We start from the raw sequence: 72,089 nt of genomic DNA, 5'->3' as shown, positions 1-72,089 counted from the left end.
CCTATGAGCGCGTGTTACAGTGGGTGTGTACTGCTACATCTGAGAGGCGTGTCATAAATATGACTTACATCCACATGTAAACGAGCCCCAAAGCAGTTAGTAAGATCTACTTGTTGATGAAAACACACTGATACTTCTTAGAAAATGCATGTAGCCATAGGGATCATTGTGCCTTATACCCAATGCAGGGAAATTATACTAATGATCACATTTTAATGTATATATCTCTGTATTTTTTATATATAACAGTGTCATAACGGGGGTAAGGATGAAATGAGGGAGATTGCTAGACTCTTCAGGGAGACAGGGAGATTGCTACTATTTCAGGGAGTCTCCCTGACAATGAGGGAGAGTTGGCAAGTATGGGTAAGGCATTAGGGGGCGTGTTAGTCTGCTGTGGGGAGGTTAGGGTTAGGCAATAGTGGGAGTGTTAGGCTGCTGTGGGGATGTTAGGATTAGGCACTAGGGGGAGGGTTAGGATGCTGTGGGGGGTTTTGGATGCTGTGGGGAGGTTAGGGTTAGACACAAGGGGGAGGGTTAGGCTGCTGTGGGGAGGTTAGGGTTAGGCACTAGAGGGAGGGTTAAGATGCTGTGGGGAGGCTAGGGTTAGGCACTAGGGGGAGGGTTAGGATGCTGTGGGATGGATAGGCTTTAGGGGGAGTGTTAGGCTGCTGTGGAGAGGTTAGGGTTAGGCACTAGGGGGAGGGGTAGGATGCTGTGGGGGGGATAGGCATTAGGGGGAGTGTTAGGCTGCTGTGGGGATGTTAGGATTAGGCACTAGGGGGAGGGTTAGGATGCTGTGGGGGGTTTAGGGTGCTGTGGGGAGGTTAGGGTTGGGCACTAGGGGGAGGGTTAGGCTGCTGTGGGGAGGTTAGGGTTAGGCACTAGAGGGAGGGTTAGGATGCTGTGGGGGTTTAGGCATTAGGGGGAGTGTTAGGATGCTGTGGGGGGTTAGGATTCTGTGGGGAGGTTAGGGTTAGGCACTAGGGGGAGGGTTAGGCTGCTGTGGGGAGGTTAGGGTTAGGCACTAGGGGGAGGGTTAGAATGCTGTGGGGGTTTAGGCATTAGGGGGAGTGTTAGGATGCTGTGGGGGGTTAAGATTCTGTGGGGAGGTTAGGGTTAGGCACTAGGGGGAGGGTTAGGCTGCTGTGGGGAGGTTAGGGTTAGGCACTAGGGGGAGGGTTAGGATGCTGTGGGGGGTTAGGCACTAGGGGGAGTGTTAGGATGCTGTGGGGAGGTTAGGGTTAGGATGCTGTGGGGGGTTTAGAATGCTGTGGGGAGGTTAGGGTTAGGATGCTGTGGGGGGTTTACAATGCTGTGGGGAGGTTAGGGTTAGGCACTAGGGGGAGGGTTAGGCTGCTGTGGGGAGGTTAGGGTTAGGCACTAGGGGGGGGGTTAGGATGCTGTGGGGGGTTAGGTATTAATGGGAGTGTTAGGCTGCTGTGGGGGGTTAGGATTCTGTGTGGAGGTTAGAGTTAGGCACTAGAGGGAGGGTTAGGCTGCTGTGGGGAGGTTAGGGTTAGGCACTAGGGGGAGGGTTAGGCTGCTGTGGGGGGGTTAGACATTAGGGGGAGTGTTAGGCTGCTGTGAGGAGGTTAGGGTTAGGCACTAGGGGGAGTGTTAGGCTGCTGTGGGGAGGTTAGGGTTAGGCACTAGAGGGAGGGTTAGGATGCTGTGGGGGGTTAGGATTCTGTTGGGAGGTTAGGGTTAGGCACTAGGGGCAGGACTAGGCTGCTGTGGTGAGGTTAGGGTTAGGCACTAGGGGGAGTGTTAGGCTGCTGTGGGGAGGTTAGGGTTAGGCACTAGTGGGAGTGTTAGGCTGCTGTGGCGAGGTTAGGGTTAGGATGCTGTGGGGGGTTTAGAATGATGTGGGCAGGTTAGGGTTAGGCACTAGGGGGAGGGTTAGGCTGCTGTGGGGAGGTTAGGGTTAGGCACTAGGGGGAGGGTTAGGATGCTGTGGGGGGTTAGGCATTAGGGGGAGTGTTAGGATGCTGTGGGGGGTTAGGATTCTGTGTGGAGGTTAGACTTAGGCACTAGGGGGAGGGTTAGGCTGCTGTGGGGAGGTTAGGGTTAGGCACTAGGGAGAGGGTTAGGCTGCTGTGGGGGGTTTGGGTTAGGCTCTAGAGGTAGGGTTAGGCTGCTGTGGGGAGGTTAGGGTTAGGCACTAGGGCAGGGGTGGGGAACCTTTTTTCTGCCGAGGGCCATTTTGATTTGTATAACATTATTTGCGGGCCTGGTGCAAGCCAGGCCCCCTCCAATGTGATGTCACATGGGGTGGGACCACAATCGCTGGTGATTACAGCAATGCCCGAGGCGTCCTGAGGATGCTCCTGGAGCTGTAAGGGCAGCGGTGTGACTGTCTGAAGCGTCCTAAGGACGCCCCAAGTAGCACTGCTGCATAGATTCTGGCTGCAGGGTACATTCTAGGCACCATGCTAGCCAGATGAGGCTAGCAGAAAAAAGCATAGAGGGCCAGACCAAATGATTCTGAGGGCTTTATACGGTCCCAGGGCCTGAGGTTCCCTATCCCTGCACTGGGGGAAGGGTTAGGATGCTGTGGGGGGGTTAGGGTTAGGCACTAGGGGGAGTGTTAGGCTGCGGTGGGGGGGTTAAGGTCAGGCACTAGGGGGAGGGTTACGCTGCTGTGGGGGGGTTAGGCACTAGGGGGAGGGTTAGGCTGCTGTGGGGAGGTTAGGGTTAGGCACTAGGGGGAGTGTTAGGCTGCTGTGGGGAGGTTAGGGTTAGGATGCTGTGGGGGGTTTAGAATGCTGTGGGGAGGTTAGGGTTAGGATGCTGTGGGGGGTTTAGAATGATGTGGGGAGGTTAGGGTTAGGCACTAGGGGGAGGGTTAGGCTGCTGTGGGGAGGTTAGGGTTAGGCACTAGGGGGAGGGTTAGGATGCTGTGGGGGGTTAGGCATTAGGGGGAGTGTTAGGATGCTGTGGGGGGCTAGGATTCTATGTGGAGGTTAGAGTTAGGCACTAGGGGAAGGGTTAGGCTGCTGTGGAGAGGTTAGGGTTAGGCACTAGGGGGAGGGTTAGGCTGCTGTGGGGGGCTTAGGGTTAGGCACTAGAGGTAGGGTTAGGCTGCTGTGGGGTTAGGCTCTAGGGCAGGGGTGGGGAACCTTTTTTCTGCCGAGGGCCATTTTGATTTATATAACATTATTTGCGGGCCTGGTGCAAGCCACGCCCCCTCAATGTGTTGTCACATGGGGCGGGGCCACAATCGCTGGTTATTACAGCAATGCCTTGAGGCGTCCTGAGGATGCTCCGGGGAGCTGTAAGGGCAGCGGTGTGACCGTCTGAAGCATCCTAAGGACATCCCAAGCAGCACTGCTGCATAGATTCTGGCTGCAGGGTACATTCTAGGCACCATGCTAGCCAGATGAGGCTAGCAGAAAAAAGCACCGAGGGCCAGACCAAATGATTCTGAGGGCCTGAGGTTCCCCATCCCTGCACTGGGGGAGGGTTAGGATGCTGTGGGGGGGTTAGGGTTAGGCACTAGGGGGAGGGTTAGGCTGCGGTGGGGGGGTTAAGGTTAGGCATTAGGGGGAGGGTTAGGCTGCTGTGGGGGGGTTAGGATTAGGCACTAGGGGGAGTGTTAAGCTGCTGTGGGGAGGCTCGGTTTAGGCACTAGGGGGAGGGTTAGGCTGCTGTGGGGGGGTTAGGGTTAGGCTCTAGGGGGAGTGTTAGGCTGCTGTGGGGAGGCTAGGTTTAGGCACTAGGGGGAGTGTTAGGCTGGTGTGGGGAGGCTAGGTTTAGGCACTAATGGGAGGGTTAGGCTGCTGTGGGGGGGGTTAGGGTTAGGCACTAGGGGGAGTGTTAGGCTGCGGTGGGGGGGTTAAGGTTAGGCACTAGGGGGAGGGTTACGCTGCTGTGGGGGGGTTAGGGTTAGGCACTAGGGGGAGGGTTAGGCTGCTGTGGGGGGGTTAGGGTTAGGCACTAGGGGGAGGGTTTAGGCTGCTGTGGGTGGGTTAGGGTTAGGCACTAGGGGGAGGGTTAAGCTGCTGGGGGGGAGTTAGGGTTAGGCTGCAAGAGGGGTGGGTTAGGATGTGGGAAAGGTCGGTTAGGGTACTTACCTGCAAGTGTCAGGATTCTGACTGTCGGGATGCCACTGTCGGTATTCTGACTGCGCTGTATCCGACTGCTGGGATCCTTTACCCAACCCGATCATACAGCCCGCCAAGAGCCTTTGTAATTCGGCTGATACATGAGGATAAGTGCTACATATTGCATACTGGTCCAAACATCTATTTGCATTTAGATTGTAAGCTTGCGGGCAGGGCCCTCTTAGCTTTTTGTCTGTCTGTTATTACATAGTCTCATTTTATTACGGTTTAGTTCCCATTTGTAAAGCACAACAGAATATGCCGGCGCTACATAAATAAATGTTAATCAGCAATTAATACATAAATATGTGCAGCAGGGCTGTAACTAGGGTGGTGTGACCAGTGCCATCACACAGGGCACCGCAGGGCATGGGGCACTGTTTGGGCCTGTCAATTTTCCTGTTAATTATCATTCTTGCTTGTAGTTTCTTCTTATTTTATCCCCAGCATCTCCTAGCCTCCCCTATCTCTTCCCTGGCCTATCCCCATGAGGCCATGGCCCTTTTTCGGGTGTATCTCCCTATTTAAAAAATAGGGGGGTCGCCAATGCTCTTTCTGGCACAGGGCACCAAAAAGTCTAGTTACGGCCCTGATTGTGCAGGCAGTAAACTCTCCATGGTAAGTTAGCCTTGCCTCCAGCACTTCTGTAAATACACTGATATAATAGTGAGATTAGGGGTGAATAGGGTGCATTTGTCAGGGGTGAATAGGGTGCGTTTGTCAGGGGTGAATAGGGTGCGTTTGTCAGGGGTGAATAGGGTGCTGCCCCTTTGCAGAGGAGAACTACACATCCATATACTCTCCGCAAATCCAGTCTCATCCTATACTTATGGATATTTGTATACAAAACGGATGTCTCTTGATCATTTTATTTTTAGCGACAGCTGTCAATATTACAAGTCACTGTGTATTTCTGCGACTGAATAAAAGAAACAGCCTAGAGCAGAGGGTCCCAAACGTGGTACTCAAGGCTCCCCAACAGTTCAAGGTTTTAGAGATATCCATGGTCGAGCACAGATGGTTGAATCAAATTGACTGAGGTGCTAATTAAGTCACCGGCGGTCAACCATGGATATCTCTAAAACCTCAACTGTTGGGGCGCATTGAGGACCGCGCATGGGAACCTCTGAACTAGAGTATTAGGGTTTTCATATGGTCACAGAACTCCCAACAACTGAATTTGTTAAATCGAGGCTGCGCGTTCCCCTGAACAGGAGGCCTGGCCTCGAGGCAAGAGGGGGCGTGGTCTCAGCACGTTCCCCATTGTCGTCACTCTGGGGCATGCCCAGTGCTCCTCGAGCAGCTGGGCTCCCCCAGGCTCTCCTCCCCGCACTGTATAGGTCCCGTGCATATGTATACAGCATCTATTCAGTGTTTACCTGCTGAAAATGGTATTTACGAAAACGCAAAGGCTTCTGGGAAACAAAACGTACAGTATACTTTGTGAGGGTCCTGCATAGGAAAGAAATTAGTACTATTAATGTTGAAATGTGATTAGGGAAAACATGGAAAGAATGGGCTCAGCACAGGACAGAGAAAATATGGATAACACTGTCAGCTTAGAGGGAACAGTAACGTCAATGTACGACAAAAGAATGTGTTTCTGGGTGGAAAACAATTCTGTCACTAGAAAGGCATACCCATGCAAATGTACTGTATGTGCTTCATAGCCATTGATGCAGTATCTGCAATTAGTGAGTGTTACCCATTATTGTAGGGAGTCTATTATAGTCACCACAGAGGGTGCTAATATATCTTCTGTCCTGCAAAGGGTCCCAGCAGATTCTATTCTACTGATTAAGCACACTCCTTTATAATACTGAATACACAATAATTTATGATGCAGAATAAACGTGCTAATTTAGTAACTGAGAAAATGTATTTTCCGGCACTATTTCTCAGAATTAGCATCTTATACTAGTCAGGAGACGGCATACTGCGTAATTCATATCCTCCACATTAGGAAGGCTAGTAAGGCAGTACTTTAATTCAATGCATGCTTTTAGCTTATGAATATTACTGCGCATTCACAAAGCACATAGCTTATTACAAAGTCCAGGACAAAGAGCCGGGCTCATTACTGTCAGTAAAAATATCCCTTGAAGTGATCGCTTTACAACTATCTGAATGCACAACATTCACCTTCTCCATCTCTCTTGTAAATGTGCTGAGCAGGCTGTAACATCCATAATAGGTCTATTAATGGCAGATACACCGTGAAAATATATTTGCATGCATTAGTATCCTCTCCATGTGTTACGTCTTCTGAAAATGCTGCTTATTACTTGCTCATACAATCTAAATCTGCAAGAGAATTTCAATTGGAAAAGGTGGAGAAAGGCAAAGAAATGTTTATTGACAGGACAGAATACAGTTTAGCATTGCTGAAGCAGACATCGGTAAAGGAATTGGTATGTAAAGCCGGCTGTCCGGATGCCTACTGTCAAAATACAGACAGCGGCATACCGATGGTTGGTATCCCGACAGGGGTCCGGTAAGTATACTTACCATCCCCCCTTCTCCCCCTAATCTCCCTTCTTGCAGCCTAACCCTAACCCTCCGCACCCTAACCCTCCCCGTTAGTGCCCAAACCTAACCTACTCCCCTTAGTACCTAACCCATACTCCCCCGCCAGTGGTGCCTAACGCACCCCCCTAGGGGTGCCTAACCCTAACCCAGGCTTGCCTACCCTCCCGATTTGGTCGGGAGCCTCCCGAATATTGGGTGCCACTCCCGACCCCCCGGAAAGGCAGGCAAGCCTCCCGGCTGCCACCTACCCCCCCAGACTAATAGTAAAAACCCCCGCTGGCGGGGGGCCCGATGATGCGATTCGCGCTGAGTCGCGTCATCGTGGCTCCGCCCCCTGCTTCACCATGCCTTTTTTCCGGCATTGTGAAGAGGGGGCGGGGCCACAATGACGCGATCGTGCAGTCACGCCCCCGACCCCGACCCCAAAACGGCATCATAGCCCGGCCACACACCCCACACAATGCAGGCATTCAGCTCCCTCCCGGAAGGAGGGAGCTGAATGTCGGCAAGTATGCCCTAACCTCCCCCCCAAAACCTAATGCTAACCCCGCCATGCTACCTAAACCGCCCAGGACTTACCTGGTTCAGGCTGCTGTCCATATGGATTCCAGCATCGGGATTAAGAAAGGTGTCGGTATTTTGACGCCTAGCTTAAGTCTCTTGTCGGGCTTCCCCCGTCGGGATTTAGACCGGCGGCATCGGGGCCACTGGTCTCGTAACTACATCTCATCGGTAAAGGCATCACACTGCACCCATATAATTATACTTAGTCCCCCCTCTGACATAAATCATCAGGTAATTGGTGCAGCAACATTCTTCCCTGAGATTTGCTCATGCGCAGTAGCAGAGAAGTCTGCGCATACACAGGAGACCCTGGTACCAAGCCAGAGTCTACAGTGCTGCCGGAGAGGAGGGGCCTACACAGAGCCTGCACACAGCCCCCTCCTCTCTTAAACCACCCCTGGATGAGCTGAGTGTTTAATTCCTTTAGAGTTTACAGATGTGTCCTCATGCACCTCTATTTTATTTATTTTTTACACCACATGGCGCGAGACGCACGGTATGACTGCTCCTCCATGGGCAGCGATTCCAGGATTTTGGCACTAAATTTAGCATTTTATTCGCATGGTAGCTGCATAGAAAGTCACGTACAGAGCCCTAGGGTTAGTAATTTAGCCGCGAAGGAATTGTTATCAAGTCGCAGATTTAGCACAATGATACACAATGTGAAGCATGGCGCGGCAGTCCAGGTTATCTGTATAGGTGTATTTGGACACTTTTGCATGTAGTTGCCATAGTATACATCTGAACTCACCCTGGATTTTTCTTCTCATATAGAGAAGTTTTATAATACCAGCAAATTATTCACAGTATGGAAACAGGTCAGCCCTCATCTACCTATACAATGGTCTGATGATGGGCTCCATGAGCTGGGCAAGCACACGGCATGACATACTGTAGCTAATAGGGCACACGTGCTATCAGTGCTGTCAGACTCTGCAGCACGCAGAATACCATATAATAACAACACACCTCTGCAATTACAGCATCAACCCAATGATAATGCTTACAGCAATCAGCACTCATGTTAAAGGTCGAGTCATTCAGCACTAAGGGGTCTCACCTGTATACAGCATATAAAGGGCCCTTACTACTTACTAGGGGGTTGGGTATGAAATACCGGCAGTCGTTATACCTTCTGTCAAAATGCCATCAGCGTCATCCCGATGCTCGGTATCCCAACAGGGGTAGGGTAAGTATACCAACCTTCCCCCCTTCTCCCCCTACCTATCCCTTCTTGGTGCCTAAACCTAACCCTCCCCACCCGCACCCTATCCCTCCCCATTAGTGGCTAAACCTAACCATCCCTCCTTTGGTGCCTAAACCTAACCATCCCCCATAAATGCCTAATCCCCCCCAGTGGTGCCTAAACCCCCTCAGTGGGGCCTAACCACTCCCCCAGTGGTGCCTAACCCTAACCCGCCCCCAAAGTCTAACCCCCCCTCCGTGGTGCCTAAACCTAAGCCCCCCCGCAGCTAACAGCTAAGACGGCTTGGCCTACCTTTGATCGGGATGCCGTCTGATGGGTTTCCGGCGTCAGGATTTAGGCTGGCGTCAGGACTTAGCCGCCTAGGTTTAGTCCCGGGTCGGGATATTCTGACACCGGGATTTATATAGACGGCATCCCGGCCATTGGTATTATAACTACATCCCCTTACTAGGGGAAAACATTACAGTTACTGTAAGATCCTCTTTTGTGTTTCACAGAGTCTTGTATTGTTTAATCAACTTTAGCTTTATCCCTCACTATTCTACTTCCTCCAACCTATCAACTTTGGCTTCATATCTTCTCCAACCCATCAACATCAACTTTGTTCATTACAAACTCTCAGGACTTGGTGGCTTGGTTGGACATGATATCAATCTGATAGGCATACAAAGAAATTGGTTCTCCCCTGGAGACCGGCACCGTACCTCTGGTATTGTGGTAGTGTCTCCTCCATGAAACCTACCTGTTGATGGCCTTAGAGAGCTCTGTCTCTCCCATCGCAAGGTAGGTGTCTTGTGTGCCCAGCTAAAGTGGGCACACAAGAGTCTGCACACATACAGGTGTGATATATAGAGGAAGAAGTGTATCTAGATGAGGCAGGTGAACTGGTGCATTACTAATAAATTAGTTTTCTTTATTTTAAAAATGGTAATTCTGTACAGTTTCTCAATACAGAAATGGCTGGAACACATGAACTCTCACAGTATTATCTCACCCACAGGGTAATGGCGGGGAAAGCGCTGTGTTGGTGATTGGGGGTCTCTGTCATCTCCCCTTCCCCCAATGACCCGTCTGATTCCCAGGTGACTGTAACCCCATATCAGGCTTAACATGAGATATTCACTGGATGATACATTTGATTTGGATACCCACGTTTCTCTGCTCTAGAACTCACATAGGTCTCTCTTATAGTGCACACCCATGCTCCAGGATACGTTTCAGATGCTCTCTTGGGGGTATAGTTACTAAAGTGCTGGTTTTTAGAAGTGGTGATGTTGCCCATAGCAACCAATCAAATTCTACTTAACATTTATCTAGCACCTTCTAGAAGATAATAGCTAGAAACTGATTGGTTGCTATGGTCAACTTCTCCACTTCTAAAAGCCTGCACTTTAGTAAATCTACCCCTTAGAGACCCTTATCTAAAGCTGGCACCTCCTCCACTGTAACACCCGATGTCTCTCTCTCTCCTGACCCCTCTCTTCCAGAACGCTCTCAAATGTTCCTCTCAAATCACTATAGGTACCCCTCATATTCCTTTCTCACTCTTAAACCACCCCTAGCCTGGCAAATTGCAGCAACAGAACATTTATCGCTGCGACATGCAATTATTCATAGTGATTGTTATCACGGGGTCTTAATAAATAGACATCTTCAGGGCCGTATGTAGAGTTGGGTGAGCGGAAATTCAAGTCAGCAAAGCAGAAGCAAATGAAGGATTTCCAGAGGGTGGTTTCTAAATGCTTGTTTATAGAGCGAGTGCGGGCAGCGCCTGAAGAGGGCTAATAATTAGCAGGTAACAAGCTATGGTCTTGAAAACCGGGGAGTACCTCCGGCGCTGAGAAGGGAACTATATAGATCAAACATCATGGTGACACTTCCACTATGCAAAACTAGTCCCTTACTCTCCATAAATGGGAGCCAGGCAATATAGGATGATTACAGGTAGTGTCATCACTTAATATAAATGGTCAAACAGCCCCTCACCCAAACATGAAATATTGACTGCAATTGCCGAATAAGGGACGACAAAAGAATAAAATAGTTAAACAATAATCAAATGATTTATTAGTTAGAGCAATAACATCACAATACAACTCACTATTGTCATGGATAAATGAAATGTAAAAATAACAATATAACGGTTAAAGGAATAATTAAAAATACAAATAATTTAAATATAATTTAAAATACACAGGGGGAGATTTAATAAAGCTTGGAGAGAGATAAAATTGGAGATAAATAGCACCAACCAATCAGCTTCAAACACAGCCTGTAAAGTGACAGTTAGGAGCTGATTGGTTGGTGCTATTTTTCTCCAATTTTATCTCTCTCCAAGCTTTATTAAATCTCCCCCATTGTATCACAAGTTAAAAATTAGGTTTAAAAAATAAAGCATAAAAGAAAAATGAAATTCTCTCTTAAAATTGCAACGTGTTTCACAGCACCTGGCGGCTTCATCAGGTAGTGTTGAAAATAGTCTGCCTCATACAAAGTGCAGTGTATGGTAATACATCAGACATATGCCCGATCAGCGATACGGCAGTAGGGCCAACCAACCTGAATGTTATTTTTCTTGGATGTGGGCACCGTTCCATAATTCAATTCACCTGCACTGCGGAGCATTAGAGCAAGTCCAGGAGCAGCAGAGGGAATCACCCCTGAATTTTCCTATATTAAACCTCCTCTTTTTTTTTCTCATTGACCACCACTCAATAATAAATACAATCAGCTATTCACACAATTTAACACATACTTGCCTACTCTCCCGAAACCTTCGGGGGAGACTCCTGTTTTTTTTGGGGTACCCCCCACACCCAGAGCTGGATTAAGGCTTTGGGGGGCCCGGGGCACTTAAGACAGGGGGGCCCTAAAGTCTAAAATTAAATTAATAAGGAATGGAAAACGGCACTCAGTGTTTATTTACAGAGTTTGAAATATACAGCGAGCCGGGGTCGTGTAGCAAGTTGTATATTTCAAATTCTGTAAATAAACACTTCGGAGTGCCGTTTTTCATCTCTTACGCTGCATCTACTGTACCTGGCACCCTTGATAAAACTTTGGATACTGAAGTGCCCATTACCTCTATACGTATGTATATATATACTGTATATAAAATCAATCAGCATCTATCAGCTTGGCACTCTGCTCCATATATATTTATATTAGGGGTGTGCACCGGCCACTTTTCGTGTTTTGTGTTTTGGTTTTGGATCTGGATCTTTCTTCGTGTTTTGGATCTGGATTGGTTTTGCCAAAACCACCCTTCCGTGTTTTGGGTTCTGGGTTTTGTGTTTTGGATCTGTATTTTTTTGAAAAAAAGCATAAAAACAGCTAAAATCACAGAATTTGTAGGTTTTTCTGCTCCTATGCTATTATTAACCTCAATAACCTTAATTTCCACTCATTTCCAGTCTATTCTGAACACCTCACACCTCACAATAGTGTTTTTATGTCCAAAAGGTTGCACCGAGGTAGCTGGATGACTATGCTAAGCGACACGAGTGGGCGGCACAAACACGTGACCCATCTAGGAGTGACACTGCAGTGGCAGGCAGGATGGCAGTTAGAAAAACTAGGCCCCAAACTGTACATAATGCAAAGAAAAAAAGAGGTGCAAGATGGAATTGTCCTTGGGCCCTCCCACCCACCCTTATGTTGTATAAACAGGACATGCACACTTTAACAAATCAATCATTTCAGCGCCAGGGTCTGCCACACAACTGTGGCTGAAATGATTGGTTCGTTTGGGCCCCCACAAAACAAGCTGGCAATTAATGTGTCCCTGCACAAACTGGCTCTACGGAGGCAAGATGTCATCCTCATCCTCCTCATCCACCGATTCCTCACCCTCTTCAGTGTGTACATCCTCATCCTCACAAAGTATTAACTCGTCCCCACTTGAATCCACCACCACAGGTCCCTCTGTACCTTCTGGAGGCTGGTCTCCCTGGAAGAGCTGATAATTCATTTTGATGAACATCATCTTCTCCACATTCTGTGGAAGCAACCTCCTACGCCTTTCGCTGACAAGGTTCCCGGCTGCACTAAACACTCTTTCGGAGTACACACTGGAGGGGGGGCAACTCAGGTAAAATAGAGCCAGTTTGTACAGGGGCCTCCAAATTGCCTCTTTTTCCTGCCAGTACAGGTATGGACTGTCTGACATGCCTACTTGGATGCTGTCACCGATGTAATCCTCCACCATTCTGTCAATGGTGACAGTATCATATGCAGTGACAGTAGACATGTCAGAAATTGTTGCCAGGTCCTTCAGTCCGGACCAGATGTCCAAACTTGGTCCTGCCTGCCCTGCATCACCGCCAGCGGGTTGCTTAGGATACCTAAGTTTTTTCCTGGCAGCCCCAGTTGCGGGAGAAAATGAAGAAGGAGCCGTTGACGTGTCACGTTCCGCTTCAGCTGACAGTGTGTTCACCAGCAGGTCTTTGCACCTCTGCAGGCTTGTGTCGGCCGGAAAGAGAGACACCACATAGGCTTTAAACCTAGGATCGAGCACGGTGGCCAAAATGTAGTGGTCTGATTTCAACAGATTGACCACCCTGGAATCCTGGCAAAGCGAATGAAGGGCTTCATCCACAAGTCCCACATGCCGAGCGGAATCGCTCCGTCTTAGCTCCTCCTTCACTTTCTCCAGCTGCTTCTGCAAAAGCCTGATGAGGGGAATGACCTGACTCAAGCTGGCAGTGTCTGAACTGACTTCACGTGTGGCAAGTTCGAAGGGCTGAAGAACCTTGCACAACACGGAAATCATTCTCCACTGCGCTTGAGTCAGGTGCATACCCCCTCCTTTGCCTATGTCATAGGTGGATGTATAGGCTTGTATGGCCTTTTGCTGCTCCTCCATCCTCTGAAGCATATAGAGGGTTGAGTTCCACCGCGTCACAACCTCTTGCTTCAGGTGATGGCGGGGCAGGTTCAAGAGTGTTTGCTGGCGCTCCAGTCTTCGGCACGCAGTCGCTGAATGGCGAAAGTGGCCAGAAATTTTTCGGGCCACCCAAAGCGTCTCCTGCACGCCCCTGTCGCTTTTCAGAAAATTCTGCACCACCAAGTTTATTGTGTGAGCAAAACATGGGACGTGCTGGAATTTGCCCAGATGTAATGCCCGCACAATATTGGTGGCGTTGTCAGATATCACAAATCCCCAGGAGAGTCTAAGTGGGGTAAGCCACTGGGCGATGATTTCCCTCAGTTTCTCTAAGAGGTTGTCGGCGGTGTGCCTCTTACTGAAACCGGTGATACACAGCGTAGCCTGCCTTGTAACGAGCTGGCGTTTCTGAGATGCTGCTACTGGTGACGCTGCTGCTGTTGCTGCGTAAGGTGATACATCTACCCAGTGGGCTGTCACAGTCATATAGTCCTTAGTCTGCCCTGTTCCACTTGTCCACATGTCCGTGGTTAAGTGGACATTGTGTACAACGGCATTTTTCAGGACACTGAGGACACTTTTTCTGACGTTTCTGTACAGTCTCGGTATCGCCTGCCTAGTGAAGTGGAATCTAGACGGGATTTGGAACCGGGGACACACTACCTCCATCAATTGTCTAAATCCCACTGCACTAATGGCGGATACCGGACGCACGTCTAACACCAACATAGCAGTCAAGGCCTCAGTTATACGTTTTGCTTCAGGATGACTGCTGTCGTACTTCATCCTCCTCGCTAAGGACTGTTGGAGGGTCAATTGTTTAGTAAAAGTAGTGGTGTTCCTACTTCCTCTCTGGGATGATGAACGACTCCCAGCAGCAGCAGCAACAGCAGCAGCGGCAGCAGTAGGCGTAGCAATGCAGGATCCTCCGGAGGAATCCCGGATAGGAGAGTCAGTCATGCCAGTGATATGGCCTGCAGGACTACTTCCGATCCTGACTAAGGAGGAAATTGACGAGGAGGGAGTTGACGGTGTGGTTTGCAGGCGCTTGGATACAACAGGACAACGGGATTTAGGTGTCCCTGGACTGCTTACGGTCTGAGCCAAAGTTTCTGAACTTGACAGTAACTTTTTATGAACGCGCTGCAGGTGCCGTATAAGGGAGGATGTTCCTAGGTGGTTGACGTCCCTACCCCTACTTATTTCACCTTTACATATGGTACATATGGCAAGACAGTTGTTGTCCGGATTTGGATAGAAATATTGCCAGACCAAAGAGGTGGAATGTTTGGTCTTCTGCCCAGGCATGACCGTGATGGGCTTTTTCATCCCACGGACAACAACTGTCTCCCCCGGAGCCTGATTTAAACAAACCACATCACCATCAGAATCCTCCTCGCCAACTTCCTCCTCAGCGCCAGCTACACCAGTATCCTCATCCTGTTGTACTTCAACAGTGACATCTTCAATTTGCATATCAGCAAGTGGACTGTGGGTGCTCCTTTCAGCACTTGCAGGGGGCGTGCAAATGGTGGAAAGAGCCACCTCTTCCCGTCCAGTGCTGGGAAGGTCAGGCATCGCAACCACCACCACACTTGGACTCTCTTTGGGGATTTGTGATATCTTCTTAGAAAGCACAGTTCTTCGCTGTGCTTTTGCCAGCTTAACTCTTTTGATTTTTTTAGTGGGAGGAGGGCTTCCATCGTCATGTGAAGCTGAACCACTAGTCATGAACATACTAGGGATCGACCTTAGCCGTTCCTTGCCACTCCGTGTCGTAAATGGCATATTGGCAAGTTTACGTTTCTCTTCAGCTGATTTAAATGTCTTTTTCAAGGTCATTTTCCTGAACTTTGCCATTTGGGATTGTATGTGCCCTCTACTATGACATTGGGCATCGGCCTTGGCAGACGACGTTGATGGCATGTTATCGTCTATGTCATGACTAGTGGCAGCAGCTTCAGCACTAGGAGGAAGTGGTTCTTGATCTTTCTCTATTTTATTTTTATCGGAGAAAGTTTGGTCCTCCATTTATGTTATATCGATTTGATATATACGTGCGGCTAAACACAGAAAATAAATTTTTTTTTGGTTCGGACTGGAGTGTACTTTGTGGGTTACAGCACCCTTTAACGGTCAAGCCAGCCGGCCCTTTACTTATGACACAGGCGCACTCTTGGCACTACTTTGTTGATGCACGTGCGGCTACTGCGCACACAATTCACAAACACAGAAAATAATTTTTTTTTGGTTTGGCTTTGGACTGGAGTGTACTTTCGGGGGTTACAGCACCCTTTAACGGTCAAGCCAGCCGGCCCTTTACTTATGACACAGGCGCACTCTTGGCACTACTTTGTTGATGCACGTGCGGCTACTGCGCACACAATTCACAAACACAGAAAATAATTTTTTTTTAGGTTTGGACTGGAGTGTACTTTCGGGGGTTACAGCACCCTTAACGGTCAAGCCAGCCGGCCCTTTACTTATGACACAGGCGCACGCTTGGCACTACTTTGTTGATGCACGTGCGGCTACTGCGCACACAATTCACAAACACAGAAAATAATTTTTTTTTGGTTTGGACTGGAGTGTACTTTCGGGGGTTACAGCACCCATTAACGGTCAAGCCAGCCGGCCCTTTACTTATGACACAGGCGCACGCTTGGCACTACTTTGTTGATGCACGTGCGGCTACTGCGCACACAATTCACAAACACAGAAAATAATTTTTTTTTAGGTTTGGACTGGAGTGTACTTTCGGGGGTTACAGCACCCTTAACGGTCAAGCCAGCCGGCCCTTTACTTATGACACAGGCGCACGCTTGGCACTACTTTGTTGATGCACGTGCGGCTACTGCGCACACAATTCACAAACACAGAAAATAATTTTTTTTTTGGTTTGGACTGGAGTGTACTTTCGGGGGTTACAGCACCCTTAACGGTCAAGCCAGCCGGCCCTTTACTTATGACACAGGCGCACTCTTGGCACTACTTTGTTGATGCACGTGCGGCTACTGCGCACACAATTCACAAACACAGAAAATAATTTTTTTTTGGTTAGGACTGGAGTGTACTTTCGGGGGTTACAGCACCCTTTAACGGTCAAGCCAGCCGGCCCTTTACTTATGACACAGGCGCACGCTTGGCACTACTTTGTTGATGCACGTGCGGCTACTGCGCACACAATTCACAAACACAGAAAATAATTTTTTTTTGGTTTGGACTGGAGTGTACTTTCGGGGGTTACAGCACCCATTAACGGTCAAGCCAGCCGGCCCTTTACTTATGACACAGGCGCACGCTTGGCACTACTTTGTTGATGCACGTGCGGCTACTGCGCACACAATTCACAAACACAGAAAATAATTTTTTTTTAGGTTTGGACTGGAGTGTACTTTCGGGGGTTACAGCACCCTTAACGGTCAAGCCAGCCGGCCCTTTACTTATGACACAGGCGCACGCTTGGCACTACTTTGTTGATGCACGTGCGGCTACTGCGCACACAATTCACAAACACAGAAAATAATTTTTTTTTTGGTTTGGACTGGAGTGTACTTTCGGGGGTTACAGCACCCTTAACGGTCAAGCCAGCCGGCCCTTTACTTATGACACAGGCGCACGCTTGGCACTACTTTGTTGATGCACGTGCGGCTACTGCGCACACAATTCACAAACACAGAAAATAATTTTTTTTTTGGTTTGGACTGGAGTGTACTTTGGGGGTTACAGCACCCTTTAACGGTCAAGCCAGCCGGCCCTTTACTTATGACACAGGCGCACGCTTGGCACTACTTTGTTGATGCACGTGCGACTACTGCGCACACAATTCACAAACACAGAAAATAATATTTTTTTTGGTTTGGACTGGAGTGTACTTTCGGGGGTTACAGCACCCTTAACGGTCAAGCCAGCCGGCCCTTTACTTATGACACAGGCGCACGCTTGGCACTACTTTGTTGATGCACGTGCGGCTACTGCGCACACAATTCACAAACACAGAAAATAATTTTTTTTTTGGTTTGGACTGGAGTGTACTTTGGGGGTTACAGCACCCTTTAACGGTCAAGCCAGCCGGCCCTTTACTTATGACACAGGCGCACGCTTGGCACTACTTTGTTGATGCACGTGCGGCTACTGCGCACACAATTCACAAACACAGAAAATAATTTTTTTTTTGGTTTGGACTGGAGTGTACTTTGGGGGTTACAGCACCCTTTAACGGTCAAGCCAGCCGGCCCTTTACTTATGACACAGGCGCACGCTTGGCACTACTTTGTTGATGCACGTGCGACTACTGCGCACACAATTCACAAACACAGAAAATAATATTTTTTTTGGTTTGGACTGGAGTGTACTTTCGGGGGTTACAGCACCCTTAACGGTCAAGCCAGCCGGCCCTTTACTTATGACACAGGCGCACGCTTGGCACTACTTTGTTGATGCACGTGCGGCTACTGCGCACACAATTCACAAACACAGAAAATAATTTTTTTTTTGGTTTGGACTGGAGTGTACTTTCGGGGGTTACAGCACCCTTAACGGTCAAGCCAGCCGGCCCTTTACTTATGACACAGGCGCACGCTTGGCACTACTTTGTTGATGCACGTGCGGCTACTGCGCACACAATTCACAAACACAGAAAATAATTTTTTTTTGGTTTGGACTGGAGTGTACTTTCGGGGGTTACAGCACCCTTAACGGTCAAGCCAGCCGGCCCTTTACTTATGACACAGGCGCACGCTTGGCACTACTTTGTTGATGCACGTGCGGCTACTGCGCACACAATTCACAAACACAGAAAATATATTATTTTTTTAGCACTTGGGGGGAGCACCCCTGATGGACAGAGCACCCCCTGGACAACACTACAGCACTCCTTTAGGACTGGGACACTGCACAGGACTTTGGAGTGGACACAGCCCCTATGGAGAACTGACTGCACAACACAGTCCAGCCAGCCCCTATGGACTTTGAAGTAGTGGACACAGCCCCTATTAACAACAGCAGCACAGCACAACACAGCCAGCCCCTATGGACTTTGAAGTAGTGGACAACAGCAGCACTACACTACACTACACTACACAGCCCTAACTCCCACCCTCCCTCTTCACTGTCCACAGCCGAGTGAGAAAATGGCGCCGACGTGTGTACCTTATATAGGATCCAAAACCCGCGAGACTCGGAAGGCGGGAAGATGACGTTTTGCCTCGATTTCAGATCCGAGTCAGGCGGGAAAAGTCGAGCCTGACTCGGATCGGACTCGGATCGGGGGGGCTCGGGGGGGTTCGGATTTCAGAAATCCGAACCCGCTCACCCCTAATTTATATATATATATATATATATATATTTATATATAATACCCCAGGTTCCATCCATAGTACTAAGCAATCCACAGCAGGGATAGGTTGGTGGCACTCACGACATATATAAACATAAGGTCCAACCGACCTATATAGTTAAATATTTCAGTCTTTATAGACTTTTTTTCTGGAACTGAAATGTAAACTAAATAGGTAGTTTTTTTTATATATGCCGTGAGTACCGCCAAACATTCCTTGCTGTGTGTAAATATATATATATATATACAGTGTGTGTGTATGTGTATATATATATATATATATATATACACATATATATATATATATATATATACTATACATATGTGTGTTTATATATATATATCTATATATCTATATACACATATATATCTTAATATATATATATATATATATATATAAATATATACACATACACACATAAACACACATATATATATATACATATATATATATATATATATACATATATAATATATATATATATATATATACACACACACAACCACACATTCAAAGTAATACTACCTGGAGCCTTTAATGTATTCAATTTTAATTGATAATTAAAACAAGTGTCTTACTGTATCTACTCTCTTGAGATGATGATCCCTTTTGCTGGCAGACAGTGACACAGAAGAACTGCACAGCGCGTTCTTCTTTCTCCTCCTCGGGTGATCCTCCATGTGCAGCCGTGCCTGTGATGCCCCCTCCTTCCCTGCAGCCTGCACGCCGGCCGGCCAGACCCCGAAAGCCTGCTGCCTGCACAGCCCTTTTCATTGGACGCGGCTACCGGCATCCCAGCAGCAGTGCTCTGCGTCGCCGCGCTGTCTGTATGACGGCTATCAGTGCAGTAGCTGCCGCTGCTGGTGTAAACTCTGCTAAAGCGCTTCAGATCGGATCGGTTAAAAACATCCGATCTGTGGCAGGGGGCCCTCTCAGAGAGGGGGGCCCGGGGGTACTTGCCCCCAGAGCCCCCCCCTTAATCCGGCCCTGCCCACCCCCCCGGAAGAGTAGGCACTTCTGCCACATCCCGCCCACTTTCTAAGGAAGTGGGCAGAATGGATTGAAACTTACCGTGGTACCGAGCCAAAATCACTCCCACTGAAATCACTAGTGATGTCAGTGGGGCGGCTTCAGACGGTAGGCGTTCCCATGGGAACGCCTCCGTCTGGCAGCCACGCCCCTGGCACACCCACCAAAGGGGGCGTGCTGTCAATCAACATTGACAGCACGCCCCTTTGGTTCGAGACCCGGAGCGACGGAGAGCCCGTCGCTATCCGGGTCTCGCGCGTGCGCATGTGCAGTGGGGCAACATCGACCCGCTTGCGAGCGTCCTTTGCTCGCGAGCGGGTCTGAATGACCCCCTAAGTACCAACCAATCAGCTTCTGTCACTTCACAGGTGTTAGAAAAATGACAGCTATAAGCTAATTGGTTGGCACTTCATCTCTCTCCAAGGCTTGATACATCTCACACTGGGGGAGCAATGTGGTAGGAGAATTCTTGTGATATATATATATATATATATATATATATATATATATATATATATATATATATATCAGGACTTTTATATAGTCCCTGCTAATTCTTCAGCCAGATTTCTGTGCTAATCTAGGTTTGTTCTTTGGCCTGAGAGGATATAACACAAGAAAGAACTTGTAGCATAGTTACATTTTAAACAGGGAGTTGTTACCTTCTTAACCCCTTAATGTCAAAATTACATATAGAAGCATCAGACCTGTTGGAATCACTGATTCTTAAAAGTTTCTCCTGGTTACATTTATTTATTTTAAAGTGAAGAACAAATTTGGAAATAAGATAAAATACTATATATGTATAGCCCTGTTTCTGCCCATTTTGACTCTCTATGGCAGAGATGGGGAACCTTATTTCTGCCGAGGGCCATTTTGATACATATAACATTATTTGCGGGCCCAGGTTCAGGCCACGCCCCCTCCGTGTGATGTCACATGGGGACGGAGTCACAATCGCCGGTGATTACAGCAATGTCTGAAGTATCCTGAGGATGCTCCGGGGAGCTGTAAGGGCAGCGGTGTGACCATCTGAAGCGTCCTAAGGGTGCTCCAGGCGGCACTGCTGCATAGATTCTAGCTGCAGTGTGCCATTCTAGCCACCCTGCTATGCAGATGAGGCTAGCAGAGAAAAGCTCCAAGGGCCAGACCAAATGATTCCGGGGACCTTATATGGCCTCTGGGCCTGAGGTTCCTCATCTCTGCCCTAAGGTCTTGATGCAAAGGGCACATATTTGGATCCCTGCACTCAGGAGAACTAGACAAATACATTTTGAGGTAATTTTCTGGCAATAACCATGGCATCAGTGGCGTCCCTCCCCGCAGTGACAACCGGTGCAGGGAGGGCGGCGCGCTGGCAAAAAGGGGTGTTGCCTCACGGACAGGGGCATGGCTAAACCCCCATTTTGGTCACAGACTGGTGCAGACTGCAGAGCCGACTCCCTCACTCTGGGCCTGATTCAGAGATGGGCGTTATTACAATTGCATATCCGTACGCCACGCATTTGTGAAAATATGCAAATATCAGCAAAAGATCACATGAGCATTAAGACACCCACTGCTGCCTTCTCACCTGCGTGCGACTACGTATAGCTGCGTAAACATTGGTAACATCGAAGTACATAGGTGGCCATCTTACTGTTGCAGCAGATCTGACTTGCCACAGCCATGGGGGCTCTTCTGACACGCAGAGCTGAGTATGCAATTGTAGTGGCTAATTTATGCACGCCCATGTAACAGCGTTTATACGGACAGGCACCCCTGCGTTTTTGTGACCACTCCCCGTTACCACCCCCAACCGCTGGCAGTCTGTCACTCACTTGGCAATGGAATGCTCTATGCTTATCTGCCAAAGCCCCATGTGTTTTCATTGTTTCTTGGTACATAAGGCCAGGGCCGGATTAAGGGGGGGGCGACAGGGGAGGTCGTCCTGGGGCCCCCACACAGAAAGGGCCCCCACACGTCCCCACCAGGGTTAAAGTGGACCAGAACCAGTTCCGCCTCCTCCGGGCCCACTTCAGCCCAGCGCCGCAGGGAGGCTCCATTTGCAGGGCGCCTACAGAGGTTTTCTTTCCAGCGGGCGTCCGGTTACATCCCCGCTGTGCCAGCCGGAGGCCGGAGCTCACTCCTGAGCTCCGGCTCCAGCAGTGTGCTATGCACTATGGGAGAGACGTCATGATGTCTTCCACATAGTTCCGAGGAGCCGGTGGACCGGAGGCAGCGGATGCGGGAGCAGGGCTTTAGGGATGTTTTTTTTTTTCTTTGTGTAGCGGCTTCACTAGAGTGGGCACTACTACAGGGGTCATTACTACTAGGGGCACTACTACAGGGGGCACTGCATAAAGAGCACTAATACTGTGGGCTCTGCATAAGGGGCACTGCCACTACTGGGGGCACTGCATAAGGGACACCACTGGCCATTCCCCCATTTCGTCCATTGAGTATATATATATATATATATATATATAAAAATTTTATTATTATTATTTAAAAAAATATATATTTAATAGGGGCCCCCACATGTTTGTGGGCATGCATGGGGGCTCCTTACAAAATTCTGCTTTAGGGCCCACATGTCACGTTACACTTCAACTCATAGTGGGTGTTTTAGTCATACTTGCCTACGCTCCCGGAATGGCTGGGAGTTTCCCAGAAATAGGGTGAAGCTCCTGGCCGCCTGGAAGAGTGATCAAGTCTCCCGCATGCAAGGAAAAGACTGGCTGCTTCTGCATGTAGTGAACAAAATACTGAGCAGCGTTGTTTTTACCCTGACATTTAGTATTCAACTAGGAAACAACCAGTGGGCTGGGCTGGGGGGCAGGGTGCCATGTGCCCCCAGGCCGCTCTATCGCTGAGCGTTGCGGGCCGCCACGCCTCCCCAGACAGGAAAGGGGCCTGCCGCCCTGGTGGTCCAGTGTTATGCCACGGCTGCGTTTAGACTTTGACTGTTGGCGCTGGGAGCAGCCGTGGTCACATGACTTTTTTTTTAACTGCGCGCATAACACTGTTTCCTTTACGGAAGCCCTGTAGGTCCACAATTATTACCAACAAGGCAATCTGTGATACGGCCGTCCTACCGCGCATATACAGCCGTATCACATTGGGGACGCCTGGAGCCAGCTTGCACAGCAAGCACGGGGTCAGCAGCAGTAGTGAGCTACACAATTACACTCAGTATATGAGTGACAACGTCTCCCTGCTGCTAGCGGCCGTGTCACCCAGGACCGCCTCCCCCCGCCCCGCCGCCTCACAGATTTCTTTGGTGCCCCTACAGCCCACCACCCCCCCACCCCTTTGGTGCCCCCTGCCCCCCCCACCCCCCCAAAAAAAGACAATAAATAGTATGCTCACATAATTAATCATTAAAAAAAAAAAAGTGGCCCTCCAGCTGTGGGACTACACATCCCAGCATGCCCTGCCACAGTTTTTCTATCAGGGCATGCTGAAAAGTGTTAAGCATGCTGGCATGTGTAGTTCACCGGCAGCTAAAGGGTAGCTTATTATTGCCCAATACCCACCCCTGGTACGAGGACCCCACATGGGAGCCTTTGTCAATAGGCAACTCCCATATTGGCAGGGCCATGGGAAGTCCATCCCTGGCTGCCCCCTGAATCAGAATGGAAGTGGAGAAAAATAATGAAGGAAAGAAGAACCCAGAAAGGAAATGAAAGTGGAAAGGGAGAAAAATAGAGGAAAAGAGTAATAAAAAAGACATCAATGTAAGTGTATTGGGAAGGAGTTCCTGTATGTAATCTCTCTCTCTCTCTCTCTCTCTCTCTCTCTCTCTCTCTCTCTCTCTCTCCCTCTCCCTCTCCCTCTCTCTCCCTCTCTCCCTCTCCCTCTCCCTCTCCCTCTCTCTCTCTCTCTCCCTCTCTCTCTCTCTCCCTCTCTCTCCCTCTCTCTCTCTCTCCTATGCAATGCCGATGTTCCACTGAGCGATTATCGTCAGGCTGCTCATGTGCCGCGTTCGCATTGCGCATGCGTTAAGGTGCCGCTGTGAATACACACGCAATGTGGATTCCTTTGCAAAGTGATTGACAGGAACTGACCATTTTGGGGTGTTGACATAGTGTTAGCAGAGAGTGGTTGTAAAAATGCAGGCGTCTCATGGTCGTTCTCAGGGCGTGTATCTGATGTCAGCTGCGAGCCCTAATGTACAAAAACATGGCGCTGCATGACTACTGAATGGTCTGCGTAGACATAGGTCTACCCTTCAGCCGATGTTCCTTGTTCTTGTGTATAGGCTACGTATGTTTACATAGCTATTGCGAATGAGTTGTGGTAGCTCCGGTGGGTGTCGCTTTTAATTTGTGGGCGGCAGCTTCACTTGCTGATATCTGCAGTTGTGTTGCGTAGAAAATCGCACTTGCAGCTGCATTAGTACACTGCTCTGGACCAGGCCCTTGTGCTGTTAATGAATTGCTGCCTATATACAGTAATTAAACTATACATGCACGTGCATTCCTGTTTTGCTGATAAGATTATTTACAATCTAAGGGCCTGATTCAGAGCCGTTCGCTATTTGCGGTCGTTCGTTCAAAAACAAGGGGTGGCTATTCAAATGATCCGTTCGCAAATTGCAGTCTGTTCACACCTCTAAGTCTGAACGAGCGAGCAAAACATACGCTCGTTTATTTGTTAAAAACGCCCCCTGGCCGCTCGCACCATACGTCATGTCCGCTATTTATTAGATTAATCGAGTACATCGACCAGCGTATGAACTGCTCGCTATTCTTGTGGTTGGTGTTTTCAACCGCTATTTTGCGAGCAGTTCTGAGTTAAAAAAAACCAAGTGACGTGGTCAATGACGCTGCTGTATTAATTATGCACTCCCTTAAAACGCCCGTTTTGACCTTTAAGCACGCCTGCGTTCTGATCTCCACTCCCCGTTTTCAAGCACCTTCCCCTGTTACCACCCACATACGCCTCATTCTGTCACTCAAAATAGCAGGCCCTCGCTATATTGCGTACCAACGATTTTCGGCCGCACTGACTGGTTCGCGCATGCGTACTAAAAACCGTACGCATGCGCAGATGTGCGAACATCGCTCGGAACGAGCGTACTGCCGCTAGCGAGTGGCTCTGAATGAGGGCCTAAATTTCATATGGTAGATGTTTACACCATTGTGATATATTTGACCCAAAAATTTGAATAGTTTGCACCTGTACATAATCTTTAGCATTATGTGAATTTTTGTAAAAAAAAAAAATTCTTTATATGTATTTTTTGCATCTTTATTTTTATTATTTGAAATGTAAAATGTATACTAATCAAGTATCTTTGGGATAATTAACACCAGGCCTATTTTTTTTTTTATTAATAAATATTTATTATACCAAAAACCTCCATTTAAGGATGCACCACTACTTATGGGCCAGTGCTCTGGACTTGCCCCCCAGGCTAAATGTTGCCAGCCAGCCTCTGGAATCAACCTTTCCAAACTATAAATCTCTGCACATTTTAAATCTGTACCCACCTTCAGTTCTACATATGTTTGCCAGGGGGCAATTGTTCCATTTTTTGATTTGCACTGAACTTTGTATTAGGCTCTAAATATCAACTGCTCAATGCATCCACGTCTGAGCTGAACTCTGATGTCATGAAAAAACTAGATATGAGGAATTAGATTCATCATCTCCTGATTTGTAACTAGGAAAGTTTATTCACTAAGGTGCCTATTAATTAGCCTATTGGCATCTAATAAATAAGTATCCAATTTGCTACGAGTTACGGCAGTGTATATTTATCTACCGCATCGGTTGACACCATCCGTGGGGTTTACAAGAATAGCAGAGCTGCTGTGCTATTTTGAATTCACCCCTTCGGACGGTGTCACTGAATAGTGCAGCAGCAGGGTGATGGATGATGCGTGTGTGCACGCGTCATGCACACTGTGCTGAGGGAGGCTGGGGGCTTCCCAACAACTCCCAGAGTGCTGGGCAAGCGCCCAGAGTGACGAGGACGTGACACATGGTTATGCCCCCATAATGGCTCACATCAGTAGGCGTGGCTGTGAGGGAACACCCCCTTTTGGGCGCAAGAGGCCATTGAGTGCCATGTCGGTTGTCACCGCGCCCAGTGACGCATCTGCCTAATACTGCTACCGAAGTAGCAGCGATACTTCCCACTGCTCCAGTGGATGCAGGGCTGGAGGGGCGAAGGTGTTCAATCTTCGCAACTAGGACATGCTTACCATAGGAAGGAGCAGGGAGCTGGGAACCAATGCCATCTGAAGTCTGCAAACTCAAAGATGAATGAACCAGTTACTAAGAACGCGCGCAAACTAGTGTTTTGCAAACGTAATGGAACCATTAGTGATAATGAAAAGGCCCTTAAATAACTCACATTGATATAAGTCCCTTCATCTTGCAAGAAGATTAAGGGCCTGATTCAGACCCACTCGCGAGCGGCTGTCCGCTCGCAAGTGGGTCGATGGTCTGCACGGAGCATGCGCACGACGGAGGGAGCTCCGTCGTGCGCATGCGCCAGACACGACGAGCGAAGGACTTTCCTTCGCTCGTTGTGTCCGATCAAAGGGGGCGTGCTGTCAATGTTGATTGACAGCACGCCCCCTTTGGTGGGCGTGCCGGGGGCGTGCCTCCCTGACGGGGGCGTTCCCACGGGAACGCCTCCCGTCAGAAGCCGGCCCACTGACATCACGACCATCGCGGCCATCAAAATGCACGCTCGTATAGCCTGTGGGTGGTGACCCACAGCTATACGAGCGTCCAGGAGGACGCTCCATGAAAATGGAGCCCGGCCCTCATGCAGAGCGTGCGCTCTGCTCAGAGCGTACGGCTCTGAATGAGGGCCTAAGTTCAGAACCTTAAGCCACGGATGTGCTTGTCTTGGAACTGCAGTGTCTTACAGTTCTAACATGACTCAACAGGTCTCTTCACTGTGCTGGTGGGATATGCAAGCAGCTGGCTAACATTTAGTTGATGACTAGCACTGATAACATAAAAGGGATGATGCGATGTACAAAGATATACAGATTGGTAATTGCATTGTGGGATGTTATACATTATAACATTCGAACAACTAATACATGTGAAGCAAATTACATCCCTACATATATACATACAAGTCTTTATTTAAGGGGCCTATGCACAAAGAATATCGGGAGTGCTGCAAATTTTTTAAATGTACATCTCAGCTGTCCCTGCAAGTTACTTCCCCGGCATACCCGAGGAGTCTTGGTACGTACAGTAGGTGTCAGATCGTAGTCCCCATTGATGATGGGGATTGCGATCTGCACTGATCGTTAGCCATTTGCATTAGATTTCTATGAAAACATCTACATTAGTCTATTAGTACATCGCACTAATAAATAAAATTATGCAAAAACTGTATTTTGCACATAATTTAATGAAAAAAAAAGTCTTGATAAAAAGGCCTCTGAAACAAAATAATCATATTAGTGTTTGAACTGAGCAGTGAAAATTGCATTGTACTCCACTGAAACTCATTATACTAATGGGATCGTCCACCTTTATATGCCTTCAATCAAATGGCTTGTGCATGCCCCTCCACCTCTAAATAAGGGCCTGATTCAGAAGCGCACGCTATTTGCGTGCGCTCGCTCGCTCTGAATCAGGGTGTCCCTTTTTTTTAAAATTCTGGCCTGCAGGCCGCTCGCACAGCTGTGGGTGACCACCCACAGCTTGTGCGAGCGGCCTGGCGATGGTCGCGATTATCGCAACCATCGCCATTGCGAGGAGACCATTGTGGTAGGGTCTCAGCACTCGCAATGCCAAGTGGACTTCCGGCTCAAATAGAGCGGGAAGTCCACTACTGACACCACGAGTGATGTCAGTAGGGCCGCCCACAAACGGCAGGCGTTCCTTTCGGGAACGCCTTCATTTGTTCAGCCACCCCCCCCTACCCGCCTACAAAACGGGGCGAGCTGCCGACCAATATCGACAGCCGCCCCGTTTTTCAGCGAGCTCCGGAGCGAGTGAAGTTCTCACTGCGCACTGGGCCACCATTGACCCGCTTGCGCTCGCGAACGGATCTGAATCAGGCCCTAAATGCATTGCTTTATTCTTTTCGCCTTTCGATCTGTGCTTTTCAGCCTTGGACTTATATCATCATGCAGTTGTACCCGGAAAGCAGCTTTGTGGCAGTGACAGTCAATCTAATGACTGCATTCACAATATTTTGGACTTTACCCAGCAAATTCAATTTTTTAACAGTGCAGACATCAGTGGTCTCCGTTTCCCAGGGCAATGGAAATAAACAACTCCGTATGTATGCAGTGAAGGTGGAAGACTACAGGATCCATTATTTAATTCTGAATTCTGCTGCAAATCACATTTGCAAACCTTGGAACGGAAGTTGGAACCCTGACAGGCTGCAGAGTGCTGTGCTACATACAGCCGTTTCTGTTATCAGACATGTGTGCATCGCACACACCTCACCTATTTTTAATATTTTCCATAGAAACATATTTTAGGCTGGAGTATAAATCAGTAACACCCACCACCCTTTACCAGTCCTCATGTCAGATGGCTGCCCAGAGTACCATTGCAGAGACTGCTCGGTTGCTATGACTGATCGCCATAGCAACAAGCATCAGCTAATTCGCTGCACAAAAAAAAAAAAAACACTTGCTCACAAATGCTCTTCTGCTCGCAGATCGGAGCAGCCATTTCTCATACCCAGAAGACAAAAGAAAATCAAAGAACAAGGTACTCTGCATGCTGCCACTTATTGCATGAATAAATCTACTTTTATGTCACATAGAATGGTGCTTTGCTTGCCTATGTTAGTCTGCATTTTAATGCAACATGCATCTAAAGGAAATATATTTTGGAAAGTGCTTGATGTACCTGTCTTTGATGAAAGTGTCAGTTTCAATCATGAGGGTCTGTGCTGCCATTACAGACTAGAGCACATCCCTGGATGATGGAATTAGCAATATTGGCCTTTACAGGTTATATAATTAAATGTGTAATGCAATCTATATGGTGCATGTGTTATTTTGATCCTACATTGGAAATATTGACACTGTCATTTTGATTGGGGTAAGGGATGGGGGAGGATTTCAGGCCCTGTAGGATGTCAGGGGGTTAATGGGTGATTTTCTGCATTGTCTGGCTCACAAAAAGGATTGTCGCTGCAGAAAAGCCAACTCAAGTGTTATTTACTGCAATGGGTACGGTACGGTGGACTTTGCGCGCTGTGCTTTTCTCAGTTCTATGACATGTGGGTAACATTCCACTTAATTAAAATGCAATGAGGAGGTTTGCTAGATGTATTGGTGCCTGCTTTGTTAGGTCTTCATGTCTGGCTAGCAGAAGCTGGTAAATGTTTTGTTGTCGAGCCATAGAGTTGTTTCTAATTAACTGACAAAAATAAAATAGATATTATATATTTAACTATACTTCCATGTGGGTAAATAGATAGTATTATTCAGGTTTAATATCTGTATTTTTCCTTATACATAAATCTGCTAATTATTTCCATATCTCGCTGTTCTACCGTAAACTACATATTATATATGTGCATTGTTAGTTAAAACAGTCTGGGTTTCCAGATATAAAATTGTGGTTGTCTCTGGATCAAAGATAATCCAGTTTACTTTACAAGGGCAACAACCCCCAACATCCTCGTGTTATGTCACTTGAACAGAACAGTTAAAATGACACTTTATATCAATTTGATCAATGCAGACATTACTGATCACAATGGTGTTATTTCATTTATTTTGTAGCGGCATTTGTATAAAGTCGCAGGCGGGCGACTGCCAAAAGACACTGCCGGATCAGGCCCTTAATCTTGTTTCCTTTGCTGGGGCCCTCTATAACACGTTATTCAACTACTTACACTTTGGGCCTGATTCAGACCCGCTCGCGAGTGCTGAGCGCTCGCAAGCGGGTCGATGTTGGGCCAGTGCGCATGCGCACGACGGACCCAGCTCCGTCGCGCGCATGCGCGAGACCCGGATAGCGACGGGCAAGCCATCGCTATGGGTCTCGCTACAAAGGGGGCGTGCTGTCGATGGTGAGTGACAGCACGCCCCCTTTGGTGGGCATGCCGGGGGCGTGGTTGGCCAGACGGAGGTGTTCCCATGGGAACGCCTACCGTCTGGGGCTGGCCCCACTGACATCACTAGTGATGTCAGTGGGAGTGCTTTTGGCTCTGATAGAGCCAAAAGCACTCCAGGGCTTGCGGCAGACGAGACCCTACCACAAGGGTCTCGTCGCAAGCCCGATGGTCGCGATGGTCTTGACCATCACAACCATCTTTTTGGCCACTCGCTATAGCTGTGGGTGGTCACCCACAGCTATGCGAGCGGCCAGGAGGCCGCTCTAAAATTAGATAGGACGGCCCTGATTCAGAGCGAGCGCTCTGTCAGAGCGTCCGGCTCTGAATCAGGGCCTTAATCCTCAGAACCTCAGGTTACCGCTCCCTGGGTCACTCTTTTCATTTGACAACATTTTAAAGTTGGTCATCCAAGGTCAGTGTGGCACAACTGAGCTAAATCAGTTTGGCCACCAGCAGGGGCATAGCCAGAACTTTGTGGGCCCCGTAGCAATTTTAAAGGGGCTCCTTCCCAATGCTCTTTGAGAAACAGTTCGTTCCATCATGGTTGTTCATTTTATGCCCCATAATATTGCCCTAGTTTATGTTATGCCCCATAGAAGTTCCCTAGATCACATTATACCACATAGTACCACCAGTTCATATTATGCCACATTGCATTCTCCCCAGTTCGCAATATGGTACATTGCAGTGCCTCTAGTTCACATTATGCCACACAGTGCCTCTAGTTCACATTATGCCACACAGTGCCTCTAGTTCACATTATGCCACATAGTGCCTCTAGTTCACATTATGCCACACAGTGCCTCTAGTTCACATTATGCCACACGGTGCCTCTAGTTCACATTATGCCACACGGTGCCTCTAGTTCACATTATGCCACACAGTGCCTCTAGTTCACATTATGCCACACAGTGCCTCTAGTTCACATTATGCCACACAGTGCCTCTAGTTCACATTATGCCACACAGTGCCTCTAGTTCACATTATGCCACACAGTGCCTCTAGTTCACATTATGCTACACAGTGCCTCTAGTTCACATTATGACGCACAGTGCCTCTAGTTCACATTATGCCACACGGTGCCTCTAGTTCACATTATGCCACACAGTGCCTCTAGTTCACATTATGCCACACAGTGCCTCTAGGTCACATTATGCCACACAGTGCTTCTAGTTCACATTATGCCACACAGTGCCTCTAGTTCACATTATGCCACACAGTGCCTCTAGTTCACATTATGCCACACGGTGCCTCTAGTTCACATTATGCCACACAGTGCCTCTAGTTCACATTATTCCACAAGGTGCCTCTAGTTCACATTATGCCACACAGTGCCTCTAGTTCACATTATGCCACACAGTGCCTCTAGTTCACATTATGCCACACAGTGCCTCTAGGTCACATTATGCCACACAGTGCCTCGAGTTCACATTATGCCGCACAGCTGACAGGGACCAACCAGCTTCTACCTGGGGGGGATACTTCCTAAAGCAGGACAAGCACACTGTCCCTATTTCAAAGCTCGATTCCCACCCCCTAGCTTTACGAAGACTGTAAACAAGGAGAAGCCTACTCTCTGTCAGTGCTGGGGGTTACTGACTAGCTCAGTTGTGACTGAGGCCCCCATTTATTAACGAGTTTTATCACCAAAACGAGTGATAAATGTCACTGTGTATGATAAATGGTGCTCCAGTCAATCAGCTCCCAACTGTCATTGTTCTCTCATTTTGATAAAACTCGTTAATAAATGAGGCCCAGTGTGAAACAGGATTGTTGGAGAGGGATCATATCAATGTGAAGCTTTACTGACGAGTTCCCCTTTTCAGGTCCGGGCAATGGGTGACCCCAATTTCTTATCAGGGAATTTCGGGAACTTGGTAGACATCTATATGAGCTGGCCCCAGGACCCCTTATGCCTCTGGGTCCCACATCAATGGCACCCTTTGCATCCACTATAGCTACTCCCATGGCCACCAGGGTTTGCAGCCAAACCTCAGAGATCTTATGTGGCTCATTTATCACAAGGAGTGATAAAACTCTTTGTGTATGATAATGGTGCTCCAGCCAATCAGCTCCCAACTGTCATCTGAAATGAAACAGCAGGTGCACTTTATAGATAGAGGCTGCCCAATGTGAATACTTATATATATATATAAAAAGTGTGTCTGCGCCAGTAAACACACTAAAACTTCCCAAAAGCTGTTCAAAACAACTTATTTCTCACAGTACCAATGCAACTGCAATTTCAATAAAAAGGTACATTTAGAACACACATAATAAATCACTTGATATCATTCAATAAAAAAGTAGCAAAAAGTATTAAGCTTATAGTAGCAGCCTCATATGCAGTGGCGTAACTACTGCTCCCTCCGACTTCCGGGTCCCGCAGGGCACTATGGGAGTGACGTCATGACGTCACTCCCATAGTGCCGAGGAGCGGACGCCAGGGGTGGAGCTCAAGAGTGAGCTCCATCTTCCGGGTCCCGCAGAGCACTATGGGAGTGACGTCATGACGTCACTCCCATAGTGCCGAGGAACGGACGCCGGGGTATGGGCGGCAGCAGCACTGGAGCGGGTATAAAGGTAAGTGTTTTTTTTTGGTTTCGTTTTTTTGTGTGTTTGTGTGCGCGCGGGGGGGGGGGAGCAACTACAGGGGGCAACTACAGGGAGCTCACTACTGGGGGCAACTACAGGGGGCTCACTACTGGGGGCAACTACAGGGGGCTCACTAGGGGCAACTACAGGGGCCTCACTATTGGGATCAACTAGGTGCAACTAGAGTGGGCTGACTACTGGTTGCAACTACAGGGGGCTCACCACTGGGGGCAACCACAGGGGGCTCACTACTGGGGGCAACTACAAGGGGGAACTACAGGGGGCTCACTACAGGGGGCAACTACTGGGCACAACTACATGGGGCACTACTAAAATGGGCACAACTACAGGGGGCACTACTAGAAGGGGCACAACTACAGGGGGCACTACTTGAAGGGGCACAACTACAAAGGGCACTGCATATGGGCACAATTACAGGGGGCCCTGCATAATGGGCACTACTACAGGGGGCATTGCATAAGGGGCACTATTATAGGGTGGCATGTGTAAGGGGCATTGCTGTGTGGCATAATGTGTTGTAAGGGGCATTCCGGTGTGGCACACTGTGTTGTAAGTGGCATTACTTAGTGTGTCATAATCTGTAAGGCACGTTGCTGTATCATGTAACCACACACCTTAAACGTCGTCTTTGGGTGTGTTTGATCTTTGGGCGGGGGGGGGAGTTGGGCGGGAGGGGGGTGTCTGAAACTTTTTTGGCATGGGGGGGCAAAATTTATAGTTACGCCACTGCTCAAATGCACATAGTAATCGGAAAAAACGGCCAATATTGAAGAGATGAAGGGCAAAATTTACTAAGCGGCGGATTGACGACGGTTTCTATTCTATTCTAAACCCTGGGGGTTTGGTGGCGGTTTTGCAGCAGTTTCTAAATGGCAGCCCTGTATTATAAAATGTGTTTTGACTGTGGTTTGGCAGCGGTTTTGCTATCTGCAGATTTACTAAGGCCAAAACCGCTGCAAAACTGCCATCAAAACACATTTTAGAATAGAATAGAACAGGGCTGTCATTTAGAAACCGCTGCAAAACCGCCACCAAACCGCCGAGGTTTAGAATAGAATAGAAACCGCCACCAAACCACCGCTTAGTCCTTATTGACTATATTGCAGAGAGATAATAATCATCAGTCCACTATGTGGAATATAGAGTATACAGCGGTAAATACCATATAATCTTGTGCTGTGGTGCAGCGTTATTACCAGCGTGCTGCTTGTTAGTGTAACGCAGTTCCTCTACAGTTCCTGTTGGCCAGGTCTCACCCCAGGTACGTTCTCCGTTCGGCCACTCCGGACCGTGTCCTTTGGGGGATAGTATTAGTTGTTTCCTAGCCGCAGGGCTGTAACTAGGGTAGTGTGACCAGTGCCATGGCACAGGGCACCACAGGGCAGGGGGTGCTGTTTGGGCATGCCAATTTTCCTGTTTATTATCATTCCCACTTGTAGCTTCTTCTTCTTTTATCCCCAGCATCTCCTGGCCTCCCCTGGCCCTTCCCCATGAGGCCATGGCCCTTTTTCAGGTGCACTATCTATGTCCCTATTTACAAAATGGGGGATGGGGAGGGGGGTTCCAATGCTCTCTATGGCACAGGGCGCCAAAAAGTCTAGCTACGGCTCTGCCTAGCCTCAATCAGCTCCGTCTCCTGGAAAGGGGCAGTCTGTGTCTATAAATCACAAGTGCACTTGATAGCACATCCGCTAGGTCCCGCTCTGTGGTCACCGCTCTGAGTCCACAGCCGAATAAGGTGCAAAAAGTATATTTAGAGAGAGGAGGCTGCAAAAATCAGTCTATATTAGACCCCCTTGATGCGTTCTCCCCTCCCACAGAGGTTTTTATCAAAAGGCAGTAGTGTGTCTCCTCACAGATGGCTTTTCATTTAAGTAAAAGAGAACCTACCAAGTGAGGTCTCACACACCCAGGGCCGGACTGGCCATCGGGCACTTCTGGCATCTGCCCCCTTGATTTAGCCACGTCCCCTTCACACGCGAGTGCAGGGCGGACTGCCAGGGCTGATATACAGCCTCAGTCCGTCCCTGCACACACCTATTGTATCTTATTATCACATACAAACATGAAAACAGCTTTTGGGAACAATTTAAAACTATATAACCCATTATTAACACCCATGTAAAAGGATTGCATTATATATATATATATATATATATATATATATATATTATAATGAAAATAAAATTAAACAGTCTTAAATAACAATAATGGCTCCTTCATATCAGTCATTCACCTTGTCTCTCAAACTCCCGACCCACATAAAAAAATCCTTAGACATTAAATCGGATATCCAATCAAAAAATTATACCGGGTTTCCAAATAAAAAAATATTATAGTGATAATATTATTAATCAGTGTTCTCCACATAAATTTTTTCCAGTCGGGTAGCATCAAGAAATAGCTGGGTGTGGGCCTTCGCAATAATAAAATGTTTTAAACCCAGACCTTATAATGATTTCATCTTGAGATAACATTTTATGTATTAACTCTCCTTTTTTTCTTAGAGGCCCAGTCATCTGCAACTTTTTCAAAGTCTGTAGGATCTGGTTCCTCTAGTGAAATCAGCATCAGGTTATTTAGTGCTGGCACCACAGAATGTATTTTTTTATACAGCTACTGTACACAGATACTGGCCCAACTTGCAGGCTCCCAGATACTGGCCTCACAGATTTTTTTTTCAGTTCCTACACAGAGAGAGTGGACGCAGGACTACACTCTTTAATGTGTTCAAGCGACTGTTCCGGCCCGAACAGCACACCCTTGCTTTTATTGAAGGGGAAAGATCTCTGCCCTCCAGCCTGACACCACCCTGTACTGTGATGGACAACCCGGCACTTCCCCCCGCCCCGATGCCGCATCCCCTGCCCGGCACTTCCCCCCGTGCCAATGCCGCGTCCCCTGCCCAGCACTTCCCTGTCCCAATGCGGCATCCCCTGCCCGGCACTTTCCCCCGCCCCAATCCGGAGTCCTCTGCCCGGAACTTTCCCTCTGCCCCAATGCCACATCCCGTCACACAGAACCCTCAGTAATGTGTCCTTATTGCCGGGGGACACGGAGCCTCCGATGTGAAGAGCATGTGACATCGGCGCAGCTTGGCATCACATCTGGCTTCCATGTCCGTGGCAACAAGGGCATGTTGAGGGTGACCGGGCGACAGGGGACGCGGCACATTGTGGCGGGGCCCGGGCGGTAGCTGTTTCTTGCGCCCGCAACAAACAGCCTGGGGAGAACACTGATTAATTTACAACCCCCAATAAATGTATTAATTATCCAACCCTAAGCCCCACTCATTAGTGTTATGGGTCCCAGCCAGAATAAGCCCTCTAGAAATCAATTTCTACCATTTCTTTGAGACCCTCTGGATTCACAGTATGCAGAGTGCACATCCAGAAAGCCTCATGAACACAAAGTCTATGAAATCTGTATCCCCCCTATAGGTGTGGGTGCAATATGCTCTATACCCTCAATTTTGAGCTGGTAACAACGCTGCATCACAGCACGCGATTAAATGGTAATTACCGCTGTATACTCTCTGCAATATAATCAATAAGGACTTCATCTCTTATAAATCCTTTGAATATTGGCCGTTTTTTCATATTACTATGTGCATATGAGGCTGCTATTATAAGCTTAATACTTTTTGCTACATTTTTATAGAATGATATCAAGTGATTTATTATGTGTGTTCGTAAAGTATATTTTTTATTGAAATTGCAGTTGGATTTGTACTGTGAGAAATAAATTGTTTTACACAGCTTTTGGGAATTTTTTTTCGATATTTCTACCCAACTGTCATCTGTTTGAAAAATGACAGTTGGGAGCTGATTGGCTGGAGCACCATTTATCATACGCAACAAGTTTTATCATTTGTTGTTGTTTCTTAGAACCCAGCCGCAATCAATTTCAGAACCCACCATCTGGCCACCAAATAATAGAAATCCCAAATAATAAAACGGGAGCGCTGGGGATCAGTGTCACCTTTTATGAAACCATTTAAAGCATGTAGCATACCCTTATTAAATAATCGGAGAGAACAACAATACTGCCAACGTTTAACCCCATAGTCAGTCGTGGCAAAAGAAAAAATCAATATATTTTAAAATATTAAGAGATAGGCTTATTAAATATATTTGTATAGGATAATTGATTTTAGTTCAATCTATGTAATAACATGCAGCAGTTGAGTAAAACCTATATAAAGCCAGTTGTAGTAAAGTAAAAAAGCAATCATGCTTGGCATGAATTCAGTACATATTGGAGCAAATTCACCGGATCTTTCCTGCAGATTCCCCTTACATCTCTCCGCCGCCTTGTGCGTTCCTCATGCAAGTAAAGTTTAATGTATAGAGCTGAAGCACCACATATTGTTTCATTTAACATATACAGGGGGAGATGTATTAACGGCAAAATGCGGTAAAACCCCCGAAAATGCCGTTTTCGGGGGTTTTACCGCATTCCCCGTATGTATTAAGCAGCAGAATGCGCTGCATTCTGCTGCTTCGCGTCGCTAGGTAACGCCACCTTCAGGTGGCATTACCCAATAGAAGCCTATGGGCTTCTAAGCGCGACGCTCGGGGCTGGGAGGGATCCAATAGGATCCCTCCCATGAGCCCCCACGGCCCGCTTCCTTCTGCGCATGCGCAGAAGGACTTCTGGGTGTTTAACCCGGAAGTCCCTCTGCCCGCCAGCATCGCAAAGGACAGCTCTCATCGAGAGAGCTGTCCTTTGCGAAATCCTTGGTACATACCGCGGTAATGAACCGCGGTATGTACGCGAAGTCGGGGGGGGATGTACCGCAACGGCGATGTCGCCGTTAATACATCTCCCTTACATTTTTTTTAAAATCGGTACTTAATTTGTAGATTAAAAAGAGTGGAACTCAAAAATGTAGGACATATCCTGGGAGGACACTGAAAATTACACGTAAGCGTTAAAGACATTGGGACTAGAATAGCTGCATTCAGGTGCGTTCCATCGCAAATTAAAACCTGTATGTTATAAATTTACGTCATTGTCAGGTGAGTCTTGGGGTATATTAACTAACCAGCCACGATTAGCGGCTTTGGCTGATACAGTTAAAAACGGCAATAGAAAAAATATTCTAAGCGAGCCTGATTTAGATTTGATATCTATTGCTGCTTTAAATCTATTGGTCAAAGGTGCTGATGAAGGCCATCCGCTGGTATATTCTGTAGATGGGCTACTGTAAGTAGAATGTGAGGTAACACAGTGAGCCGTAATACCTCTTATATCTCTGAAGCTCTACTGCTACTGCGCAACATACCCAATAAATTGTCGAAGGGCACCTACCCACTGGTGCTGCATTCGCATTAGTGCAAAAAAATCACATGTAAGCTCCATGGGCCAGAGATGGACGCACGTTGGACATATTTTACTCTCAATAAACCACCTGTAAAAATAACAGATTTATAACCATATGCTGAGTCACAAGATACGTCTAGTTCTGCAAATGTAGCACGGGCAGCAGGTTTAGGTACTTCCTACCGCACATACGCATATACGCACAACAAGGACACAAGCACAAGGTTTGGTCCTTTCAAACATTTGATTTAATAGCAACAAACACATTCACTAATAGGCAGGGATGTTTTTCCTAGAGACAATGGAGCCCTTCTGCAGTGGTTGGCGCTGCCATCTTTATGTCAATATTCGTAAAAATGGCGCATGCGCACTAGAGAGCAAAGATTCTGACAGAGTGCCAGAGACATTTCTGTCTGCTGTGTCAGCGCCATCTTTCTGAATACCTCATGAAAAGATGGTGTCACCGGGAGCACTTATAGGGCGGGGGAGGTCTGCTGCATGGACGCCCTGGCGGCGGGCGCATGTGCAGAGACATCGTACACCCCTAACAGTGCATGTTTTCCAATTTTCCTAGTTGGTGCACAGGTGTGTTCATTACTGTCTGACATGTTAAAAGATCCACAGATAGTGCTAATTATATCATTTGTGATACTGAGGAAAACAAAACATGCAGCGCGATTGTACTATATACTACAGCATTTCAATTGCGGTCATGGTGTGGGCTGGGGAGAGGGGTTTCCAGGCAACCAGAAACCCCCTCCTGCATTTGCCTGTGGGGACAGTAGAGGTATAATGGATCTGGATCTATGTAGCATGGGTTCACACCCTGCACCCATGCTATATATACCAGGGAATCCGTGCACAGGCCATATATGTATGAGTGCAGCATTCATCCTGGCGATGTCTCCAGATACAGATTCTCCAAATTTGTCTTTGCAAACTTTTTTCAATGTGACCTTTGCAAACGGATTCTGGCTCCATACACTGATATTTGCAGTCAATTTTAATTTGCTGAAACATCTCATTGATCTCTATGGATGTGTGTCCTGGAGTGCGATAGGACCAGACAGGAATGTAGTGAATTTACTGACGGCCAGGATGCCGGCCGTCGGAATCCCAATGTTGAAAGCCCAACTCGGGATTAAAGATAGGCGTCGAAATACAGACGCCTATCTTTAGCCCGACACCGAAATCCTGACAGCTGGCGTCCTAAACGAAGGTAAGAGGGGACAGGTTAGCATTAGCCGTGGCAGGGGGGTGTTAGGTTAAGGCACCCCCAGGGGGAAATAAGGGTTAGACACCCCCCGGGAAGGTTAGGCTCCAGGGAGGGAGGTTAGGGTTAGGCCCCCGGAATGGTTAGGTTTAGGGTGCGGGAAGGGGGGGTTAGGGACCAATGGAGGGAGATTAGGGTTAAGTACCCCCAGGGGGAAATAAGGGTTAGGCACCCCCCCGGGAAGGTTAGGCTCCAGGGAGGGAGGTTAGGGTTAGGCCCCCGGGACGGTTAGTTTTAGGGTGCGGGAAGGGGGGGTTAGGGACCAATGGAGGGAGATTAGAGTTAAGCACCACCAGGGGGAGGTTAGGGTTAGGCACCACTAAGGGAGGGTTAGGGTAGGGAGAGGGGAGGGTTAATATACTTATGAGCCCCTGTTGGGTTAGGTTTAGTGTGTGGAAAGGGGGGGTTAGGGATGGGCACCACCGGGGGGAGGCTAGGGTTAGGCACCACTAAGGGAGGGTTAGGGTAGGGAGAGGGGAGGGTTAATATACTTATGAGCCCCTGTTGGGTTAGGTTTAGTGTGTGGGACGGTGGGGTTAGGGATGGGCACCACCGGGGGGAGGTTAGGGTTAGGCACCACTAAGGGAGTGGGAATACATAGGTTAGGTACGTAGGGCCTGAGTCACAGGCAATCCGCTCGCACTGCCGATGTTCACGTAGTTGAATGCTCATTTGCAACTGCGCATATGCAGAAAGTTCTGAAAAGCCCATATGGCGCATGCGTTGCTCAGAGCTTATGCACAAAGGTGCTGTGGCCATCGGGACAGTATCAGAAATCTAGGGGTAAAGCGATGGGCGTTCCTGGGTGGCGGCTAGTAGTGAACGCAAAAATGGTCCATTTAGTGGGCATGTAATGGGAGTGTCGCGGGAGTGTCAATATAAGCGTATGTGTTCCCAGACGCACAGCCGCAGTCATTAGGAGGCCATGGTCAGACGGAGGCTCTGCACCTGCCGCAGGGCTCTCGCAAGTGTCAATGGTACGACCGATGGTGGTGTATAAGGATGCACCAATCAATATTACACCGTGCACGGGCGCGAAGAGTGGGCATCTTGGTCCTTGCACATTCGGCGGGACAGATGTACACCAGGGAAGGAGTTTGTGCGCCATTTGCTTAAACTCGCAGTCGGTGGCTTGCCAATAAACGTTGCTGCGTTGGCTTTTGCGTGCGTCTCTGAACCATTCCCATATTATCCATCAGGACCCATTACACACTTTGGGGCTGATGTGAAGTGGAACGAACGCCCAGGTGCGTGAATCTGCGCTGTCCCAGTTATTCTCCAGAAATATTACAGGGAAAACATTAAGGGGCCTATTCATCATTACTAAAAACTTGATGGAGGTAATTAGGTTTATAAATCGCATGAAGTTCTACCTAATTACCAGAGGAATTCATCATTCCTCCTCCCCATAAGTATCTATTCCGAAAAGCTCTAACTTAACCCAGCTGGAATCAGTGCTGCGCTTGCACTGATACATCCGTATAAGCAACGCATGCGCAGCACTGCCTACAGCTGTGGTAATTGTGTGCCCCCCCAGTCCCACACCTACCTGGCCGCTGCAGCCGCCTCCACCTTCGGCTGCTGCTCTGACACTGTGATCTCCCTGCAGAACACAGTAAATTTTAGAAAAAAAAAAGTTTTTTTTTTTTCTTCTAAACTTTACTGTATTCTGCCGGGAGAACACAGTGTCAGAGCAGCAGCCGGAGCCTGAGAATCGAGCAGAATGATGGAGCGATTCTAGCTATTATCTTCTAGAAGGTTCTAGTTAAATGTTAAGTAGAATCTGATTGGTAGCTATGGGCAACATCTCTTCTAAAACTCACTTCTAAAAACTCTCACTTTAGTAAATTTACCCCCTGGTCTCTATGTGGTGGTGGGAACAAGATGTGTATTCCTGCCCCAGCTGCACACATCCACACACCTGCTACAGTAAAGGCCCCCATACATCAGAGATTGATTGCAGCAATCGTGCAATTTGCAATCGATTGTGTATAAAAATCGTTCCCTTGTTCAATCGATTGCAGATTGCAGAATTGCCACAATCGATTGAAAAAGGGAAAGATTTTTATACACAATCGATTGCAAATTGCACGATTGCTGCAATCAATCTCTGATGTATGGGGGCCTTAACTGTGCCCACTGGCCTTGCACTCTACACACATCATAAATGGAGGTCAGGAAGCCACTGAGCTACTAATCATAACCCCATAATAACGCAGCTTCTGTTTGTTCTCTTGCTCTCAGTGTTTAACGAGATAAATCATTCTGTTTCTTTGTAGGGGGAATAGAAGGACAGACGTTGTACAATGTTTTATAGAAGCACAAGGACCTGCATCTACTCCCTGCTCCTCCTGGTGATAACCATGGGTCTGCCGTTCATGAAGCTTGTCCTAGCAGAGGAAGTGACCGGCACCACTATCCCACCAGAGAGTAAGCCATCATATTGTGTCACTTCATTCTCTGTTTTCATTTAATGTTCTAGTAGCATATTATAGGAAACAAATCCTTCCCTACCGGGCAGTGCATGCTTCCTTGGCCTCCTCACAGGGGAACAAGTCGGTCACCTGAGAATGGAACATGGCAGTGATTCTCAATTTATGTTTAACTTTAGATTAGGACCATTCAAGAACATGACATCCACAGATTCGCCCATTTTATATAGACCTAAAATGATTTAGGTCAGAACAAAATGGAGCAGGTACAGAAATCAGGACTGGGAAAGGCATGAAGGAAATGCAGGGGTCTGAAAAGAAAGATACTTTATTAGTAACTAGTATGTGAGAGGGGATGGATACCGGATGCCAGCGCTTGGGATACCGGTGGTCAGAATCCTCCCAACAGGGTTAGAATTCCGACACTTGTCGGTCAGTATTCTTACCCTCCCCCTCTCCATACCCTAACCCTCCCCCCTTAGTGCCTAACCCTAAACCTAACCCTCCCCCCTTAGTGCCTAACCCTAAACCTAACCCTCCCCCTCTCCCTACCCTAACCCTCCCCCCTTAGTGCCTAACCCTAAACCTAACCCTCCCCCCTTAGTGCCTAACCCTAAACCTAACCCTCCCCCCTTAGTGCCTAACCCAAAACCTAACCCTCCCCCTCTCCCTACCCTAACCCTCCCCCCTTAGTGCCTAACCCTAAACCTAACCCTCCCCCCTTAGTGCCTAACCATAAACCTAACCCTCCCCCCTTAGTGCCTAACCCAAAACCTAACCCTCCCCCCTTAGTACCTAACCCTAAACCTAACCCTCCCCCTCTCCCTACCCTAACCCTCCCCCCTTAGTGCCTAACCCTAAACCTAACCCTCCCCCCTTAGTGCCTAACCCAAAACCTAACCCTCCCCCCTTAGTACCTAACCCTAAACCTAACCCTCCACCCTTAGTGCCTAACCCTAAACCTAACCGTTCCCCCTTAGTGCCTAACCCTAAACCTAACCCTCCCCCCGTAGTGCCTAACCCTAAACCTAACCCTCCCCTTTAGTGCCTAACCCTAAACCTAACCCTCCCCCCTTAGTACCTAACCCTAAACCTAACCCTCCCCCCTTAGTGCCTAACTCAAAACCTAACCCTCCCCCCTTAGTACCTAACCCTAACCGTTCCCCCTTAGTGCCTAACCCTAAACCTAACCCTCCCCTTTAGTGCCTAACCCAAAACCTAACCGTTCCCCCTTAGTGCCTAACCCTAAACCTAACCCTCCCCTTTAGTGCCTAACCCAAAACCTAACCCTCCCCCCTTAGTGCCTAACCCTAAACCTAACCCTCCCCCTTTAGTGCCTAACCCTAAACCTAACCCTCCCCCTTTAGTGCCTAACCCTAAACCTAACCCTCCCCTTTAGTGCCTAACCCTAAACCTAACCCTCCCCCCTTAGTGCCTAACCCTAAACCTAACCCTTCCCCCTTAATGCCTAACCCTAAACCTAACCCTCCCCCCTTAGTGCCTAACCCTAACCTAACCCTCCCCCCTTAGTGCCTAACCCTCCTGCCAGCTTTCCTCCGGGATTCCTGCGGTCGAGATATTGTCCACATCCCTGTGGGAGACATTTATGAAAACTGGTGTACAGAAAAAAGGTTCTGTAACCCACAGCAACCATGTTTCATACTTATTATACTAATGTTTAGAAAATACAAACAAATACCAATTTGGCTGCTATGGTTAACACCAGCTTATCTCTATAAAGATAGGATGATTACTGCGCTTGGTATTGAATTGTATTTGAGTTATATTAATAACCAATGTATAGAAAACTATACATAAATAAGTATATATACTGTGTATATGTATATATATATATATATATATATATATATATATATATATTTGTTCTCTATTAGTAAACAGGTGGGTTGCTTAATTTCTCCAATAATGGTTTTATTACTAAAACCATTGACACATACTAAAAATTCAACACATAACAAATAACTTCACATGTATAGCAGCATATTTCATAAGGTATGCAGTCGGGAAACCGGCTGCCTTAATACCGACAGCCAGCTTCCTTGCTGCTTTATCCCGGCGTGGGATAAATGGCCGGCGTGTATATCTAGACGCCTGTCATTTACCCGACGCCGGGAGACCGGCGCCCGGCATCCCGATCGAAGGGATGCCGGGGGCGCCATGAGCGGACAGCCGCGGGGGGGGAGGGTTAGGTTTAGGGCACCCGGGGGGGACTTAGGGTTAAGCACCCCCTGGGAGGGTTAGGGTTAGGCTAGGGAAGGGGGGGTTAGGGTTAGGCACCCCCGGGGGGGGAGGGTTAGGCACCCCCCTGGGTGGGAAAGGAGGGGGTTAGGAGGGTTAGGTTTAGGCAGTGGGAAAGGAGGGGGTTAGGGTTAGGCACTTAGAGGGGGATTAGGGTTAGGCACGGGGGGAGGTTAGGGTTAGGCACCCCTAAGGAGGGTTAGGGGGTTAAGTTAGGTTAGTTTATACTCACCTTAGGGACGATCGGGATTTCCAGCGCTGTCGGGCTTCCGCTGCCGGGCTCTGCTGATCTGTCGGGCTGCCGCTGCCGGGAATCGAACTGCCGGCCATGCGGCAGCCGGGATTCCATACCGATTCCTTTCATAATACACATGTATAGTTGTAAAAACCACAGTAGCTTCAAAAAAGATATGAATTATCTATTTTCTATTGGTTGGAATCCAAACCACACAAGAAGGTTACTTTGTTCTTATAAATAGGTCCACAATTGTGTTGTTAGTTGTCTATTTAGTAAACATGAGCCAATTAGTAGCCAGTTCAGTGTCCTCACTTAAAAAGCATGCAAGCTGGTTAATTATACCCCTGACCTGGGATTTTGAACACTGGTCCAACCCAGCTACGACCCGAGTCAGACCCCTTTGACACTGCACCTTCAACCCAGGTTATTCCCGGGTTGGCCCAGTTCACAATGAACCCAGGTCAGCCCTGTAAAGCCCTATGAATATCATTAAAAGTTTACTTTTTCAGGCTTACAAAGATAAGATGGCAAAAGGGAACAAAAGTGAGGGGTGGGGGGGCTGCTCCCAGCATTGCAGGAATCATGGCTGATGGAACTGTAGCCCTGAGTTCATGAGTGTTTGTGCTTTACTGCTATATGATTCAGCCAGTGAGAGCATGATGCAGCTTCTGACAGCATAGTGTACAGTTCACTTCTTCATCACTCCAATGAGCCATCACTGTAATGACAGTAGTGGTATTATTATTTCAGACTGCGGGAATGCTGCCTCTGCTGTTTTCTGCAGTGTGCTGCCTGTGTGTCTGGCTGCTGACATCATCAAGTGAGACTCATCCAATCAGCTGTGTTTGCTGAGTCCCGGGTTGGATAACCCGGGTAGGGCCTGTTCACACTGCACTACGACCTGGGTCGGTCCAGTGTTCAACCCTGGTTGATTGCAGGGTTGAAATGCCGGGTTGTTTGACCCGGGAATTTTTCTAGTGGCGCGTTCACACTGCACTTCGACCCGGCAATATCCCGAGTTACTTTTGCAATGTGAAAGGGGTATTAGTAAGCAGCCGTTAGTATGCAATTCTTGAACATAGGTGTCTCTGCATTACTCTGTATGAGCCGGTGTCCTTTTGCACACAATTGTATATAATGATGAAGAAGAAGAATGGACCATTGAAAATGCGTGGCCACACAGAGGTCCATTTACCGGGTACTCCTCTCCCTACAGGGAACCATGGCTGGAGGTAGGATTGAAGCTTACGGCAGTGTGCAGCGGCTGCTACAATATCTGGGTGAGTCACAGCATAAATCGGAGCGGTGGCAGAAACCAAGAATATATGGAGGATGACGTCAATGCGTTTTGTCCCGTGATTGACCGGGACTTTCTCAAGACTGGCTTGAGAAAGTCCCAGTCATTCACAGGATGAACCACGTTGACTCTGTGACACACCCAGATATATGTGCCGAGCTGCCGGGAACAGATTGTAGAAGCTGCTGCATGCTGCCATAAACTTCACCCCTACCTCCAGCCGCGGCTCCTTGTGGGGAGAGGAGCACCCGGCTCATAAAGATTGAGGTAATCTAACTACCAGGAGTGTTATCAGAAAGTTATAAGTGTAAAGAGCAAAGTCACCTTTTGTGTGGTTTGGATTGCAAGTAATGCAATAGAATATAGGGGTTGGCTATGAAATCCCTGCTGTCGGGATGCCGCTGATCAGAATACCGACAGCAGCATCCCAACACCCTGACACCCATAGGGAAGATAGGTAAGTATTTTTCTAACTCCTACCCTAACCCTCCCTCCCCGGTGCCTAACCTTAACCTCCCCCCTAGTGCCTAAACCTAACCTCCCCCTCCCCGCACCCTAAACCGAACACCCCCTCTCTGGTGCCTAAACCTAACCTCCCCCTAGAGCCTAAACCTAACCTCCCCCTCCCCGCACCCTAATCCTAACACTCCCTACCTGGTGTCTAACCCTAACCCTCCCCCTAGTGCCTAACCCTAACCCCGCTACCTAACCCTAATCCTAACACTCCCTGCCTGGTGTCTAACCCTAATTCTCCCCCTAATGCCTAACCCTAACCTCCCCCTAACACCCCATACTTACCTTCGAGATACTGGTGCCGGGATCCCGACCTGTCGGGATTTCAAAACCGGTGTTCAAACCGTCGGCATCCCGCACGCTGGGATGCCGACCACATCCTGAAAATGGATTCTTCATATCTTTTTTGAAGCTACTGTGGTTTTTACAACTATACATGTGTATTATGAAATATGCTGCTCTACATGTGAAGTTATTTGTTATGTGTTGAATTTTTAGTTTGTGTTTATGCTTTTAGTAATAAAACCATTGTTGTTGAAATTAAACAAGCCTCCTGTTTATTAATAGAGAGCAAACATATATATACTTATTTATGTATATTTTTCTATACATTGGTTATTGATATAAATTAAATACTACTCAAATATCAAGCACAGTAATCATCCTATTTTTATTCTTTGTTTGAGATTATGGGCCTCATTCAGAGGCGGACGGAGGATGCAAGCGGTCGCTCAGAAACTGGGCGGCCACTTGCATCCTGACCGCCCGCCTCTGTTGCTGTCGTTAGGCTGTGGGTTAACACCCACAGCTCTAACGACCGCTCGGGTGATGACCATCGCGACCATCGGGGCTTACGACGAGACCCTAGGGTAGGGTCTCACTTGTCGTAAGCCCTGGAGAGCTTCTGGCTCTGTCAGAGCCGGAAGCTCTCCACTGACATCACTTGTGATGTCAGTGGGGCCTCCCCCAAATGGTAGGCGTTCCCATGGGAACGCCTCCGTTTGGGCTGCCACCCCCCCGGCCCGCCTTCCAAACGGGGCGAGCTGTCAATAAACATCGACAGCTCGCCCCCTTTGGAAGGAGACCCGCTACGACCAGCGCTGTCGGTCGTAGCGGGTCTCACGCATGCGCACGAGGGAGCCGGCTCCCTCATGCGCATGCGCACTAGACAAACATCGAGGCGGCCGTGCGGTCGTAGACCGTACGGCCGCCTCTGAATACAGCCCTATATCTCTAGGGTCTTAACTAGACCTTAATTACTTGCAGCAGGTTTTGAATATATACTGTATATATTATTATTATTATCCTTTATTTATATGGCACCACAAGTGTTTCGCAGTGCCTTACATGGTACATAGAACTAGTAAGTGAACAAGAAACAAGTAACTTACAGTACATTACAGTGCAAGACAAGGACACGATTTATATACATTGCTGCAATAGCGATTAAAGCACTCCCAATATGCAGCAGGGAGTTGGCAGTCACGTGTTAGGTGCCCTTATGCGGAGTAAAGAGTAGAAGAAAATGTAAAGAGAAGCACATGAGGGAAGAGGTCCCTGCTCGTGAGAGCTTACATTCTAAAGGGGAGGGGCAGACAGACAGGCGTGACACAGAAGGGGGAAGATAGGGAGGAAAGAGCATGAAGTGGATTAGGATGAGAGCTGGAAGGCCTTGATGAAGTAGTGGGTCTTGAGAGCCCGTTTGAAGATTAGTAGAGAGTTGGAGAGTCTGATATGGAGAGGGAGAGCATTCCAAAGGTAGGGAGCAGCACGGGCAAAATCTTGGATGCGGGAGTGGGAGGAAGTAATCAGTTGGCAAGAGATGCGGCATGCATTTGTTGAGCGAAGTGGATGGGCAGGAGTGTGAAGGGAGAGAAGGTCAGAAATGTATGAGCGAGAAGATTTGGTGAGGGCTTTGTAGGTGAGTGTAAGAACCTTGAATTGGCATCTGAAGGGGAAGGGGAGCCAGTGTAGGGCTTGAAGGAGAGGGGAGGCAGATGTAGAATGTCTGGAAAGGAAGATGAGCTGAGCAACAGCATTGAGAACAGATTGTAGTGGAGAGAGGTGAGAGACTGGGAGGCCAGCTAGGAGAAGGTTACAGTAGTCCTATCTGGAAATGACCAGTGAGTGAATGAGGGTTTTAGTGGCATACTGGGTGAGAAAGGGTCTAATCCTCAAGATATTTTTTAGGTGGAAACGGCTGGACTGCGAGAGGTGCTGAATGTGTGGTTTAAAGGAGAGGGAGGAGTCTAGGATAACTCCAAGACAGAGCACTTTGGGGCTAGAGGAGATAGTTGTGCCATCAATAGATAGATAATGAAATTGTGGGAAGTGAGGTAGTGGAAGAGGGTGGGAAGATGATCAGCTCAGTCTTAGACATGTTAAGTTTAAGAAAGCGCTGGGACATCCATGAAGAGACAGCAGAGAGACAGCTGGAGATATGGGTAAGGAGCGAGGGGGAGAGCTCAGGGGTGGAAAGGTAAATTTGAGTATCATCAGCATAGAGATGATATTGGAGGTTAAAGGAGTTTATGAGTTCACCTAAAGAGGATGTATATAGGGAGAACAGCAGAGGTCCAAGAACAGAACCTTGGGGAACTGCTACTGTTAGTGGAAGTGGGGGGGAAGAGGAGTCATGAGAGGACACAGAGAATGAATGATCAGAGAGGTAGGAGGAAAGCCAGGAGAGGGCAGTGCCACATAAACCAAGAGAGTGAAGGATTTGCAGGAGGAGAGGGTGGTCTACAGTGTCAAATGCAGCAGAGAGGTCAAGGAGAATGAGCAGAGAGTAGTGGCCCTTGGATTTAGCAGCAAGTAGGTCGTTGCTGACTTTTGTGAGGGCAGTTTCAGTGGAGTGGAGAGAACAGAAGCCAGATTGAAATGAGTCAAGGAGGGAGTGGGAGGAAAGAAAGGTATTAAGGTGGTTGTAAACAATCCGCTCAAGGAGCTTGGAAGCAAAAGGGAGGAGAGAGATTGGTCTGTAGTTGGAGAGTATGTTAGGATCAAGGGTGTTTTTTTAAGAATGGGGGAGACAAGGGCATGTTTGAATGCAGAAGAGACAGTGCCAGATGATAGGGAGAGATTGAGGAGGTGAGCAAGATGGGAACAGGCAGAAGGAGATAGGTAACAGAGGAGACGGAAAGGGATAGGGTCAAGAGGGGACGTGGAAGGAGGGAAGGACCTGATGAGGGCCATGACTTCCTCTCCAGAAACAAGGGAGAAGGATGTCAGAGTTGGTGAGACAGAAGGGGAGGGTTGGTCAGGGAAAGGAGGGGGAGGAGTGCTGAGGGTCTGATGGAATATGATGTCCTCATGTATGGAGTCTATTTTAGATGTAAAGTAGGTGGCAAAGTCAAGGGCAGCGAGCGAGGAGGGGAGGCGAGGAGGGGAAGGGCAGAGGAGGGAGCTGAACGTGCCAAAGAGACACCGGGGGTTTGAGGACTGGGAGGAGATGAAGTTCTTGAAATATGTTTGTTTGGAGAGGGACAGGGCAGCACTGTAGGATGAGAGAATAAATTTGAAATGGAGGAAGTCAGCCTTAGAGCGTGATTTTCTCCACTGACGCTCAGCAATTCTTGAACACTTTTGCAGGTACCTGGTGCATTTGGAATGCCAGGGTTGTGGTGTGAATCTGCGAGGTTGAGTAGTTATTGCCGGAGCAACAGAGTCAAGAGCAGAAGTAAGGGAGGAATTGTACAAGGAAGTAGCTTGTTCAGGACAGGAGAGAGAAGGGATAGGTGAAAGAAGCGAGTCCAGCAGAGAGGAAAAAGCAACAGTGTCAATAGCCTCAATGTTACGCTTAGTAATGGTAGCCTTAGGAGGTAAAGGAGGGGAAGGAGAGAGGGATAGGTTAAAAGAGAGAAGGTGATGGTCAGAGAGGGGGAATGGGGAATTAGAGTAATCAGAGATATCACAACGGTGAGTAAAGACCAGGTCAAGTGAGTGCCCACTCACATGGGAGGGTGATGAGGTCCATTGGGCGAGACCAAATGAAGAGGTGAGGGTAAGGAGTTTAGCTGTAGAGGATTCTGTAGGAATGTCAATAGGAATATTAAAATCACCTAGGATAATGGATGGAAGATCTGAGGAGAGAAAGTGAGGGAGCCAGGAAGTGAAGTTGTCAAGGAATTTGGAGGGAGAGCCAGGGGGACGGTAAATGACAGCGACTCTGAGGTTTACTGGTTGGAAGAGGCGTATAGCATGAACCTCAAATGTGGGGAATGTAAGAGATGGTTCAGAGGGTATTAGCTGGTAGGAATAACTGGTGGATAGAAGGACCCCAACACCACCACCATGGCGACCCCCAGGCCGGGGGGTGTGGGAGAAGGTGAGTGATATATATATATATATATATACACACACTATACAACAAGAGCGCAAGGAATTGCAGTGGCTCACTGCTCAGTTTGTTCACCACCTTATCTTCGTCTGGTTTTATCTCTGTGTGACTCATTTTCATTGTTAATGTGAGAAATACGCCAGTTAGCGTAGCATATTTACAAGTAAATCGCTCTGCGCATGCCCAGAAAACAGTGTGAATGTGCAGATGTGCAAGACACTGGCACTAATGCCAGCTTGTGCCTACTTTACCAGTTACAGTAGCCTTTGTACCATGTACTTTAAGATGAATAAAAATAAATACATATTGCAAACAATTCATTGTTTCATGTATTTGCATCTATATCTGAGTACAGTTCATTATAATTACCCTTTCACTTATTTGGGGATTAACAGACGACTGCCATTGAGACTTTCAAAGAAAGCAAAGTTCTAGGAATTGGAAGGATAATTGCTGATAGTTACCACTAGAATTAAAGCTGTCATCATCCTCCAGCTATACCTAGAAGTTGGAATCTGCACTAATCAAGAGCCACATAACTGTATGACAATGTAAATTCACTTTACGTTCCCAGGTCGCCCCTGTGTGGATTGCCATGCCTTTGAATTTATGCAGAGAGCACTACAAGACCTCAAAAAGACAGCTTACAACCTGGACTCACGGGTATGTGCTGTAGACGATTGTTTATAAAGGCAATATCTTCTGTTAAGTCACTTGTAAATACCAGCACATTCAGGGCTGTATTGCCGATAAATGCACTCATCGTTTTCATAAAATGCCTAGAACATACTTTCCTACTGTTGCGGAATGGCCTCAAAGCCCCCGAAAATCGTCATGGCTCTCCTGGGCGCTCAGAAGAGTGGGCAAGTCTCCCGGAATCTGCTGCCCCCCCCCCACCTGCAACTGCCCACTTACCGAGTGAAAGTGGGCAGTCCGGGAGGCCGATGACGCAATTCATGCTGAATCACGTCATCATGGCCCCGCAATCACTTCACAATGATGGTAATTGCGGCATTGTGTAGCAGGGGGCGAGGCCACAATCATCGCACTCATGGGTCCACTCATTTTCCAGCAACACGCTCCCACTCACCCCTTGCTGAGCCGACCTGCATTCCCCTTCCCGGAGGGGCAGCCACAAAGTCGGCAAGTATGGCCTAAAAGCAATCACTATTCTCATTACAGGCAAATGATCAGAAATTGTGGGGCCCAGTGAGATGAAAATGAAACATGCGGGACCCTCTCCCCCCAACCCTCTCTGATACAGGTATGCAGTCGGGAAGCCGGCGGACCTAATCACGACAGCGGGCTTCCCGACTGTCATATCCCGGCAAGGGTCTAAAGACAGGCATCGATATGCCGATGCCTGTCATTAGACATACGCCGGGAGACCGGCGCCCGGCTTACCGATAGAAGGGACGCCGGGCGCCGAGCGCGGATAGCTGCGGGGGGGGGAGGGTTAGGTTTAGGGTTCCCGGGGGGACCTAGGGCTAGGCACCCCCGCGGGAGCTTAGGTTTAGGCTATGGGAAGGGGGGGTTAGGGTTGGGCACCCCAGGGGGGAGGTTAGGGTTAGGCACCCCCAGGGGGGCTTAGGTTTAGGTAGCGGGGAAGAGGGGGTTAGGTTTAGGCACTTAGAGGGGGGGTTAGGTACTGGGGGGGAGGTTAGGGTTAGGCACCCCTAAGGGAGGGTTAGGGGGTAGAATTAGGTTAGTTAATATTTACCTGAGGACGATCGGGATTTCCGCTGCTGCCGGGATGCTGGTGTCGGGATTCCATGCGTGCGGTGGTAAATCATACTGATTCCCTGATACAGACATCCACACTGACACAGACAGGCCTCAGATACAGATAGACTGGAGACTGACATTGTGAGAACATCATGCAGGAATATGGCTCTATCAGTAAAGTATCTGCCTGCGGCTTATGCAGGAAGAAGAACTCCAGGTTAGTTCATTTTTCTGGGGGAAAAGAGGCTGTGTAAAGTCTTCCGCACAATTGAATTACCTTCCACATTACTGACTAGTGAGTTGTATAGGAAGTGGCCATTTTAGTGGAGACCAAACATTTACTGAGACCTATGTAGACACTTCCGCCACTATAGCTTCAGGCTTGGAGACAAACTGATGCTACAATTAATCACCAACTTATGAGTGAGGGAGTAAAATTCAGTGTATGGTTGGACGGGATCATTAGTGCTGGTATGTCTGTCCATTGGGTGGGTGCCGTGCACGCCTGCCACTCCTGCCAGCAGCAAATGCCGGGTTACAGGTGGGGGACTGGCAGTAGAAAACTCTAACTTTTATTTGTTCTAGACATACCCCTGGGGAGCAGCCATACCCCCTCAGTGATACATACCCCTCCCCTTCATGACATGGCCACACCCCCTGTCCCAGTCTTCGTTAATCTAGTCATAGTTTGATTTAAATTGTTATAAGACATGCTCTTTTCTGTGACATTACACATTTATTGGGGTATATTTACTAAAGTGCGGGTTTTTTTTAGAAGTGGTGTTGTTGTCCATAGCAACCAATCAGAGTCTACATTTATCTAGCACCTTCTAGAAGATAATAGCTAGAATCTTTATGGTTGCTATGGGCAACAACTCCACATACATCATAGACAGCAATGTAGATTTTTCTAGCTTTTATTTTAATTTGTTAATAACATCTGCTCTCTCTCTCTCTTTAAGACGGAGACACTTCTCCTTAAGGTGGAGCGAAGAACTCTGTGTGACTGCATATCTATGGAGGGGCTGAGCTGAAGATGAGAGACCTCGGGAAGGGACATCCACCTTAACTCTTCTGCTTCTGGATAGGGTATTGCAAAACATTGCTATTGCAATGTGGAGCAGCTCCCTCCGGCAGCGCAAGTGTTAAACGCAACTCATATTATGAATACACATGACAAATCCATCTTGACACTGAATGTGCATGTGTGCGAGGAGGAATTTGCGTGGGAGAAATTCTTTTAAAATAATGAATAGGATTTTATTTTTATTGTATTCATTTTGCTTTTTAGTTATTTAAGTCACAGATTTGATTACAGGTGCATAAACTTGACCCATCTTCTACGTCGCTGCTCCACATTCAAAACACTTTATTTTACTAAACAGTCGGCAGCCATTGGCCAATACAACTAAACCTTCCAAAACCTTATCGCCTGATGTTTGCAGAACCACTCCATTATTATTACGTAATGGTAGATTGAGGAGCAAACACCTATTGTATTTGTTTTTACGTTGATGTCTGCGTGTAAGCAACTTTGTAATGCAATGCAACAGCCAATCACGGTGTCAGAATGTTCCCAGGACTAAAGCGTCCTGTAGCCGATCAGAACACAAAGGTACATCATCGGATAGCCAATCAAAGCAATACAGGTATAGAGGTCTATTATTTTAATACACTCAGTAAAAAAAAAAATGGGTTACGATTTTGAGCAATATTTTTACTTATAAAAATGCGATTATTATTGAATACATCAGCCCCTATATCGCAAAGGTTACCATACAGGACTGCAAAGTGTAATCGGAACAGCGACAAAATATATGTGAAAAACTTGTATTTGAAAAAAGTTTGAAAGGAACCTACAGCAATAATAATAACAATAAGTAGACTATAAGTTTTTGCAGTACTCTAGAGAAGTGTTGTCTATTGATTCTTTGGCGTCTTACTATACCATTTAAAAGCACAGAAAACTATACATTCTATGAGGCTGATTCAGAGGTGGTCGCAGTTTGGATTCTTTCGCAACTGGACGACATTTTTGTCTAATGCACATTCGTCCGAGCAGCACTTGTGCATGCGCCATGAAGGTTTCCCGACAGCGGTCGCAGTGTGGATTTAGAGGCAGTTTGATTGACAGCCAGCGACCACATGGGGGAGGTGATGGGGAGTTGAAAATAAGAGGCAGGCATGTCACGACCGTTTTGGGGGCATGTCACAGCCAGCCACCGCGTCTCGGGACACAGTGGTTCTAGTCCCCGCATCTCAGTAGCGACGGACATTCTGAGTAACCATATTGTTGCTGAGAGGTTTGAAGGTGCAACAGATGTTCCCGATGTTCGTTCCGATGCTGAGTCTTCAGACGCAAGCTGCAGATTTGAGAAGTTGTTGGTGGGGCGACGCCTGCGGCATTTGCATACCTTCTCAGATCTGCCGAGACCGAAGATGTCGCACAGACACGATTTGCGTCCATCTCTGCGTCTCAGCCTCTATGCCTGTGCAGATTCAATAGTCAGATATGATTTTCCTATATTGACAGATCTCAGCATTGCATGTAACAGGGCTTTTTTCTTTCTACAATATTATCTTTGCAGATGTGCTACAAAATGTCGACATTCAGGTTGTCAACATAGACATTATGTGGACATGTGACGTGCTGACATTCACAATGTCGACAGCCGGCATGTCAACATAGCGTTTTTCATGCATTTAAAACTGTAATGCTATCCCTAACGGCAGCCAAACCCTAACTCTTATGTAAGCTGTCAACATTAAGTCTGTCGACATGCGCAATGTAGACATTATATCAGTGTCGACATTCAGACTATGAAGACATTCTGGTGCCGACACTCTGAATGTGGACATCTTGACTACAGTACAGTACATACCATCTTTGCATTTCCATGAAATTTATTTAAAATATAGGAAGAGCATGATGACTATTTTGCAGTCACACCTGTGCAGATTGGAACAGACACATATATTTTGGTTAACTTTACATAAAATGGAGATGTTTAGTGTTTCTTATTGTGTTTTTAACAACATTCTTCTCGTTATGGTATTTTGTAGTCTTCATTCTGACTTATCTCATTGTACACTCAGCTTGTTTAGGGTTGGTTACTCACTGGCGTTATATAATTGGTGCATTGGTAATCTGCCATTGTTCTTGTTCAAGGGGGAGCAGGAGCCAATGGAAGACTCTTTATTAACTCTTGCAGTGAAAGCAAATAAATTAGCGGACAGCGCCCAAAGATGGGCTACTGCCCTGGCCTGTCCCCAAGCACCGGTGGGTATAGGGTCATTGGAATTAATAGGTTCCATCCACATACATGATTTTGGACACTAGTGAGGTAAGAGCCTAAATTAGACCAATACTAACCTACTACATAAAGACGACAGATAATGATCTAGTAGCAGCATATATCAATTATCTCATCCCCGTAAACCCTACCTGTATTCCTTAATTATTATTTTTTAACTTAGATGATGCAACTATATTATGTTTTGAACAATATGCATATGCAACAAATAAACAAATTGTATTAAATAATGTTTACAACGTAGTTCCCCTGCCGTATGTCACTCACCATTCATCATACAGTATTTCTCCTCTGTAAAGACAAACATGTATTTAGTAATGCTGTGCTCTTATATGAAATAGCTAAACTATGAATTAACCAAATATAAATGATTTGAAACAAAAACTTGTGTTCTGTCTTTGTTTTATTAAGTCAGATACCTAGAGTGATATATTGGGTTGCTTCCAATGGTTGTGGGGCTGTGGCAAAATATTTGAGCACTGTTACCTTAAGAGTATAAGAAGCAGCAGTCACAGGTCCAAGAATAAGCTACAGTAAGATGATTAAGGTAATGTTTCAGGACTCACCTGAGCCTTTAAGAATCAATAGTGACACCAGTAACGTATAAAGGCATTAATCAAAGATTAGTGATCACTGACATCATTTATAAGAAGCGTACTATAGTAACTCCCCTAATACCATAAAAGGAAATACTATGGGCCTCATTCAGACTCGTTCGCTAGATGCGGCCGCTCGCTCCCTCTGTATGCAAATTCAGCTAAGTGATGTCAAGACAGGCGATCGCACGGCAAGGCGTAAGCACGCCCACTATGTCTTGACAAGCGATCACTTTGTGTATGCAGACGCCCATTAGCGTATGGTGAGATGCCCACTAGCGCACGTCATCTCCAGGAAGTATATTAAAACATTGGTACATCGAGGACCATCGGAAGCGATAGCAGCGCTTGTGGTTGCCTCTACCCTACCGCAAGGACTGCAAGGATTTCAGTGTAAAAAAAAGGCTGGTGACGTGTACTATGACGCTGCCTGTTAATTATGCACGCCTCTGAAACGGCGTTGAGACACTCAGGCACGCCTGCATTCGCACCTTCACTCCCCCGTTTTTACTGAACTGCCCGTTACCGCCCACAATTGGCCTCTCCTGTCACTCATTACACTGGGCTGTCTTTTAAGGGCGAGCGGGTCCCGATCGCTATGAGTAGTTCGTGCACTGCGATGCATACGCAGATTAGCGAACATCGGCAGCAGTGAGCGGACGGTTGCTAGCGACCGAGTCTGAATCAAGCCCTATGTGGCCACATTTGAGAGGTTCCCAAAATCCGGCTGCCACCCACCCCCATCTGCCTACCTACCGGATGAAGTGGGCAGATGACGTGATTCGTGCTAAATTGCGTCATCGTAGCCACACCCTCTGCTGTACAATACAGGTAATCTCACTTTCCCCCATTGTGCCGGGGGGCGCATGGAGAAAGTTGGCAACTATGCCAATTATGTATGTGTGACATAAAAGGCAATTAAGGGTTCTATTTACTAAGCAGTGATGGAGACAGAGTGAAAAGTGATAAGGTGCCAGCCAATCAGCTCCCAACTGCCATCTCACAGGCTGTGTTTGAAAAATGATAGCTGGGAGCTGATTGGCTGGCACCTTATCACTTTTCACTCTGGGCCTGATTCAGAGCCGCTCGTAAGCGGCCGCTCGTTCGCTCCAAGCGATGTTCGCACAACTGCGCATGCGTATGGGTTGTAATACGCATGCGCGAACCAGTCATTGCGGTCGGAAATTGTGTGCTCGCAAAATAGCGAATGCCTGCTAATTTGAGTGACAGAATGAGGCGTTTGTGGGTGGTAACAGGGGAAGGTGCTTGAAAACGGGGAGTGGAGATCCGAACGCAGACGTGCCAAACGGTCAAAACGGGCGTTTTAAGGGTGTGCATAATTAACAAAGCAGCGTCATCGACCACGTCACTTGGTTCTTTTAGCCTGAACTGCTCGCATGATTGCGGTAGGAAAATGCTACTACAAGCACTGCGAGCAGTTCATACGCCTTTCGGTGTACTCAATTAATCTAATAAATAGCGGAGATGACGTAGGATGCGAGCGGCCAGGGGGCGTTTTTGAAAAAATAGCGAGCGCATGTTTCGTTCGCTCGTTCAGACATAGAGGCGTCAACAGACCGCAAAGAGCGAGCGCTCTATTTAAATATCCGGCCCCTTTTTCTGAACGAGCGAGAGCAAATAGCATCCGGCTCTGAATCAGGCCCTCTGTCTCCTAACACTGCTTAGTAAATAGACCCCTCTGACATCTGTGGGGCCCTGCTTATACTGTGGGGGCGTGGCCACTACCTCTCCAGAGGAAAAACTCCCGCACAGGACCCCATATACAAAGCAATACAACTAGAACACCTCAAATAAAAAAATGTTGGCAGAAGTGATTTCATTTTGGGTGAAGCCGCAGGCAACAGCTACTTATTATTATTGTTACCACTCATTTTAAGGCACCACAAAACTCTGCAGCTCTGAATATAGCATAATACCATACATATGACATAATAGGTAAGGTATAGATCAAGCCAGTGATCTGCAGAACGTGCAGTAGACATGATGTAAGGACGCCTAGAAGGACAATGTGGGAGCAGACAAGGCGATAGGAGAAGAGAAGTTCTGCTTGTGAGAGCTTATAGCCAGGAGAGGAGAGTTTGAGGCGGCGGAATGGAAGGGGAAGGGATGCATACCCTCCAACTATACCGTTTTAGCCGGTACAGTACCGTTTTCTAATGGTCTGTACCGGCAAACGGGGCTGTACCGTTTTGTACACTCACCAGATTTGTTAAGCAGCGCTGCTGGGACACAGGACTCCCGCAGCGCTGCTGAGTGACAGCCGACCTCCGTGCTTCTCTGCCCTGACCGCCAGCGCCGGTATACAGAACATGCAGTATATTACTGCATGTTCTAAACTAGCCAGCGTCCGATGCCTCCAGCCCCCATGGACACGCCCCTTTACCGATTACCACGCCCCTTTATCTGCGGTCATGCCCCCCATGTACCGGGTTCTTACTAGGAAATGTTGGAGGGTCTGGGGATGCATGCAGTGTTTTCATCTTTACCACTCTAAACATGCTGTAGATGCCTTTCATCAGCTAAACACATGGGACAACTACTGTAAATAAAGAACCTCACAGTCAGCCTAGAGAGGTGCAGATGCGATCCCCTTTCTAAGGGGTCTATGTACTAAACCTTGGAGAGAGATAAAGTACCAACCAATCAGCTGCTGACTCATTTTTCAATAAAGCCTGTAAAGTGGCAGTTAGGAGCTAATTGGTTGGTACTTTATCTCTTCCACTTTATCTCTTCTCAAGGCTTAGTACATAGGGGTCTATTCACTCACTAGCAGACACTGGCACAACAGTACGATTATGACATTGTAATCATACCATCGTTCCCCTTCACCCTGCAGTGCCTACACTAAACGTTTGATCACTCAGTGTAGGCTCATCAATCATCTCTGAACATGGGCAATCTGTCGTTATTGGCAGATTGACCGGCATGTTCAGTAGGTAATTGATGTTGGAAACGACCAGCGGGAGCGGGCGTTGCTGGTCGTTTCCGACACAATAGTGCCCGATTTGTGCCCGATTACTGAGCAATTGCACGATTACAATGTCGTAATTGTGCAATGGCTCAGTAACATCGCGTAGTGGATACGCAGCTTAAGCCTCGGAGAGAGGTAAAGTGAAGAAAGATAAAGTACCAACCAATCAGCTCCTAACTGTCATTTTATAAACACAGCCTGTAAATTGACAGTTAGGAGCTGACTGGATCGTACTTTATCTCTCTCCTCTTTATCTTTCTTTATTTGTCCCAAAATGTCTAACAAGCTGTCGTTTTTTTTTTACAACCCTAGGGCATCATTCCTATAATAATAACATCGTCACCGTCACTCCCCCTGCATTGCACCATCAGTAGCAGTTCTAGGGATGGGCAAGCAGGGCTATCGTAGTCACACCCCCGGCGACGTTTAATCTGACAGCGCCCATCTGCTCTTCTCTGCCACCATATGTAAGGTGCGGTGGCATCAAATTTACAATGACCACGGCGCCATACCATTGGAAGTCCCAATCTCCCAGAATGCCAGTCCTGGGTGGGCGTGACAACATCGCACCTCTTGACGTTGTCGCACATAGCATTCTGGGAGCAGACATAGTGAGTAGACGGAGTAGCAGGAGCAAGGAGGAGGAACCTGCCTGCCTGGCAAACGGCTCCCCCCTTTTCAAATGCCCGCCCCCCGCCTCTGGAAAATGGAGCCCCCCCCTGTACTATTTTCTTTATGGGTTAATTTTGTCTCCCATGGCCAAGCCCACGATCAGGCCACATCCCATAAGCTCTGGGCGCCAAAGGAAAATCTCGCCCTGAGCTCCACAAACTCTAGAACCGGCCCTGTACTCCATTATCACTTGTTTCCTGTTTCCAGCACATAATTCTTCAACTTGCCAACACATGCAGAGACAAGCTATTGCAGATGAATGGCTTCCGACCCAAATAAGGTATCTGAAGGTGGAGGGCATCGCTATGCAAATGTCTCAACTGTTTAATGTTAACCTTCTGTCACTTGTAAACAAAGTACGTATACACTTGAGAGGCTGCCACCCCAGAAACTGCTTCTCATTAGGGAGGATGAATATCATAACAATGAAATTTTTTCCAAAGATCTGGTACTTTTGGAAGTTCTGGTAACTCTACTCAAGAAGTCTCTGGGCCCACAGCAAGCACCGAGAGACGTGTTTGTGTGGTGGGAGGGAGCCATGGTCATAAAACATGGGAGGCTTGCAGCTCCCGCACTTTACTATTGATCACAACACTATCATGCTTGGCAAGGTTCTGGATTGAAACGACAGAGAGGGAAGCTAAAAAAAGCATAGAAGTAGAATAATATTTAATACAAATGGTGCATACACACACAACGATTTTTGAACAATTATCGATAACGATATCGTTTATTGTTCAATCGTTGAAAAAAATTGTTCACTTTCTAAGTTAAAACGATGAACGATTATCATTCATGCGCGTTCACGTTTGTAGTTTGTAGTTCAGTCAGACTGATCAACTTAACGATTTTCATGAAGGGAATATGCAAAAATCGTTTGCAGTTCAAAAAAATCGTTCATTACATTTAGTAAATGAACGATTTTAGTAAACGATATTCGTTCATTTTTCCCTTGAAAAAATTAATTAAAATCATTTACTAATATTGTTAATTTACAAAATCATTGTGTGTGTATGTAGCTTTACGAAGAGATGTACAGTATCAAGCCTTTGAGAGAGATAAAGTACCAACCAATCAGCTCCTAGCTGTCATTTTACAGGCTGTGGATGGGATGCATCACACCACTACATAGCAGCATTTAGTAATGCCGTATGCATGTACAATTGCGGATAAAATCACAAAGGGGAGACCTTCTGCGCATGCGAGACTGCTGTATGCTACTTACGGTTCTGCGCGACTTGCACTCAAATGTTCAAGTCCATCGTGAGATCAGGCAACAAAGGTAGAGCGAATTGTGTGCCCCCTTCGAACCTAACTGGATCGAGCCCATTGTGTTTAATCCTGTTTTATACTTCTGGTATATACTGTAAATACACTGTCTAAATCTGTCAATAATATGAGACAAGGAAAAGAAAACACATCCTATGCGACTTCACTTATACAGGAAAATGCAGAAAAGTATGTGATGAGATAAACAACAGCTGTGTTTACATATTTGCAATTTAAACTGAAAGGCTTAATTGTATGTTTCAGTAACACAATAGCTAGAATGAGGCATACACTGAGGGAGTAAGCAGAAATAATTGTACACAAAAACAAAACAAAACCACTATTTGTGCATTATGAGTCGGGAATATTAAGCAGAAGAAGCACTAAGAACATTTTATTTAAAAAAAAAAAAAAATGTAATGAAAACTAAATGAATGGATTTAGCTTCGTCCTTCCCACCAAGTGCAGGTCTGAGGGCCTGATTCAGACCCGCTCGCGAGCGCTGAGCGCTCGCAAGCGGGTCGATGTTGTCCAAGTGCGCATGCGCACGACGGAGACGGCTCTGTCGTGCACATGCGCGAGACCCGAAATGATGGGTCTCGCACCAAAGGGGGCGTGCTGTCGATGGTGATTGACAGCACGCCCCCTTTGGTGGGCGTGCTGGGGTGTGGCTGCTCAGACGGAGGCGTTCCCATGGGAACACCTACCGTCTGGGGCGGCCCCACTGACATCACTAGTGATGTCAGTGGGAGTGATTTTGGCTCTGATAGAGCCAAAAGCACTCCAGGGCTTGCGGCAGCGAGACCCTACCGCAAGGGTCTCGTCGCAAGACCGATGGTCGCGATGGTCTTGACCATCGCGACCATCCTTTTGGCCGCTTGCTATAGCCGTGGGTGGTCACCCACAGCCATGCGAGCGGCCAGGAGGTCGCTCCAAAAGGAAGGAGGGACGGCCCTGATTCAGAGCGAGTGCTCTGTCAGAGCGTCCGGCTCTAAATCAGGGCCTGAGACCGAAGCAAAATGACATTTTCCAGGAAGGTTCTCATGTGTTTTGGATCCACAAAAAAAGTTTAGTTTTGCTTCAGTTACAGATCCGAACTTGGTGGAAAGAGCTCATCTCTACCTTACTGGTTGTTACAGAAAATCATTTATCCTCCACTAGTCACAAGGGCCGTGATGTACTAAAGGAAAAATGTGGTAAAAACCCCTTTTTCTGGGTTTTTACCGCATTTCCATATGTACTAAGCCCCGGCCACCCTGTTTTCGGTGTGGATGGTAAAGCCAGAAAAACCTGGCGTTACCCTATAGAAGCCTATGGACTTCTTACCACACCTGGCATTCAATGCTTCGCCGCCGCCCCGATGTCGCCCAGCGCTGATCCCCACTCCCCTGCTCTCCATGGTTGCCGTCCCGTGCTCCTGCTGGGTCCTCCGCCTCCTCCTCCTCCTAAACTTCTTCCGGGTGCAGGGAGGAGGAGGAGCCCGGGGCTCCCTGCACAGGTGACCAGCAGGAACCCCCGGGACTCGGAGTGGGCAGGGTCCCATGGAGACCCGTCACCCGTCATTGGCTGCATCGCAAAGGACAGCTCTTATCGCAAGAGCTGTCCTTTGCAATACTATTCGCATATGTTAGTACATATGCAATTAGTAAGGTAGCGGTGACTGGCGGAATGGTCACCGCAACCTTAGTACATCCCGGCCAAGGTGTCAGGCCATAGGTAACATGGCCCTTATTCTGTGAGTGTGTGCAGGGGCGCAGAGAAGAGGGAGTGCAGGTGTGGATTACCCGGGCCTCTGTAGGTCATCTCACCAATCATTTTACCAGCACATAATTCATAACTGGCACAACTTTGTCAACAACAATATAGCACATACTGATGGGAACGCTTTCTCCTGGGCAACATCTAAACCTGTTCTTAGGGGACACATCAACATAGCTCCTCTGACTGCTGGGGAGACAATCTCAGAGAAGGAAGGAGGAGGATCAGGGAGTTTCCAATATTGGGACAAAGCTGCTCTAGTGGCAATAAGTATATGACCTGTGACTTAGCCAAAATGCAGGACCGTGACACCGCTGCCCAGGACGCAAAGCTGTGCGTGTGTGTGTGCGGGGTTTTTGAATGGTTTATATATACCAGTAATACACATTTTATTCCCACCCACACGGGACACATTTTCACATAGACTCTTTACTAATGTTCCCCTTTGTTTTCTCTAACATAAAATCATCTTGTATTAAAGATATCATCATGCAATAAATTTCCATGACTTCAAAGTGAGATGTCCCTAAATAATATTTCATATACTGGAGATTCCCCATTTATCTCACTCACTCAGAAGTGTTTCGCCAGCAATGACAACTTACCTGCCACAGCTTTGTAGACTTTATTGACACTTACTGACGGCCGTGCTCTTACCTAGGCAACAGTTCCATGTCCAAGAAGCTATCGGCACGTATTGTTCGGTGGTGACGGCATACAACTTGGGTGCCACTCACACACTCCTCTATTACAGCTAGCTGACATTCGTAGTGCATTTATCCATTATTATCAGCATTGAGCACCGCCAATTCAGGCAATGAAATGGGGGAAATTAAATTTTTACAAGAGGCGGGCTTTTCTACACTTCTACTGAGTACAGTAGAGGCTAATTACTGAGGTAGAAGTTAATGATACCGTGAAATCACTACCAAATGGCAAGCCACCTAGCCCAGATGGATTAAATGCAGACTACTATAAAATCCTAGAGAGTTTACCTACACCCACATCTTTGTATAATCACATGTTCACTTCAGGTAGAATTCCTAGAGAGTTTAACGAGGCTAGGACTGTCATTCTGCCAACACCAGGCAAGGGGTTCTTGTCCAGGCAGCACCAGTTATAGCCAAGTGTATGGACCCATTTCCTTTCTTCACCAGGTGTATAAATGGCCATAATACAGGTACGTGCCATAATAATCTGATTACAGATTATTATGGCACTTCACCAGCTCAATTGGGTTTTTTCGAGACAATTTGGATGCCATAATGGTGTTTGATACAACTGCTTGGCCACTAGAGATGAGCGGGTTTGGTTCCCTGAGAACCGAACCCACACGAATTATGGGGATCGGAGGCAGATACGAGTCGGCTCGGGTTTTCCCATCTGACTCGGATCTGAAAACGAGGCAAAACCTCATCATCCCGCTGTCGGATTCTCGCAGGTTTTGGATTCTATAAAGGTCCCGCGATTTGCCGCCATTTTTCATTCCGGCTGTGGAGAGTGAAGAGGGAGGGAGCTGTGCTGTTGTGTTGTGTTGTGTTAGGGACTGGCTACTGTTGTCCATAAGGGCTGGCTGGCTGTTGTCTTCTATAGAGGGGCTGGTTGGCTGGCTGTTTTCATGTATATAGGGGCTGGCTTGCTGGCTGTTGTTGTCCTGTCCATAGGGGCTGGCTGTTGCAATGTCCATAGGGGCTGGCTGGCTGTTGTTGTCCTGTCCATAGGGGCTGGCTGGCTGTCATTGTCCTGTCCATAGGCGCTGGCTGTTGTACTTGTCCTGTCCATAGGGGCTGGCTGTAGTGCTGTGTTGTCCAGGGGGTGGTGCTCTGTCCTTCAGGGGTGCTCTTCTCCCATCCCCAGTGTGAAAAAAAAATAAAAATGAGTGTTAGCCACACTTGTCATCAGTGCAGGGGTGCTGTGCTGCTCTCTGTTAAGGAGCTGCTGCCTCTTTTCAGGGGTTCACCCCAGTGTTAAAAAAAATATTATTTTTTTTGTGTGGCGTGTTAGCCACACCTGTCATCGGCATAGCTGCACAGGGGTGCTGTGCTGCTGTCTGTCGAGGGGCTGCTGCCCAAAATAATAATGAAACAATTTTTTTTGTGTACATGTTATCCATACCTGTCATTGGCGTAGGTGCGCAGGGGTGCTGTGCTCCTGTATGTCAAAGGTCTGCTGCCCAAAAAATAAACAATAGTTTTTGTGTGCGAGTTAGCCACACCTGTCATTGGCGTAGCTGTGCAGGGGTGCTGTGGTGCTGTCTGTCAAGAGGCTGCATGAATATTGCAATGAAAACTTTTTTTTTAAGTTATTGGGTTACAAAAGTTTTTTCTTTTTAATCTTAAACATAGCAGAAATTTTATCCTAACAGCTTATAAAGTTATATGCTCTAAAAAACTAAAGCCTATATTTATTTACAAACCTATATAGAGTGGACATCCTAAATTCTAAAACTCTTCTGTTCAAAAACGTAAAAACAAAAGCAAAGATTATAAGTCTAGAGTGTTATAGTGTGTTATTATGATGTTAGAATGTAGAAGGCCAAAAATTGGGTGGACCACACATGGCTGATTGATCAACCATGGCGACTGGATTAGTGTCATAAGGAAGAGGAGGCTGCAAACTGGGTGTCATGTTATGAGTTGGTCATATGGGGTATGTTGCTGTTAAGGGATCAGGCTGGTTATCAGTGGATACATTATTATTATTATAGTTGTTGTTATTTTGGGTTGCCATCTCCTGAAGGGTGTTTACCAACAGACAGAGACTACCTATCAGCTCAGGCATAGACACTTCCTGAGGAACAGAGCTCTGTTCTCTGGAGGGAAGCCAAATAGCTGGGAGCCCCTGTTCCAACATCTGAAGCTCTTCTCTCTCCAATCATCTATTATAAATGAAAAAAAATGTCATCGGGGACATCTAGCTCCTCTTTCTGTACCCTGCTCACCCTTTTTGGACATGAAGTCCAGGATGGCTGGTTTGGAAGAAGAAGGCCTAGCAACAGATGGGGATGGTCATTATCAAGGCCTGGTCCCCCAGTGGGTGTAGTCTTGGAGGTATTGTTTGGCATGCAGGGAGCGGAATAACAAAGGCCTCCATGTTGTCTGTGCTCACTATTCTGTATTTCAGTTTGCGATTCAGGTAGGAATAAAGTTGGCTACAGAACACAGAATCACTGGATGTCTTAGTGCATTCAGGCAAGATATGATCCATGAATTCCCAGACAGATTCCGGACAGATGAATCCTTTGCTTGTGATAATCTTTGGTAATTCCTGCCAAAGGTGGGTGTTATAGCCAGACACTTTGAAGGCTGTAACTTTGAACTGCTTTATAGAAAACATGTAAATGAAACCTTTCCACACTGCAGAACATGATGGAGAAATCCCTTGAAGTTCAGGACCTAGAGCATCTTTTTTTTTCATGTTCTCTGAGGCTTCTCCTGACTGTGAAGAAAGATTCTCCACACAGTAGTCTTCCATTGTGACTTTTTAATGGTGATTTCAATGTTGTCCACTGGCTGAGATCCATCTCATCTTAGGGTTGGGGTTTCCCCATGCAAATGAGACAATTCACATCCAGAAGGTGACTCTTATGTTTAGCCGTGGTGTCAGTCTCTCTTTTGGTAGAATTTGCACAATCTTGGTCTTGGGGGCACCATGATGAATCAGACAGATCCTCCAGAGTGAACATCTGATCTCGTGTTGTATCTATTTCTATTAAACCTTTGTGTGTGAGTTTAGTCATCTGCCGCTTGAGGTGGAGCTCTTTTTCTGCTTTATAAATGATCTCCAGACACAACGTAAAACTTAAACCATAAACCGAAATGTTGCATCTAATGCTCTGTTCCACTTGTTCACATATCTAAGAAGTGGACAGTGGGAACAACGGCAATTTGAAGGCCACTAACTAACTCTGTTTTTTTTATGTCCCTGTACAGGTTGGGAAATTCCTTTACAGAACAAAAGGTTTGCAAAGGATTATTTAAGGCAATTGTTTATCTATTTTTGGAAAGCACAATTCCTGTTCCTGGTCCCTTTCTGGGATGAAAAAAATCCACTCCCAGCAAGCAGGCATGGTGCTCAAGAAAGAATTCCCAAGAAAGAAACAATGTAAAACTAAAACCTTAAATCTGAAATGTTGCATTTAATGCTCTGTTCCACTTGTTCACATATCTGATATGGTTAAGTGGACAGTGGGAACAACGGCAGTTTGAAGGCCACTAACTAAATCTGTTTTTTTTAATGTCCCTGTACAGGTTGGAAAATGCTTACAGAAGGTTTGCAAAGGATTATTTAAGTCAATTGTTTTTTGGAAGCACTCTTCTGGAATCAAAAAATCCACTCCTAGTCACAGAAGCAGGCGTAGGATTCTCAAGAAAGACACAATGTAAGGCCTTAAATCAGGGGTAGCCAACCTCGGTCCTCGAGAGCTCACGTGTTCCAGATGACCTAGCTGGTGCACAGGTGTATTCATTACTCACCAAACCATTTAGAAAGATCCACAGGTGAAGTTAATTATTATGCTGTAGTTGTGATTCTGTGAGGAGACATGGAAAACATGCACTGTTGGTAGCTCTTGAGAACCAGGGTTGGCTACCCCTGCCTTAAATCATAGATCCACATATCTGTGCTGGTTAAGTGGCACTTTGAAGCCACTAACTATCTTTTTTTTTATGTCACTGTACAGGTTGGGAAATGCCTTTATAGAAGGTTTCCAAAGGATTATTTAAGCCAATTGTTTATTTTTTTTTGGAAAGCACAATTCCTGGTCCCCTTCTGGGATGAGAAAATCAACTCCCAGCAGCAGCAGCAGCCATGCTCAAGGATTCTTCTATGGCAAGGACTGATTGTTAAAGTATCACATTTTTTTTTGTAAATACCTCCTCCCCTCCCCTTCTCCCTCATAAATTTTCTTCGTAATCATAAAACAAAATTAAATTTACTGCCAATCAACCCTTCCTGTCCCTGACCTGCCCTCAACTACATACATACTCCAACTCCCTCAGGCCTCACTTGAATAATAAAAGTGTTTCCTGATGTACCATGTTTGAAGTTGAACTGCCATGTGTTTGTGCCACCCACTACTGAAGCTTAGCTTAGTCAGCCAGCTATCTTGGTGCAAATTTTGGGGCTAAACTAGCTGAAAAAAATCTATATTGTGAGCTGTGAGGTGGTCAAAATTGACTGGAAATGAGTGGAAATATATGTTATTGAGGTTAATAATACTGTAGGAACAAAAAAAGGCAAATTTTATATGATTTTATCTGTTTTTATGATTTTTTAAGAAAAAATCCAGATCCAAAACCAAAACCGAAAAACAAAACACGGGGTGAGGTTTTGGCAAAACCAATCCAGATCCAAAACCAGGGGAGATCCAGATCCAAAACCAATACCAAAATCAAAACACGAGGGTCAGTGCACATACAGTCAGGTGCATAAATATTGGGACATTGACAGAATTTTCATATTTTGGCCTCTATTCACCACCACAATGGCTTTGAAATGAAACAAACAAGATGTGCTTTAACTGCAGACTTTCAGATTTAATTTGAGGGTAATTACATCCAAATCAGGTGAACGGTGTAGGAATTACAACGGTTTCTATATGTGACTCCCACTTTTAAGGGGCCAAAAGTAATGGGACTATCAACTCAAAAGCTATTTCATGGACAGGTGTGGGCTATTCCCTCGTTATTTCATTATCAATTAAGCAGGTAAAAGGTCTGGAGTTGATTCTAGGTGTGACATTTGCATTTGGAATCAGTTGCTGTCGACTCCCAATATGAGATCCAAAGAGCTGTCACTATCAGTGAAGCAAGCCATCATTAGGCTGAAAAAGCAAAACAAACCCATCAGAGAGATAGCAAAAACATTAGGTGTGGCCAAATCAACTGTTTGGAACATTCTTAAAAAGAAAGAACGCACCGGAGAGCTCAGCAACACCAAAAGACCTGGAAGACCACGGAAAACAACTGTGGTGTATTACAGAAGAATTATTTCCCTGGTGAAGAAAAACCCCTTCACAACAGTTGGCCAAATCAAGAACACTCTCCAGGAGGTAGGTGTATATGTGTCAATGTCAACAATCAAGAGAAGACTTCACAAGAGTGAATATAGAGGGTTCACCACCAGATGTAAACCATTGGTGAGCCACAAAAACAGGAAGACCAGATTAGAGTTTGCCAAATAACATCTAAAAAAGCCATTACAGTTCTGGAACAACATCCTATGGACAGAGGAGACAAAGATCAACTTGTACCAGAGTGATGGGAAGAGAAGAGTATGGAGAAGGAAAGGAACTGCTCATGATCCAAAACATAGTAGTGTCATGGCATGGGCATGTATGGCTGCCAATGGAACTGGTTCCCTTGTATTTATTGATGATGTGACTGCTGACAAAAGCAGCAGTATGAATTCTGAAGTGTTTCGGGCAATATTATATGCTCATATTCAGTCAAATGCTTCAGAACTCATTGGACGGCGCTTCACAATGCAGATGGACAATGACCCGAAGCATACTGCAAAAGCAAACAAAGAGTTTTTTAAGGCTAAAAAGTGGAATGTTATGCAATGGCCAAGTCAATCCCCTGACCTGAATCCGATTGAGCATGCATTTCACTTGATGAAGACAAAACTGAAGGGAAAATGCCCCAAGAACAAGCAGGAACTGAAGACATTTGCAGTAGAGGCCTGGCAGAGCATCACCAGGGATGAAACCCAGCGTCTGGTGATGTTTATGCGTTCCAGACTTCAGGCTGTAATTGCCTGCAAAGAATTTGCAACAAAGTATTAAAAAGTGAAAGTTAGATTTAGGATTGTTTAGTTTGTCCCATTACTTTTGGCCCCTTAAAAAGTGGGAGGCACATATAGAAACCGTTGTAATTCCTACACCGTTCACCTGATTTGGATGTAATTACCCTCAGATTAAATCTGAAAGTCTGCAGTTAAAGCACATCTTGTTTGTTTCATTTCAAAGCCATTGTGGTGGTGAATAGAGGCCAAAATATGAAAATTCGGTCTATGTCCCAATATTTATGCACCTGACTGTATCTATTGGCCACATCTTATCCACTTGATAAAATTCCAGTTCTTTGGTCCTTTATTCAGAAACTTGATCTGCTCTCTATACTCTTATCCATCAGCACTTATCACCATCAATAATGTTAACTCCCCCAAAAATTCTCATTACAATGGGGAACGAGTATGACCCCTCTCCATGTTTTTTAACTTCCCCTTTGATCCCAATTGACTTTACAATAAGATTTTCACTTTAAGGGGCCTATTCATCATAACTTAAAATTCGATGGAAGTAATTAGGTTTAGAACTCACATGGAGTTCTACCTAATTACCGGAGGAATTCATCATTCCTCCTCTCCATAACTATCTATTTAGAAAAGCTGTCATTTTTGCGATGACAGCTTTTCAGGAAATAGATAGTTTTCCCTCTCTACACTAATTTACCGCACCTGGAATCCGTGCTGCGCATGCGCCGTTACATTAGTAAAACCAGCGCATGTGTAGCTCTGCCTACAGCAGCGGTAAAGTTACTATGAAAAACTTTTTATTAAAACAGCATAAACAAATGTGTACAGGAGACGTACCATTAAGGTAAAGTTAGACAGGCAGATTACACAAAATATCTCTCCATAAAGAAAAACATCTTCACAGCATCATAAAATCAGCTTCAGAGTAGTAATACAGACCATGGTGGTGAGTTATACGTGTGTGTTCCAATCCGAAACGTGAACACACGCTAGACCTAAGCTCCTAGGTGGGGCTAAAACACAATAGGCCTGATTCAGAGTTGAATGCAGCAGTGATAATAACCAGTGGCGTCACAAGGGGGGTGATCTTTTAACACTGGAGTACTGTATAAGGCCCAATGGGTGGAGGTTCCACGCTCTGGCGTGACCAGCATGCCAAGGCATTGGCTGGATAAGCATGCACATGTGAGACACTGATGATTACAATTATGTATAGCTGGGGGTATATTTACTAAGGTGCTAGTTTTTAGAAGTGGAGATGTTGCCCATAACAACCAATCAGATTCTACTTAACATTTATTGAGCACCTTCTAGAAGATAATAGCTAGAATATGATTGGTTGCTATGGGCAACATCTCCAATTCTAAAATCCTGCACTTTAGTAAATATACCCCCTGGAGTCCTATAAAGATAGGCTCAGACAAGCTGTGCTTGTACACTCTGGTTGGCAAAAAATGAACGATGAGGTCTTGAAAACGGTCTGTAAAGGGACAGAAGCGTCGACCAAAATGTGACCTGATGCGAGATTCATTCTGAAGTTGTACCTGTAGTTCAGTTGTCTACTGGGTGGTAATTAAAATTAGATAAATAAATAATATATTATGTTTTGGTGAGTGTCCTGTCCTTTCTCTCACACCCCACTTTGAATATAAAACCTACATGCCCAATTCATGTATAACTATTGCGAGAAAGTGCATTCAAAGCTGAAAATTCCACAAATGGTCAGGAAAAGGGGGCTTCCTGCATCCCCCAGAAAGTGGGATTATACAGTTATGTATATGGCTAAGGTTGTCAAATGGCTCATGTGCGCAAATTATATGGGTATTTAGACTATCTTTTCATATAATGCTTTTGGAGTAGGCTTATGTATCTTGCGAAAATGAAGCACTATATTTAGGACATAATATTCCATTAGTAGTGAGGGAAGGTAGGAAGGTAAAGCACTTATGGATTAATGCAGCCTCACATGTCATCTATGTTGATAGTCTGAATGCCTGGGATTACTGATTGTACTGATAATGTGCAAAATCTGACAGTGGCTGTATTATACATATTGTATTGATCAGCCCACACCTGTGCACCAGTGACAATTCATGTGTGAAGCTTAAACCTTCTATCGGATGAGGTGTTGTCATGTGTGCAAACCACTTATCATACTAACATAAAATAAAGACACTGAGACGTGGATTTGGCAGATAACTTGATGGCGATTTATTGGAGAAATTAATATTATTTATTAATTCTTAAATTAATTAAGGATGTATGGTGGCAAAGAAAGGACGGCCAGAAATCAGCCAGATCTGCTATGCCCACACACAAACAACAAAAGACATAGCAGGCGTAGATCGCCCAGAGTGCATACACATAACCATGTAAACCATGTCAAACACAAAAGGTAACGCTCACCCTCTAACTTGACTACCCACCCGTTTAGGTGATGATACTGCCCCCCGTTAGGTTGGTACAGCCAACTACCAGTCAACGAAGGGAGCGCCCTTAAATCATAATTGCACCTGGACTGGTGAACTGCCGTTCTTTCCCGCCACTACATAATTAACTACAACAACCTGCCAATAATTGCAAAGGGAAGGGAGGGTGGGCAATCTGGAACCAAGAGGCTTTGGCCCTCACTTCTAGCCCCTTATATAATGTCTCTATTGAAAACCCGCCCCTGCTAACGATAGGCTAACTCTAAACAGTAATTTGCATACATGCCGGCCCCCATCCTAGAGGTTTAACACACCTCTTTTCTTATGCAATCTTTCGGTTTCACTTCTCAACGTATCGCCTTGCCTATTTCACTATATGCATTTACTCTGTGGTTAGAGCACGATTATGTGATAACATCTATAATGCATCATAAGGGAACCCTCATACATTAACTCATTTGCTGTAATGTTTTTGTCATATAGAAAGAGGAGAACTCTAATAGTTTGTGCACAATGAGTTCATGATAAAAATATAATTTTCATAAAATATTTAACACTTGCGACCCATCCCGG

The 72,089-nt window shown here is 46.8% G+C and overlaps 1 protein-coding gene across 1 annotated transcript; it reads left to right on the top strand.

The window, feature by feature from the left end:
* The first annotated feature begins 28,250 nt into the window (after positions 1-28,250).
* LOC148479089 (NELL2-interacting cell ontogeny regulator 1-like) lies at positions 28,251-55,425 on the top strand. The gene is made up of 4 exons (XM_088454966.1): positions 28,251-28,350; positions 41,204-41,354; positions 50,577-50,665; positions 52,690-55,425. The coding sequence occupies exons 2-4, from the start codon at positions 41,231-41,233 to the stop codon at positions 52,759-52,761; spliced, it is 285 nt and encodes a 94-aa protein (XP_088311092.1). The 5' UTR covers positions 28,251-28,350; positions 41,204-41,230; the 3' UTR covers positions 52,762-55,425.
* Positions 55,426-72,089: the final 16,664 nt, after the last annotated feature.

This window comes from Taudactylus pleione, unplaced genomic scaffold (assembly GCF_031769625.1).
Source record: "Taudactylus pleione unplaced genomic scaffold, aTauple2 ptg000638l, whole genome shotgun sequence".
NCBI lineage: Eukaryota > Metazoa > Chordata > Amphibia > Anura > Myobatrachidae > Taudactylus > Taudactylus pleione.
This window is presented reverse-complemented; position numbering and strand designations above follow the sequence as displayed.

Excerpts from the sequence above, each read along its gene's own strand:
- LOC148479089 (XM_088454966.1), top strand. The coding sequence starts at position 41,231 with ATGTTTTATAGAAGCACAAGGACCTGCATCTACTCCCTGCTCCTCCTG. Across the intron at positions 41,355-50,576 it reads CACCACTATCCCACCAGAGA|GTCGCCCCTGTGTGGATTGC; the intron begins GTAAGCCATCAT and ends TTACGTTCCCAG. Across the intron at positions 50,666-52,689 it reads CTTACAACCTGGACTCACGG|ACGGAGACACTTCTCCTTAA; the intron begins GTATGTGCTGTA and ends TCTCTCTTTAAG.